This window comes from Patiria miniata, unplaced genomic scaffold (assembly GCF_015706575.1).
Source record: "Patiria miniata isolate m_02_andy unplaced genomic scaffold, ASM1570657v1 HiC_scaffold_20, whole genome shotgun sequence".
Lineage (NCBI taxonomy): Eukaryota > Metazoa > Echinodermata > Asteroidea > Valvatida > Asterinidae > Patiria > Patiria miniata.
The window spans coordinates 11,060,649-11,132,737 of NW_024037059.1; the positions used below are offsets into that span (position 1 = coordinate 11,060,649).

Here is a 72,089-nt window from a genome sequence, read left to right on the forward strand (position 1 = left end):
TAATATTGATGTTGGAAGAATTCTTGATCACACAGTACTACGTGTAGATTAGGTTTTTCAAGCACTCCTTGGGTGCCTCTGCTAGAGTACCTACTGGTGTAGCATCCCCAGAGAGAAAATAGCCGATGGGTTGCTTCCAATTGGAAAACATCTCTCTTGCTATGAAAATTATTGCATGATTAGCAACTTTATGTGGTCCAATTCGGGCCCTCTCTTACCTGCGAAATCCTACATAGTTTGCATTATTCCTTATAGGCTGTAGACTTGTAGGCCGTCTATCACAGCGCCCTCTGGGCCAATACACAAAGCTCATGATGCCAAGCAGCATATCGTCCTCTTTTCTTCTAGCGCTGTTCAGGTGCAGTCATATTCTATTAAAGCTCTCTCAATATACAGAGATGCCAACCATTACTCTTTTGGAGTAATTATTAGGATTTTTGAGGCATGTTACTACTCTAAATTTCCAGCTGTCCTATATGTCAACATTGTGGTTACATTGAAAAGTACTGTGATTACTCTTAAACTTGACTGTTGTCCTATGTATTTACATTAGCATTACTCTTTGCAGGAAGAATCATTACTTTTTTGCAGTCTGTAAAGTTGGCATCACTGAATATACACTAGCCAGTTCACAAACCCATATCAAAAGAGGGTTTCTACACCTTCTCAAAAATACAAATTTGTGACTTTCCATGATCCTTCCTGCCCCAAAATAGCTTGATTGACAAGTGATTGTTGACATGGATTAAAACCAATTACAAACGAGGTATACACATGTAGCCCACTTAAATGTGTCACATTCAGTTGAATTGAACAACAAGCTGTTACAATTTGTAGTTGGACATTTTTTTTTAACCCAAAAAACCTTATTTAAACACTCACACAAAGTAACGTTTTATTGCCCAGTAGAGTGCACTAACACAGAGTTGCAGCTGGCAAGTTTTAGTGTTGGATGATATTGGAAGAAAACCTCACAAGTTTAGAATTCCATTTGGAGTCCTAAAATAACTGCCGAGTAGTGGGCTCCAAAGTAAGTTGTGGGTTCTATCACCTACCATTGCCCACTCCTGCACCAAAGCACATATGATTAAAATCGGTAACAACTTATAGTTGCACTTTTAATTTCTTCTGTTCTCCTAACTTCCCATTAACCTGCAGCACCACTTTCTTTTTCTTCTGAATGATATCTCATTGCAGTTGATTTAGACAAAAGTGTCATATCACCACTTTCTTCATATCATCAGCTTTATCTTTTTTTTCATCAGCTTCTTTTCTCAAGACCCTCTGCTTAATTTTCTTAAGGCCTTTCTCTTTTTCCCTTTTGTTTTTCTTTATGTTGTGCATAATTTCCTTCTTCCAGGTAGGCTGTCTACCTTTGCCTTACTTGGTTTTGCACGGGATAGCATTTCCTTGTTGGCACACACCTTTGGAAGGGTGTAACCTCACCTACCTATGATCAATGAAAACCTTTGATCAAATTAGTGAACTCTTTTGATCACCAACAACTCGGTGTTTGTTCACTTTGTAACAGGCCATAGATGCTTGCACTGTGGAAGTTACTTAACCAGCATAGAAAGTGTGGAGCCTGTCCCCTTACGTGAATGTAGCAAATGGAGTTTTTGTCCTATTTTGCTGTTGTCAAGAATCTCCCAGTACTCTCTTGTTTTAATATCACATTTGTGTAAATATCACACTATCGGCACCAAGCTTGTTGATGCGCTCCGGTTCCTATGGTGGCCAGATTGGGACTTGTCGAAGGTTCCAAAGGAGTATCAGATGCTCGTACATCTGTTTGGAGTGACTTCCTCACCGAGCTGCGCAGGGTTTGCCTTGCAATGAACCGTGCAAGACAACAGAGAGGACTTTGATCCTGATGTTGACAAGATCGTCACTAAGAATTTCTACGTGGACGACTGTTTGGCATCCGCTCCCACTACTGAAGATGGAATGAGACTGCTTCCCCAGTTAAGCAAGCTGCTTAGAAGAGGTGGCCTCAGGCTTACCAAGTGGGTGAGCAATGACAGGAAGGTGCTTTCCGTGGTGCCTGTATCAGAGAGAGAGCAGCCTCTGTCGTCAACTTGGAATTACACCAGCAACAATAGGAGAATCTGACAAATCCTCTTTGTGATATTCTGAACCCACAATGACCGGCATTACAACAGCCTTTCCTGCAAAGGTCGTGGCAAAATGTCACACCTTCGACAGGCCTTTTCACATAATCGGCATGGTCAGAAAATGTTTAACCTTAACCATTCGACCCCACACCACCTGTTCTTTCCTTTGATATGCAAATATTTTTCTTCTTCTTACCGATCATAAATATTTATATCCTGGTCTAAAGGTAAGGTATTTTGCCATAGACTTACGGTACACACACCTGAAAGTCAAACAGCATTGCATGATGTCATTTCTTAGTGCGCTGATTGGACAAATGACATAGCTAATGAATAAGTAATGACACACCATATGTAGAATACTCCCAGGCTTTAATAGGAATTTGTTACTTCATAGAATATTGACGTTCTGCAATTGTCACTCTCACTAGGCTTGTAACATGTGCACTACATTCAGATTTCATTAAGTGTAGGAAGTCTCTGCATTTGTCTATTTTCTGTTGATCCCTCACCCTTGTTGTTTGGCCTATCTTCAGGTTACACATTTTTTTCAAGTCATGACCCATCTTTATGGCATTTGACAGAGCTTTGAATTCCTCAAGATCATACCCATCCTGAAATGCTGTTGCAAAAGCAGCTTTCACACACCCCACATCTCATTCTCTCTTCTTTTAGAACAGCCTTGTGTTACTTTGATGTTGAGTTGATGGCCACAGTCTGAGACTCTGTGAATTTCACCACGGCAAACATGACTGAATACTTATCACAGCATTTTGAAAAAGAATGTTAAATTTGTTTCTGCGGAAGTGTTGGTCTAACAAATTCAAGAAAAGAGCCTTGCATGTTGTTCCTATTATGTGGTTGTACGGGTGTACCAGGATCATTCTTCTTTCTAAATGGGTCATTCCATGACGTTCGGGCACAAAGTGTGACATAGAGGCCAATATTTCAAGTTGCTCTGAGAAACAATTTCATGGTAATTTCTAATTGGGCATTTTATGTAGTTTATCAAACAAAAATACATTTTTCCACAATTTGTAATTAAAACTTGATTTGCTTTAGTCATGTTAAATTTGGACAATAGTCTTGCCCCAACAGGAAGTGGAACTGGGGAATCCAGCTTTGTAACAATGTCGCTTCTTGGATGTGCATAGTAGATGTCGTCACCCTCTGGCCAGGTGTACAATTGGTCATCCTTCGCTTTCTTATTTAAGGCTGTAGGAGAGCACTTGGGGATTTCTCCTCCTTCGCTAGCTTCGCCTTCGCTGAGCTGCCTTCAGGCCAAAAGCATTTTCTCTCCTCAGTTCCAATGAACCATGATGTTGAGTTGATGGCTACAGTCTGAGACTCCGTTAATTCAACAACGGCAAACATGACTGGATACTTACGGCAGCATTTTGAAAGAGAACATTAAATTTGTTTCCGCGGAAGCATTGGTCTAACAAATTCAAGGAAAGAGCCATGTCCACCGCTCTTCCCATCCTCTCCTTTCACCACTGCCTTGCATGATGGTCCTATCATTCTTTTTAAGTGATATATATATTAAAAATGAGTGGATCGTCTTTGAAGGTAGAATTTTCTGTCTTCAGCAGGACAGCAGAGGCTGTCTCTGCAAGGTGGACAAGAGCATGAAGTCAACAGAAAAACATTTCACAGCTGACCAAGGGACTATCGTTCAGAATCTGATTAAGACTTGTACTTTTATACAGTTTCTGGACAAACGTCACTTCTGTATTCCTCTAGCAGAGTTTAAACTTGATTTGTAAGGGTGCCCTGTCTGACCTGGTGCTGGTAATTACCTTCAAAATGGTATGAGTCCAAGTTTTGTCGCTTCCCCAAAGTCTGCAACCTCAGGAAACGTTCTCTTCATTATACTATTAATTATGAACAAAACAAGGTTTGGATGTAACAGGACGTGGCTTCCGGTTACATCCACAACTTCTCCATAGTCATTACATGTAAAAAATATATTGTAAAAAAATGTCTCGGGGGGGGGGGGGGGCCTAAGGTTTTTGACATGAAATGGAGTGATCTGACTTGTTACATAGATGAGTGATGGAGAATTATTGATATTGGTGGGTGTACATGTAAATGCCAAAGTACTAACTGTGTGTTGATTTCTGTAATGTCTTTTTCAGGTTCCTTACAAAGGACTGTAATTGTAAGGGGAAGCGCAGCTTGGAGTTCATCCAAATCTTCCAGGTGCAATGCCGTCAGGATCAAGGTTTTTTTAATTTTGTAGTCGTGATCATCATTTTTGACCAGTAGCTCAAGTAGGTCACTATTCTGAACCCACAATGACCGGAATTACAACAGCCTTTCCTGCGAAGGTTGTGGCCGATGGATCTGCAGCCAGTGGGGCTGTGGCCGGTGGAGCTGCGGCCAGTGGGGCTGCGGCCGGTGGATCTGCGTTCAGTGGGGCTGCGGCAGGTGAGGTTGGGGCCAGTGGGGCTGCAGCAGGTGGGGCTGCGGCTGCGGCCGGTCGGTCTGCGTCCATTTGCATGCACAATTGACTGTGGCTTAACGATTGTCGATGTGCACCATATCTCTCCTCTCTTATGTACCATTCACTGTGGCTTGTCGACCCTCCAGGTGCACCCTCCTCCAAAAACAGCATCTGTTTTTGCCATATTTTGTCCTTAGGGTCTGGTACAAAATATTTCTCAATTATCTACATCGCCTTGACCATTTTGTTGTAGGCCTCGGCGGGCTTTCATGATTTCATCTCCTCCAAACCTTTTCAGGAGTATTTGATTGATTGTGTCTTGCATTTACATAAAACAGGAAACAGGGTGATGCAGAAAAGGCCATCATGAACCTTAGGAATGTGACAATACTCCAACCGGTCATTCGTTGGTGCGGAGTTGGACATCCGGCCAAGACGGATGGAGATTTCATGCTTGGTGACGGGGCGGAGCAGGTCTTTGCCGGACTCATGGGCTTCGGTGGAGTTCGGAAACAGCAGGCTTGTATCCATGAAAGCAGTGTCGGTATTGACCTTGCAAATGGAAAAGACTCGGTGCCGCTGACATGGACATCGAAGCCGTTCAAGATTGTTCCGATGGCACGTTTCGTGCTGGTCCGGAAAAGTTTTAGATAGACGACTAGCCTGTTGAACTCCGGGGCCAAGCCCGGGGCGATGGGGACGTTGGGGGAGGGGTTCCTGGTTTCCATGTTAACGTCTCGGCTGGTGTGCCATACAGGCTGGACGGCCGTTGTTCCTCCCCTCAGTGGCGGTTAACTTCACAAACCAATCTCACACAGCCTCAAAAGTCAGCCAAGCCAGTCACAGTTCGTTGTAGACTGCTGGGAGGTTGGAACTTCATTGTCCATACCTGAGTGGGGGACTTCAGTGTGAGGATGAAGGTGTCCTGAGTGCTGGGTAAAATTCCGGGCAATTGTTGGTGATGTCCAAGCAGGGCTGGGCGGCAGTGAGGATGGCAGGGCCGACGGTGAAGGTATGGGGGTCGCACAATGCCTTTGCTACCAGGTTGTTAGATTTTATCAAAATTGCCAGAAAACTGACTGAGTTATGACTTTTTATTCCGGTATACCCTCACCAAAAAAACAGTAAAATCTCAAAAGTTGTGACACTGGGAAAATTGGGGTTTTACCCACTTTTACTTAAGGCCCTGATTACCACAACAACAAAAGTAAAGTAATGCATGTTATAGGCCTATTCTAATCAGTAGTAATCAGTGTTGTAGGTCTCGAGACCGGTCTCGGTCTCGGTCTTGGTCTCGAGACCACTTTTTGCTGGTCTCGGTCTCGGTCTCGGGAGCTGTGGTCTTTGTCTCGGTCTTGGTCCCCTTTGGGCTCGATATTTTGGCTGGCCTGCAGCCAAAGAAGAATGACTATGAGATCACAGCACAGACCGGCTGCATGGTTTGAAGAGCGCCCCCACCCATGTTATGATGCTCCAGCACCAAGCATTGTATCCATAGGGTGTTGGACAGAAACACAAAGGTCCTCGTGTTAACGGATGAGTGAATCCAAGAAAAGGTGTAACCTCGTTAGCTCTTATCATTAAGGATTCTGATTGCTGCGACACATAAATTAGAGACCCAAGACATCTGACCATTCCCGGCCATCTGCTGGTATACCTCAATAATAATAATAATATGAGTTCAATGCAAGTTCAACTGATGAGTCATGAATTTGACGAAAGGGCAATTAGCAGCATTCAAAAAGAAAATTTCAATGTGAAACACTTTTGTTGATAATGACTTTCATGCTGATAAAAATTGTAATATTTTCCAATGTCGAAAAGTTACCACTCAATGCTTTTGTAGCTTGAAGAGATTGAATTTTGCCCCCAAATTTGTGAGAGGGCCTATAAAGCTGCTGATTGGCCTCTTGAACAGAGCATATAATGTACTTGATGTACTCGAGTACCTATTCTAGTGAGGTACATTAGTAACAAAAATGCTAAGGATCGTTACACAGTGGACAAAAGCACCATTTTGTCACCAAAGCATCTCCATGGTATACCTTTTCGAAAAAAAGACGGACGCAAAAAATTGGATGATGGGAAGAGCATGTATGACGTCATTATGACGTCATCAGCTAATTATTACATTAAAAAATATAAGTTGATAATAATCTTCAGAACTACAAGTATCACAACAAATTTGGTATCAAATTAAAGGGGACAACAAGATCTTTCATTTGAGTGGTGTGTCATTGGGATGGAATATAGTAAAGGGTGATTTGTGGGTCAAAAAAACTTTTTTTGGTCAAAAGACCTGTTTTTTGGGCTAAAATCATGGATTTTGGGTAGTCACTTTGACACCTTGTTTTAACATGCAAACAGTATGTAGTATTGTGAGATGTTGTTTTTAAGTCGGAGAGAAAGGTTCAAATTAATCTTAATTCAATCTTAAATGTTTAAACTTATAGGCGGAAAAGTGAGGTACCTTATAGTGAGGTACATTAGTAACAAACAGACAAAAGTACCATTTTTTTCACCAAAGCTTTGCCAATGTGTTACGATCAAAAATAGGGTAGGATGCAAAAAATCGGATGACAGGAAGGGTACTTCATGACGTCATAATGAAGTCACAATATACTACCGAGCTCGTACAGTAATTAATTGTAGAAAATAAGGTCGTGAAGCGTTGTGATGAGATTTCAAGTCATTAATTTGACATTTTGAGGTTCGGGGTATTGAAGAGTGTTATAATCAGTGACATTTAAGGAACAATAATCTGATTTGCTGTTGCAGTGACGTCACTATTTTCATTTTCATTTTTGATTATTGACAAAAGTGCTACAATGACGGTATTTGTCATGCAGAAAATAATTTGTGTGAAATTATGCGGCTCCTTGAATTTGGTCTTTACCACCATTTGTTTTGACCATTTACTATAGCTGGAAAACGTAACATTCTTATATGTGTTGTTTATTATGGGTAATGAGGTATGGGTTAGGAGCCAGACAGAAAGAAACGTGGTAACCTGAATGATAGATTAACAGAGTGGCCAGAAATGGTGATGGTACGTCCTTTAACAATGTGCATGTATTACAAACACAATACCAGTGCAGCAAGTCATGTCCTGCAGTTTGTAAAGGTTTTTAGTTTGGGACGTGAAAAAGACAAACAATTATTCATGATGCAGAAGTACAAGTGTGTTTCTCGATCAAATGCACCATCCTTGTCTTTGATGGACCGGGGGCTGCCCGATAGTCCGAAGGTTCTTTAGTCCGAAGGTTCGATAGTCCGAATGCACAAAATTTCCATAAGAGGGGGTTTGTTAGTCCGAAAATGAAATAAGGTTCGTTAATCCGAACATTTGATGCAATAGTCCAAAGCTTCATTAGTCCGAAGCTTCATTAGTCCGAAGGTTTACTTATCCGAAGGTTCGATAGTCCGAATTTAGAATAAGGTTAATCAGTCCGAAGGTTCAATAGTCCGAAACGAAAATAAGTTCAATAGTCCAAAGGTTCATCATTCCGAATCGACAATAAGGTTGGATAGTCCGAAAAGACTATAAGGTCCGATAGTCCGAATCGACAATAGGGTCCGAAAGTCCGAATCAACAGTAAGGTCCGATAGTCTCATACTGGGAACCATATTGCCCATTCAGACTATCGAACCTTATTCTCAATTCGGACTATCAAACCCTACCGTATATTCAGACTATCAAACCTTATCATCTATTCGGACTATCGAACCTTATTGTCGTTTCGGACTATCGAACCCTATCATCTATTCGGACTATCGAACCTTCGGATTAATTAACGTTATTCTATTTTCGGACTAATGGGCCCTTCAGACTATCGAACCTTCGGATTATCGAACCTTCGGACTATTGAACCTTCGGACTAACGAACCGTCGGACTAATGACCCGTCGGTCTAAGGAACCTTCGGACTATCGGGCTGTAACCGATGGACCGTCGGTTACAGCCCGATAGTCTCAAGGTTCGATAGTCTCAAGGTTCTTTAATCCGAAGGTTCAATAATCCCAACGTTCGATAGTCCGAAGGGTTGATTAGTCCGAAAATAGAATAAGTATCCACCAGACATCATCTTCTGTGTAACATGAGCAGAGTATCTCTGAAGGTCCACTGTGTGAGTAGTTTATCCTTTCTTGTTATCTTCCACATAGCTAGATTGCGACTGAGATCGTGCAAGTAATTAATCTTTAAAAAGCTTCATCTGTAGTCTTGCTTGTTAATTATTAGAGATTTTGGTAAAATGAACAAGTCTTTGTAGAAATTGTAGATATAATTCATCTCGCGTAAAATATACCTTTGCAAGTTTACAAACTTCCACAAAACGTATTATTTTGCAACATTGGAACGTATAATTGGTTTGAATATTCTACCTTTTTATTGCTTATGTGAACTGTTACTATCGTATTTCAGGTCAGTCATCATGGATTGGACTGCTTGCATTATCTGCATGCAAACTACACCAGAAAAACTACGTTGTCCACCAAAAGGTTTAAAGTGTAACGCTGGAGAAGTATATGCTTAATTCCTGGCAAATGTTGAAGGGTTTAGGGCAATAAATGCATTGCCAGTTGATGTAGAATATGGAGCTGAAGGGACAGTAGAAACATTTGTGGAAAATAATGCCTCGTGGCATCATTCTTGAGGTAATCATTTATGAGGTAATCATGACATAACGAATCATTGATCACAACGAGATAGGAGCGAGGGTGTTATGTACGTGTACATAATGTACATACATGTTTAATTTAATACGTTAAATTAGGAAACATCCCTCATTTTATCAGTCTACTTCTTTCACTTACCCAAATAGCTACTACATATGCATATTTATTCAGCCGACAGGCTCAAACGCTAAAAGATTTAATCAACCAATGAGCGCCCTCTCGGGCCAACCCATTATGCTACGTCATGAATCCGCCATTATACTTCCTCTTTTTTTCTAGCGACGGCATCGTGCAGAAGCAAAAATTTTTGCTCTCGCCTTTTGACGAGTTTTTGTACGTTTTTCGCTTTAAGAGTTTCTGTTTTATAGAATTGATCAACCAAGTGAGTTGTGTAGAATCTGTAGAGTTTGTTTTGAGTAAGTAGTTCTCATTTGGAGTGATTTGGAGTCTTTTTGCTTTCGTTTTTCTTTCACGTGGCGTAGCAGGTTTTTCAGCCTTTGTCTGACACCACGTGCGGCGGGCCAGGTCGGCACCGCGGGGCTAACCCAGTGCCGGGAAGGCATCGTGGGTTCTCCCTTTGGGATCAAGTGCAATCCTTTTATAGCTGAGTCGGCTTTCCTGAGTTATTATTATTATTATTTCTGTTTTACAGTTATCGAATAATAATATTTCTTTGTCAAAAATAATAATTTCATAATTATTAAAAAAGAAAAGAAAAAAGAGTGCATTTAATTTATGACTCCATAGACGGACGAATCCGTAAAGGCCTTAGGGGAGACAGTGTGTCGTATCCCCAGAGAGAAGTGCGGTTATTCTCCACAAGGTCTGCTAGTCGCCCCACACGTGGGGCCCCTGTTCCGGAAGTCAGACTTTCAGCCGTTCAGGGGACTAGCGAAACGTTTCGAGGAATACAGCGGTTTCGACCGTTCCCTGTTCTCCGTTCGTTTCCCCTAAGCTCGCGATGAGCTAGGGCCTAGCGAGACGCGTACAATGGGGGTATATCGACAGAGGTCGTTCCCTTCCCCCCTGACTGTTTCAGCTAGCTCGGGGAGCTAGTAAGCTAGAAGAGGACGTTTCGTTGGGTATATCGACAGAGGTCGTTCCCTGCCCCTCGTCCGTCCTAAGCTATCTCGGTAGTGCGGCAATATATGAGATAGCGATGAGACATTTGTGGGTATATCGGCCACTGGCCATTCCTTTCCCTCGGCCGTCTTGCCTGGCGTGTAAAGAGAAATTTCGTGGAGTATATCGACCAACGGTCGTTCCCTTTCCCTTCCCCTTCCCTGTTCCTGACATAGATGTCGATAGTACTCGCCCCCCTTCCACTCACTCGCGAGACGGGTGTTCTGGGGATGAAGAGGCCACTGACCCTGGTAATTTTTCGCCTTTTGACACTCAGCTGAGGCTGGTTCAAAGAGATATGGTTCGGGTACTGCAACTGCCAGAGAGCAGTAAGCCAGAGACCACCCGTCGTTCTTTCAAACGCCGGACTGGCGTAGAGGAACCTCGAGATCCAGCTTTCCCTGCTATGCCGGTGGATCGTTTATGTGCCAAACGGATCGCCGATTCATAGAAATGGACACTTTCAACAAAAGGTCAGCAGCCTATTTCCAGTTTCCAGAAAAGGACTGAGATGATTTCTTTACGGTTCCTGCTATTCCGGATACGGCCAAGGACAAATTGACTGGAGATAGTGGCAAAGCCCCAACCAAGTCAATATTTGTCGATAAGACTAGAGCAAAGATGGAGGATACAATGAAGAAAGTCGATGAAGTGGCTAGATTTGGCTCACAAACAAGCGCCTTTTTACTTTTATTATCTGAATATATCGTCTGCACATGTGAGGAAGATTCACAAATTCCAGCCGATATGTTAGCAGCAGCCTTCAGATGTCTGGACGAAATACTCTGTTTTTCTCTAGATCAGTTTACGAGAATCTCTATGTTGTCCGCCAAATCACGTAGGCCTAACGTGATGGAGGCACTTTACATACCACACGAAGGCGCTAAGAAGAAGTTAGAAGACCTTCCCTCTTATGGGCAAAGACCTTTTCGGAGGCAAATTCCAGGAAATTCTGGAAGTTGAATCCAAACGAATCAAAACAGCAGACAAACTGAGCTTGAAGAAGCCTTCAGCTTCTAACAAGCCCAAGTTCTCTGGGAAGAAGGCAACGAGAGGTGCTCCCTCGTTTCGCCCTGCCCTTAGGAAACATTCAAGCCCTTTCGCCAACAGACGGCCAAGGCATCAGCTGGTGCAATGGTTTCAGCTCCACGCCCCTACTCTGCCCCTGCACGCCAGAATGTACAAACTAAAGGCCGGGGACGTGGCGGCGGTGACGCCCCCACCGAGCCGACCCCCACAATGGGGCCCGTCGGGGGTCGTCTCAGAAATTTCGTAGGGCTCTGGAAAGAGATCACCTCCGACGCATGGGTGATTTCTATAGTCAGCCACGGCTATCAACTAGAATTTACAAGCACCCCTCCGTCGAAATATGTGTTCGCGAAACACTGGTTCCGACAAACGCAGACAAACGATTAGCTCTCGAACAAGAGATATCATCCCTTATTGAGAAGAGAGCGGTCCGCTTGGTGCCACCAGTGGAGCAGTTCACAGGCTTCCTGCCCTCCTTCTTTCTAACACCAAAGAAGGCGGCTGGCGAATGGCGGCTGATAATCAATCTAAAACCGCTCAACAAATTTGTCAAGACCCAAGCGTTTCCGAATGGTAACTCTCCCAGTAGTTCTAGAGTCGTTCCCCACACCAGCGTGGGGAACGTCATTAGACCTAAAAGATGCATACCTACATGTTCCCATCTTCCAAGATCACTCCCGATTTCTACGTTTCTTGTATCAGAGTGTTTCTTGCCAAGAGTGTTTACCAGGGTTGTGCGGGCAGTTGCATCACGTCTTCGGCGAGAGAACTTAATGATTTTTATGTATCTCGACGACTGCCTGATAGTGGGAAAATCGAAAGACGAGACTGCTCAGGATTTGAGGGACACTTATACGTTGACAACGAGGCTAGGCTTCATCATCAACGAGAAGAGGTCCCAACTAATCCCATCCCAGGAAATCACTTTCCTGGAAGCAGAGATCGATCTACGCAGGGGCTTAGCCGTCCCCACAGGGGATCGTATTACCAGCCTGCAGGAGTGCGTCAAACTTTTCCTATCCGCTCAAGTCACTCCAGCGCAAGTTCGGCTGAAACTTCTAGGGTTCACGGCCAGCTTAGTGGACCTGGTCCCCTGGTGCAGACTGAGGATGCGTCCTTTGCAAATGCACCTTCTGGCACATTACAGACCCCAGACAGACCCAATCTCTCTATTGGTCTCGATCGACGAAGTCATTCGTCCACACCTTCGGTGGTGGCTATTGGAACAGAACTGCGGACAGAGTTTCCCCAGAGGGGATCCTCATGTCATAATCTCCACCGACGCTTCCAACGAGGGCTGGGGAGTCTCCCTTCCCCCTCGACAAGCTGCAGGAACTTGGGACAACAACGTTCGGTCCCTACTTATCAATGTTCTAGAGCTTCAGGCCGTAGTCAACGCCTTACACCACTTCCAAGCAGATGTAGTGGGCCGGTCTGTTCTAATCAAGACCGACAACACGACAATGGTAGTATATATCAACAAACAGGGCGGTACAAGATCACCCCAGCTGTGCTACTTGACTTGGGAAATGTTTCAGTGGCTAATCAGACACAAAGCCGATCTACGTGCCATTCACATTCCTGGTGCGGAAAATGACATAGCGGACTCTCTCTCCAGGGGCAAAGTAATTCACACGGAGTGTTCATTGAACAAGAGGATCGTAAGTCAGATCTTCTCGATCCTAGGTCGTCCACACATAGACCTGTTCGCCTCAGCAATCAACACTCAGCTCCCGGTGTTCTGCTCGAGATCCCATCATCCTCAGGCATGGGCCTCGGACGCACATTCAATAGACTGGACAAACATGTTCGCTTACGCCTTCCCTCTGATCTCAATCCTTACAATGGTCATTGGGAAACTGGAGAGAGACAGGTGCAAGATCCTACTGATCGCCCCCTTCTGGCCGCGCCAGCCCTGGGTTCTGCGACTGGTGAGGCTCCTAGTGGGCTCCCCTCTATCTAATCCTCCCAGATCATCACGACCTACTCCTTCAACGTCAGTCCCTGTTCCGACACCCGGCTCCGTTAGATCTCCACCTAGCGTGCTGGCCACTGTCAAGCGCGCTTACCGATCAGTAGGTCTTTCTGAAGACGCTGCAGCCCTGGCCGCAAAGGGACGTCGTCTCTCAACACAACGAATCTATGACAGTCGACTACGACATTATAGACTGTGGATCCACTCTGTGCTTCTTTAAACCATTGTTCAGAATTTCTACTGTCATTGTTCAGAGCCAATTTGTCAGTAGGAATGGTGCGAAATTATCGATCAGCCATAGCAGCAGTTCGCAAAGGCTTTGCTGATGGCTCATCCATTTCCTCTGTGGCGATCACTCATCTACTCCGTGGAATATTCAATGAGAAGCCAACAGTCCGGAAACTAGTCCCATCCTGGGATCCGGGGCAGGTCCTGAACCTTTTGGCCAAGGCTCCATACGAACCCTTGGGCCAAGCACCCCTCATTCATGTGTCAATAAAGCTAGCCCTTCTGCTCGCAGTGGATACTGCTAGGCGTAACAGCGAGATCCAGGCGCTGACTTTAAATCCGGGACATATTCGCTGGGAACCAGGCGAGGTCCGCCTGATCCCAAAAGCGTCCTTTCTGATGAAAAATCAGACAGCAAGGTTTAGCCCTCCTAATATTTTCGTCCCAAAAATTGGGTCCTCCACCTCTGTCCCTTCAAGAACATTTATGGTCCCGTGCGATCCCTAAAGTGGTATTTGGCACGCACTACACCACTCAGGGGTGATTGCATGCAGCTTTTTATTACAACCACGCAGCCGCATGGCCCCGCCTCAAGGGACGCCATTGCGCGTTGGGTAGTATCAGCAATCGAATTCGCTAACTCGGACTGGCCGTCCAAAAGGGATGCTTCTGTCCAAGGCCTTGTCCGGGCCCATGACGTACGCGCCGTAGCGACGTCCTGGGCGTTTTTTTAGGCGGGGTCCCTATCTCAGAAATTTCACAGGCAGCATGCTGGAAGTCGGCCTCTACATTCACATCTTGCTACCTACTTGACGTACTCCAGACTAGAGGTAACACGGGGAAGACGATACTGACATCTCACCAGTCCTCGTCTAAGAACCCTACCCTGCACAGTGGTTCTTCTCGGCCTGGCCTGGAGACCAACTAAGCAGGTAATATATTTACATGTATATCCAATCTAAATGGTTAAATCATGATGTATATATATATATATATACTGTTGTTTAACCATTTGTTTTAAGGGTATCTCGCCTACCCGGCCACCAGTTGTCGGTGCCACTCTGAAAATGGTCCTTTGTCCACCCTTGTCACGATTTTTTTCTCTAAGGTTCCTCACTTTTCCGCCTACATGTATCTTTGGAACAAGTTTAAACATTTAAGATACTATTAATCAATTACAAAAACTCTTTTGGCATAGAATTTGAACCTTTCTCTCGGACTTAAAAACATCTCACAATACCACAAAATGTTGGTTCTTCCCCAAGTTTATGGTCTTGGAAGTCGGCATTGCATTAGGTCTATGGTGCTTGTTTCAGAAGTGTATTTAAACTGTTCGCATTGACGAGCCTCCAATCTCAATTGAGGCACAGATTTTCACTCTTAATCTACATTAATTCTGATCGAGTCTGAAGAACATTTTCAACATTTATAAAAAATATAAAAAAACAAAGACGATAGGCTGAGGTAAATCTTCATTTTGTGACATCGACTTTGTTCGAAAAGTTGTTTTACTTTTGATCCTCTCATCAGATTTTTAGAAAATGTGTTCGACATAAGAATGAGGACTTCATACAAAAAAAATCATTCCTACCTTCTAAGAAATGCTGCAGTGAAAATAACTTGCTTGGCGACCATGGCTAATTCACATCAACTGGACGGCGAGTAAAACTTGGCACTGCCACAAAGTTAATGTTGATAGGCAGGAGATGGATATGCAACATGACCACACATCACATTGCAGTTTGGATTCACTGAGTTTGCTGAACAACCACCTAATTTTATGGCTGGTACAGTGTAATCGTGCAAGACAACTGATGTGCAACTGCCACATTCTTCTGTTAAAATCAGGGGCTCAAGCCAACAGATTTTATTCACGATTCTACAAAAAAATTTCAAACACCATATGGAAGGGTTTCCATTTTTTGGCTTAAAGGCACGTCTAGAAACATTTGTTTTTTACCAAAAAACGGACCTACCAGTTTAATGAGCAAAATCTTGCTCAAAGTGAAGATAGGGCCGGTGTCCGCCAGATATGGTACCGTTTGGAAGAAAACAATTTTTGAATGTGGTTGAAAGGTGCGTTTGCAACAGAGTTGTGTATACTTTTTCTTTGCTTTCTCAAAATGTATGCATCCACATGGCTGAAAATTCAATGGGTTTATAGCTGTTCTCCACTAGTATTACTTGAAATTTGAGCAGTTTTGTTGCTTCAGATGAATCTTTTTTTACAAAAAGCATTTGAACAATCCTTATACATGTATATTAGATGTATATTTAACCCATATTCATAAATACCTAAGACAGTTCACCCATTCCCATTGGTCGAGAGCCCATCACATGGATGGTTTTAAATGGTTGACAAAAGACTGGCTGGCTTAAACGTTTTTCCAGTGCTACATGAAATTTGGACTAATATGAAATCCCGTGCCTTTTTCCGTTTTATTGGTTGAACGTTCACAATCCTCACGTAGGCATGCGCAATACTACCAGTGAGTCATGTATTTTAAAGTCCTAAATTCACAATACACCGGCACAGCTGCGTTCTGCGCCACTCACGCAGGACGTGCGCGCCAATCTCCATATAAGTAAAATTTTGAAACTGCGTGGTGGTGGTATGAACTAGAGAAGGTTTGCGGTAACACCTAGTAGAAATCTCTTTTGGGATGATGCATGGTTCTGAAAAGAACCGGTTGGTTGTAAAACTTCAAGATCTCTCAAGATCGTCTTCAGGAGATCTCCTGAAGTAACGTTGAGTTTTACAACCAAACGGTTATTTTCAGAACCACACATCTTCCCAAACCGGATTTCTACATGGTGTTACCGTAAACCTTCATTAATCTCCATATAAGGACTTGTTTACAGCTTCTCGCGGGAGGGACACACCATAATAGAGCTAGAGCGGTGTTTCGAAAATAATGAAGTAAAATTGCTGAACAAAATCTTTGGAAATTTAAAATTTTTGACTAGTTTTGACTTTTAGACCTAATGTTTTGATTTTTTGACTGAAAAGATATTTACGAATGGGAATAAGTATGTGCTTGGCTGGTATAAAACACTCTGTTTAAGACTGTTGAAGTCTAGTATCTGGATGCTGATAATTACCCTCGCCATCCAGACTCTAACCGGTTTTACTAAACATCCTGTTTAAAACCGGCCAAGCACGCATTAATATTCCTATATTTCCCAATAAGGACCTATTAGTGTGGAGCCGACAAATTGACAGTTGACATGTTGAGCTGGCAGGTGATAAGTTTAATTAGCAATATGGAGACTACCGTAGTTATTGACTGAGGATGATCAAGCTGCATGTACAAACATGCCACTTACACTAGATTACATTTGGTGCACAGACAGAAGAAGCCAATCCTCCCAGGCAATAATATTGATCACCAACTTGTTTAACTCCCCACAAAAGTTTGACATCTCTCAATCGGGCAGCTAGCGCATAGAACAGCGTGTCCACACGTTTCTGATTATAATCGGGTGAACGTGCTCGTTTAGTTCAATACTGGCCAGCCCAAATCAAAGAGCTGCTCACAAAAATAAGCCAATTACATGTCTCCATTGATACATCTAAACAAGTCTGGGCAAGTAAAGCTGGTTCCGGACCAATTTGGTCTAAGGTGTCTATCAGTGGCGTAGCCAGGAATTTTTCATTTGGGGCGCTAGGGGGGCTGGAACATTTCATGGGGGGTGGGGGGCGTCATGCAGGGGCGTCAATCGCTTCTCAAAAGTGGGGGGGGGGCGGACATACCTTGATCAGAACTGATGCGAGCACGAAGCGTGAAGCCCTTACGGCGTGGGGTTTCGGGGCCCGCTTAAGGGGCCCGAAAAAAAATTGATTCTAGATGTTCTGTGGTGTGATCTGAAGCAATTTCTTACCACTTTCCTCCATGCTTTAACTAATATTTTCTTAGCAAAAGATAATTATTTGAACATCGTTTTCGAGGTTGGAGTCATTGAATCAGCTATCGGTATTTTGAGCTATAGGCGTGTGGTTCGGGGCCCGCTTATGGCCCCCGAAAAAAATTGGATTCTCGATGCTCTGTGGTGTGATCTGAGGCAGTTTCTTACCACTTTAACCAATAATTATTTTAGCACAAAAGATAATAATTTAAACATAATTTTCGAGGTTTTCTCAGCTAAAGGCATAAGAAACATTTTTGAACATTGTTTTCGAGGTTGGAGTCATTGAATCAGCTACCAGAATTCTGAGCTTTAGGCGTGGGGTTCGGGGCCCGCTTAAGGGCCCCGACAAATTTTGGATTCTAAATGCTCTGTGGTGCTATCTGAGGCAATTTCTGACCACTTTAACCAATATTTTCGAAGCAAAAGATACATTGTAGTACATAATAGGGCCCTGTAAATGAGACACGAGTTCAAAAATCTGGGGGGGGGGACATTTGATATTGTGTCCCCCACCCTTCAAAAAAAAGGGGGGGGGGACATGTCCCCTGTCCCCCTTAGGATTGGGCGTCATGTAGATCAATGATATTTTTTTTAGAAACTCAAAATCTCAGTGGGGGGGGGGGGGGCGACTGGGGGGGGGGCACAAGGTTTCATGGGGGGGGGGGGGAGCGGTCGCCCCCCACGCCCCCCGGTGGCTACGCCACTGGTGTCTATATATACGCAGTTATCTGAGTCAGATTTTTGGGAGACTTCAGTGAATCAGTGAGATAGGTGCAAAGAGGACCGTAAGCTGGCCCTTATGGGTCCAGCAAAAAGGCTTGTCTATGGACTATTTCACCTGTATGGCATGACTGTCGGTTGCTAACAAGCAAACATCCGTCCAGATTTTTTTACTCATATTGCACTGGGCTAAGTCAACACTTCAAAGTCCATGCATATATATTTCAAGTGACAGTGAAGAATAGTGTGTTGTTGCTTCCTCCAAATGAAAGTCAGCACCAAGTGACAACAGCATGCAACTGGGTAAGCAAATCTAACACATGGTCTATGCTAAAAAAGCATTACGTTTTAATCCACTAGTAGTCTTTAATCAACTTCTTTAGTTGAGGGATGTCATTTTAGCTTGAATGCGACTCTTTTCACTATAAGCCGACAATAAAAAGTCTACAGAGACCTTGGCAATAGGATTATCGCCTAATCATCAGACTCAGTAGTAACTGGACACATAATTATGGGAAAGAAGCCGCTTCCAATTTTGGTCACAAAATCAGTGTGATGCATGATGCATGCACTGCTAATTAAAATGCAGAACTCGAGATGTTTATCACTGCAGTTGAAGACTGGTCGTCGAAATTGTATCTTGAAACTTTTTCCAAACACCAAGTTTGGGGTGTACTTTTATTGTTCTCTCAGCACACTTTGTCAGTTTTTCTATAAAATAATCCTAACCTTGAAATTCACACTTCAAATAATTTGCAGTTTTGCTTGGAGACAACTTCCGAGTCATCGTGGTTTTCTTGTCGTAGTCTGTATCCAGAATGGGTGCAGACGCAACGCAAACGACGGTGGACTGGGGTATTTACAATGCCCCTCCATTCAATGTATCCGTGAAGCTGGAAACTGGGGACAGTGATTATCCTTAAATACGTGATAAGACTTATCTTTGTCATCACTGAAACCGTTCTACTCCTAGCACTGAACCCACTTTTTGTCTCCTGGCTCTAAACCATGTCCACGACACGGTCCAAGACACCACTAAAGTGTTTCTCCACTCCATGACGGCTGCCGATTTGGGGGTGGGGATTTTCGGGGCAATCCCAATGATACCTTCGGTAATTTATGGAGGCTAGCAGTTTGGGGAAGCACTGTGTGGGATGCAGTCCTTTCTGTATTCATCATGTACCCTAGGATCCCTTCTTACACTGCTCTTGCTATCTGTAGACAGGTACATTTCCGTGGTGTATGCTCTCCGTTATCACTCTTTAGTGACGGTGAGCGAGCCCGAATCATGGCATGTGCTGCATGGGCTGTTGTCTTGTGCATAATGACAGGGAATGGTCTTCTCAGCGGTTGGCAAGCCATGTACTTTGACTACTCACTGTGCTGCATTTTTTTTACGTCGATGGTGGGGGTTCCTACACCTACATGCAAGTTATCTACACGATTATTTTACAGAGCTGTATGCTGACACTTGCGGTAGTGTACACCAGACTTTTTATGATTTCACGCCAGCATGCACGCCGCAAACCGACTCGCGAGTCCTGCTACCAAGACCCTGCACACTGTACTGCTCATTGCATTGAGTGCACTATTTTCCAATCTTCTGCCAATAGCATTCTTTTATGTCTGGACTTAATGCCACTGCAATGGGTACCCTCTTTCTGTTAGTGCTACCCGTACTGACAAACAGTTGGGTAAATGTCGTCATTTATTACCTCAGGAATGGGGAAATTCGCCGAGTGACATTCAAACTTCTGGTATCATGCTACAAATGTTGCAAACGGCACACATTTCAATGCGAATTAAAAAACTGAAACGACGGATTTAAAAAAAGAAAAATCCATCTTTTTCCCCTCGGTTAAAAAGCAAATTAAATAAATTGCTGTGAGAAGATGTGATGGTGAATCACTTGTGAGAGTTTATGTGGTTCAAACCTGTGGAAACCAAAATCTCAGACAGTAAGCTCTGCCTGTCATCAGGAGACAGATTATCCGAACAGAATCAATTTAAACCACTTACACTTCACAGTCCTTGATGTGTTTCAGAATTTCGCACTGCAATATCAGACTAGCCAGAAAAAAACGCTTACTTTTTAAAATTTAATTTGAATGCAACAAATGTTTGTGGGATTGATTATGCTTACGTGTAATCAAAATTTCAAACATCAAACAAATAACCATTGCAAACTGTTAATAAAAGCGACAAAGGATGGCGGCGTTTATTACTACGTTTGCCATGGTCACCTAAGACCAAAAAAGTCTTCGGTTTCTGGTATGGAGCTTGCCCCAAAAGTGGTGCGGCGACGCGGCTTTTTTTTTTTTTTTTTTTTCCTTTTTTTTCTTTTTCAAATGTCGGCTGATGACTGCAAATGGTGCAAAATGTATGGGAGCCGAGAGAGGCCACATAAAGCTTATACTCGATCGTAACCCCATCTAAAAACACGTTCAAATTGTGAAGCAGCATGATTCCAGTCAAACCATTGAGTTTAGCGGTTTTAAGACATCATCTAACATTGAAAAAAAAAAAAATTTTGCCGACGCGCATGGCTACGGCGACGCGCGCGCAGACCAGAAACCGGAGCCTTTTTTTGGCCTAATTGAGGTATTTTTTCTCCTAAGTTACTCACAGGTAAGCTTAATCATTTTTTCTTCAGTGTCTTGAGATTTTTTAATTTAGAGGACAGTCTCACAAATTTTTCCCCATTTTGTAAAAAGTTGTTTGGTATATTCTAGGCAGTCTGTGACTCTGTGTTTTTTATTCGAATATACAATGTAGGCCTACTACAAAGAGCAACAAATTTGATCTTTTGTGTTTCAAAAACTAAACTTCATGCTTAGCCCTCTCTTTTGGCTTTTGATTGGTGTTATAACTTCATTAACGTCACAATAGGCCATCAACCTCGGTCCAAAATTTTGGCCACTGGTATCAAATGAGGGGAGAAATCGTCATTACGATTTTAGGCAAGATATACACCTCCGGAGTTGGAAAATATGTGATAGCATTGCAGCGGTGGCAGCTTTTTGGGTGTTATCTTCCTTTTTAAAAAATGTCCATCAAAATGCTTGTTACCACTCTAGGGGCGGTGTACCTTGTTGCATGCGCACTATAATCATTTATGCCCTGATTCGATACTGACCAAACCCCCAGGTTGATGGCCTACAACATTTCTTAATGGAATGTGAAATAATTTCTTAAAACAATAACTGGTGTAATGCAGGTTTGCAATCACCTGCAATTACATAGGATTGTTGTCAAGGCTGGACTGGTGCAAAACACTCAGTGATTCTTTCATGCAGAATGGTAGTCCAGTCTTTTACAAGTCAGTCATGTGTCTTTATTGCCTTCCACCAAAAATTTAATAGGCTTCACAAAAAGAATGGCAAAGTTCTTCTATATTTTCTTGAGAAGAGGATTCCAGGTGGTACAAAGTTTGTGTGTTGTAATGAATGTGGTAGAACTTTTATCCTGCTTTCAAACAACACACTTTATTTTATGGTTTTCACAGAGAAGATTTTTTCTATGTCATAGGTCTATAGATTATGAAATTCCATGCAATTAGCATATTTGTTTTGTTCATTTTGTACAAATACATTCCATTTTTTGTTATAAATTGTGACTATAACTTTTAATATGCCTGAAAGATTTTTTTTCACAGGTTTGTTTCACTAAATATGAACATTGTAATAGCAACACGCATCTTATCACCAGTAACATCTGCATGTGCCACATTAGGTGAACGAATTTATGTACAGTATAGTAAAATTGATAGCAAGATGATGTTGGTGCTTTTAGTGTTAGCTCTTTGTGATCATACGGTTACTGTAAAATCACTTCATTTCTCTTGAAATAATCTCATGTAAATGGTTTAGAAGTTTAGAAGAATTACTAATAATACTAAACATGTGGTCTAAAAGTAGCACTTCAAGAACATTTTGAAGTGCTATCTTTTTGATCTTATACCTGTAGTGGTTTACTTTTGTGGGTCATTCAATCAATTTAAAGTCCACATGCGGTAAAGCTGCCTAGCCCATGAAGCAAGCAAGGCGATGGAGCCTCATTATAAATCACTGTAGATCATGCAAGAGTACATGTTATACACTACCTGGGTTGCTGCATGATGTGCTGACGCTTCAATTTGTATCAAAAGATAGAGAATAAGATCTATCAAATGTTATTAAAAAGAACCGTTATTTTTGGGGGGCCATAGACTTTCTCAGAACCTTAGGAAGTTGGAGGAGGTGATTTACAGGTTATCTTTCCAGTCACTAACAATATTGATGACATCATCTCACAGACAGGAACAAAGCCCAGTGTGCAAATTGGTGCCACCCAACCACACAGATCACTCCATTCAATTCTAATAAATGACCTTTAACCCTAACAGCTTGGGTATTTTTACTAGAAAGTATTCCTGAATCCGCCAAAATCCATAAATTTTGCCATGCACAAAAATGTTGATGGCCAGTGAGTCCATCAGAATCCACCAGTTAGCCGGGAGTAAATCTGCTGAGATCCTGAATCCATCAAAGTCCCCCAACTGCTCCATATGGAGGTATCCTGAATCCATCAAACTCATTGCAGTACTGCTAGGCTTACTACCCTGAATCCACATCTTTTTTTCAATATGGAAGTATCCTGATTCCGCCGAAATCCTCCAAAACAGGGCTGTGGATTTTGATGGATTTAGGTCAGTAGGGTTAAACATGCCACAATGTAAGTGGGTCTTTCCCCACTAATGGTCTACAATTGACTGCACATTTGGGATGAGAGTGGAACATTGGAGCTATGCACAACAAAGCAAGATATTTTGTTCAACTTTTCTATACATCCATACACAATAGAGGCCTTTCAGTATATTTCGGAAATTACAGGCGTCAGTCACCATCATTGTACAAGTAAATCATTACGTACCGGTAACATGGACAGAAATGTTACTATAAATTGATTGACAGATCATTAATTATCATGTACACGTACATGAATTTACTCCAATGTCGTCTCACTTATCAAATACGTAACCCATTACCAGCCAAAATAAACAAAAATCTCTTAAGACATTTACATGTATATGTAACATTCGTAATTTTGTAACGAATGTCTGTCCATTCTGAACAAAAATCCCTGTGATGTCTTAAATTAACAGTAGATCATGCGTTGGGTTTTACAGATACCAATTCTGCAGGGCTAAGAACAAGGGAAAATATTTGGGTAAATACATTTATTGTATTGTAATTTTCCACCAATATTAACACACTTTCTGTCCATCTACATTATATGTACTTTGTAGATGCAACATTTTGGGCATGCCTGTATCTTGCAAAATTTGACAGGAAAGTCTTAAATTCTTGGTAAGCACAATCCAAGGTTCGACCCCCGTTTCAAGTCTGCGAGTCTGACACCATGACGCGTTTACAGTCATGTTTACACTGCCAAATCGTACACCAGCACGAACTAGCCCCTGTACGTAAGTGGGCCTTCATAGAAGCCTTCGCTTGCATTGCCTCGTGTATATTATATTGTGCTGGTTAAGCATTTGTTTTCGTAATTATAGTTGCTAGAATTCTATACACCATCAGAACTCAAGGAACAGACGACTCTTCTGATGGGCGGGAGCGTCATTCTTCCCCACTTTTACCCTTTCACCCTTATTTGGATGAAAATGATTCGCAGACTGCTGTTAGGTTGTTAAAAAAAAAGTAGAACTAGTGGTAAACGTTTCTCAGACGTGACGTCTTAGTTATCGTCTGCTTCCCTGGCCTTTCAGCCGTCTTGAACCAATGATGAATCAATCCCAACCTTAAGTTCGATCGATTCTGTTTGGTTGAAACAACTTAGGGCGTCACGTTGACAAAACCAATCGCAAAACACTCGACCATAAAACCAAAACATCTCGTATAGTCGGTTGCAATCACACTGGTCTCAGGAGATTCAGAAAAGCTTGATTCTGCGACTGTTTTCAGGGTCAAGGAACCCTTCAAGACATACAAGAAGTGCTGTTTGGTGAAGGCGTCCATCTTGAATTTCAAAATGGCCCCAAACTTCAACCGAAATTGCTTTTGCCCATATCCGGGTGACCGGGTTTCAAAAGAAGATTATGTTGTCTACATCAAGGACTCCACGACAAGTGGACATCTGCTTTTCTGCTTTCATAATAACAGAAAGCACATTATCTTTGGAAAGATCAATTTTTCTAAAATGTTGTTTCTCCCCTCGGTTTTTCTGCTAGGTCGGAAAAAGCAGACTTAGCTTTTCCTCCGTTTGCTGGCGGATGAAAAGTGGACATCTGCTTTTTCCAGCTCGAGTAGCCAGAAAATCATTAAACATTGAAGGTTTTCAACCTTTCCATTTTCTGCTTTGTTGCCACCTGAAAAGCAGATTTTGCTCAGTTGGCCGAAAAGTGGCCTTTTGCTTTTCTCACTTCAGCAAGGCAGAACCCCCGATCGAATGTTTTAACGACTGTGTGTGTATTTTACCTAGGCTGTTTAGTCTCCTAGACCCGCAGGTAGTTAATTGTATTTTAACCCCACTGTAAAAGTTTAATAGCGCCCTCGCGATGATTGACAGGTACTTAATTATTTTGACCCTACCGTAAAAATGTGCAATGGCGCCCTCACTCAAGGTTGGCATGTATAACAATGTTTTTTTTTACCCAAAAGCCATAATGTTAAAAACAAATTCATGAGAACATAATTTATTGTAAAATTTAATTTATTTGTGTTCTTATTGAACATGCATTTCAATTGCCTAATCTACCGAAAAGATTTGATATTAAAATGTATCATTGCTTGCAAAACAAGATTCAGTAAGGCCTACTATTCACTTTGCGCTTCAAATAAAGCTATTTTACTACACAAACGCAAGAAAGAAATGGGCCATGTGAAGAAAATAGAATGAGAACAAATGCTCACTTAAATTTGGTTGGTATACCTTTGACATGTTTGATCCTGTTTAAATACGGCCAAATAATAAAGTATCGCAGAGTGTATAAAAGTTTTTGTACGCACATTATTTTGGTCAATTAGTGGCGCTGTTGAAAGTTTCTGGTCTTTGTAAAAGTTGTGTGGATGCGCTCATTGCGCTGTAAGATCGTGTACAGGGGTGATCGGAAAGTCCGCTGAAAAAGTGAAACATGAAGTACTTGCTCATAGGTCATGACGGGAAGGGCGCCCCTAGCGTTGGGCAGGTAAAAGGCAGATTTACTGCATACTCAACGTGATAACTTAGTTGTGCAAAGCCACTAAACTTGGTTCTTTGTGGTAAATTATGCAGATATATAACATTTAAGAAGAACTGACAGTGTACAGTATGCTAATGAGCTGACTGTAACTGTTTTCTCTTTCATCAATGAAAATCCCACTCGCATTTTACACCCGATGTTTTACAAAACAATTCTCCGATTACATAAAGGTATACTGAAAGGGAATATCATTATATTAGACAATGAAGGAAAGGCTCAACATGTAGATTGTCCCCTGTGACGCAATCTGATAAATCTTTTGAAGCCTTTCGCAAAAGCTTTCACAATAGTAGCACTCAGTGCAATGTCCAATGCTCCCCGTTATTGTTGAGTATTATGGTTCGTTGGCGGAGGCATTTCACTGAGTCGGGAGGGGATGTAATATGGAGACAAGAAACGCAATATTGATTTAACCTGCATCAGGTAACGACAAAAATGAAAGGGAAAGGTTGGTCTAACCTTCATTGTCAAAATTGGGGAATTACATTACCCCAATTCCGGTTCCACTCATAGACTTCAATTCATTACAATGCCGACGCCAAGACTGCCAGACCAAACTGTATCAGGCCAGGCTGTCTGTGGTTCTGGCTGAAGACCCTGTGGGCTGTTTTGAGGATGACCCTGGTTGAGAAACCCGCTGTTGCTGTAGTAGAAGCTGATGCACTTCTGGTTGAATGTGCTTAAAAGTGAGTGGTGTTTATTCCAGCTTGGGGCATAATGTCTTTGAGCCATCTGGAAATAGTGGATGGAACAACTGGATTGTATGGTTTTGTATGATGAGACAAAACAAAATAAGTTGTTTTATTTCGGACTGGCCCTCACGTACCGCTGTGAAAGTGGGTTCCGTCAAGATATTCTTCCAAGGCTCGTGCAGCACAAAGGTATGAAGCCCGGGAAGGGACAGGGTGGAATTTTTTTGGTAATTTGCTAATTCGTTCGCACGAATTGCTAACTCGTTCCCACGAATTACTAATTCGTTCGCACGAATTGCTAACTCGTTCGCACGAATTGCTAACTCGTTCGCACGAATTGCCATTTCGTTCGCGCGAATTGCCATTTCGTTCGCACGAATTGCTAATTCGTGGGAACGAATTGCCAACTCGTGCATCCGGGAACGCGTTAGTAATTCGTGGGAACGAGTTGGTAATTCGTGGGAACGAAATAGCAATTCGTGGGAACGAATTAGCAATTCGTGGGAACGAAATAGCAATTCGTGGGAACGAAATAGCAATTCGTGCGAACAAGTTAGCAATTCGTGCGATGAATTAGCAATTCGTGCGAACGAGTTAGTAATTTGTGGGAACGAATTAGCAAATTCCAAAAAAAAACCTCCACCCTGTCCCTTCCCGGGCTTCATACAAAGGTTTCCGCTACCCGAGAAGCATGGAACTTCTGTTACATGATGAAAGGGTTTTAAAACAAACTTTTTCTTGGACGGTTTGGTCAGCCAGAAGATAATGTTTAATGACCATTAGTACATCTTGACATTGTTGTTATCAAGAAAAGTAAGGGAAGAGCATTTCGCCGTGACAAGTGCAATTAACATTATTTTTAAGTCAGCTGTTTGATCATTAGGTGGCACTTGTCTGCCCAAGATTTGATGAAGTTGAGCACAATACTGACATCCCAAGTAATATTGTAACGAGGACGTGGAGGTCTTAGGTCAAGAATACCTTTGCAGAAGCGTTTTACCAGGTGGTGTTGGCCTATTATAGGAAGACCCCCCACAAACAAAGTGAGCTGATGAAATGGAGAAACGGTGTATATTTAGTGTTTTTTAAAGTAAACCTTCATTAATCAGTTGTAAAAATGATAAACAGTCAGCTACAAATGATCGAACTGGATCAACATCCCTCGAAATACACCAGTGAGCCCATCTTTTCCGTGCGGAATCATATACTGCTGTTGGGTTGATGTCTCCTCGATGCCAGGATGGTGTTTGACACATCTCGTGAAACTCCTTCTGTTTATACATTTTTTTCGTGGTAGTTTCCAAGCAGTTACAAATTGTAGACTGTGTGACAGTGGATGTATCTGTTGCTTGGTGTGTGGGAGCCGAAGAAGATCTTATCTTCTGGGAAAGAGAACCGGATTTGTGACTGCCCACTTTGGTAGGATTGGGTACCACGGTTGTGCTTGCCACAATGGAGCAATCATCACCATGCACAGTTGCTTTTTCTTCCGTGATCTTGTAAATACATTTGGAGATTATTGCAAACGGGGAAAGTCACAACCCTTTAGTCCTTCCAAATTCATCAGAAGGATATCTTTTTTTCCACGCCGTACTATCTGGTTGCTACGACATTAATTTATGTATGAGTGTTCAGTCGAGTTGCGGACAGGTTCACCAAAGGTGTGAAGTCCAGTCTCTGCATGACCCTGTGGAACACTGCTGGTTGTAGCTGCCACTCTGTCTGGTCGTTGCGAATTCCCGACAAACTGTCGGGGTGATGTTTACTGAGTCTGCAATGTTGTCTGCTGATAGAAGTTCTCTATTGAGGCACCAACTCCGGATGGTAATGGCATGCTGAGCGAGCTCTTTGGCTCGTGCCCCCTCCCCCTTTCTACGGTGGTTGACGTAGCAAATGGCTACTGCACTGTCCATTTGTGGATGCGAAGATTTTGGTGATTGACAATCAAGGATTTGAGAGCATCATTGCTAAGCTTCCATAAAGTTGATATTTTTCCTGTTCCTGCAGAGGACCAACGGCCCCAATCTTCTTTTGTCCGGTGCAGGCGCCCCAGCGTGCAGGCGTCCGGGGTTGTTGCAGAACTGTTCGGCCCTTCCAGGCCTGGAGGCAGTGAGCCATGTCTCCAGTTCCTGTCTTGCTTGTGATGATGACAGAGGAACTTCTTGTTCGATGTTAATTGTTTCTGTGGAGGACAGAGATCTTTTCCTGTTGGGCGTTTTGATAAAACATTGGAGCTGGAAATACTGCCTGTATTGTTGCCGATAATCTGCCGAGAAATAGCTCTCGAACTGTTCAATTCTCCACAGTCAGGAAATGCTGGCAATGGGTGATGATTCTGGTGATCTTGTCTCGACTTAGGGAGAGGGGAGGCTTTTGGAATCCAAAACAAAACCTAGAAATTGCATGTTCTGTGTTGTTGTTGGTGCGCGACTTGGTCAAGTTTGCTACGAGCCCGAGTGTCGGCTTCGTGTTATTAGTGGCTAGGCTTTCCCGGTGTGAATTAGACTCAAGGATAAGGATGTCATCGAAGTAAAAATATACGCAGCGTATGCCATGTTCTCTCAATGTCGAAGCTACCGTTTTCAGAATCTTGGGCGAAGCGCGAGGTGCAGTGCAGAGGCCAAAACGGGACGCATGTAAATTGGTAGAAGACTCCCCTCGAATAATATCAATCCTGAAGTGGCATCGTTTAGGTCGATGGTTGCCAGCCAAGCTTTCAGTGATAGAAGATCTTTTACTAGTGAAATGTTTTCCATATTGCAGTGTTGATAGGCAATATACTTGTTCAACGGACACAGGTTGATAACGACACGAAGATCCCCTGTCTTTTTAGGTATACCTAAAAGAGGAAGGAGATAATTTGTCCATGAACTAGAGGTTCTGATGTGATTGCTCCTTTTTATGCAGCATTTTCTGTATCTCTTGACCAATACAATGGTAGTGTGACTGACCTGACCATGGCTAGGCACGGGTAAAGTAGGTGTGAAAACCTGACCTGGTTACAATATCAATTTTGTAACCATGAAACTGCATCAAGGACCCAACAAGGATCATGAGTGATAGACAACCGTGATGTATACAAAGAACTGAAGGTGTCCAGCAATGGGGGGGGGGGGGGGGGGGACCTGCCAGGGTGCTAATGAGATGGGTAAAATTACCAATTAGTTTTTTTTAGAAGTGGAATTTGATTATTGTGACGAGGATGGATGTTTAATGACATTGGATCGCCCAAAATTTGGATTGTGGGTGTTAAGGTGCCTTGTTCTTGGAGCTGTGAAAACTGATGCGAAATCTTGGCCCTCTGGCTTTGGACTGGTAAGGGGTGTACCTCTCATGCTTGAAGGAGCTAGAGGAGCTCGATTGTCATGTGACGTTGTCTGTTGGTTTGGTTGTCTTCTTATTATCCTCGATATCTTTCATGAGTGAATCCCCAAACAATTTACCCACGTATGGGACATCTTACTTGAATTCATCATTTTTTTAGTCCTCAACTTGGCAATTGCCAAGCTTTGACTTGCTGATCCAAGGAGGATGAGTCCAGAGGATAATATTACTGTTAGGTAATGAGATCTTTGGATACCTATGGATCCAGCACGCGGCATCATAAAGTTGCAGAAATGCCAAGGCCAATAACAGCGATTACAGTAATTTTGTTTGTTTTGGTGGGGGGGGGGACAGCCCCTGTTTGCCCCCCCCCCCTCCGCCAGATCCGCCCTTGGTAGCAGGAGTATTCTAAAAACTTTTACATCAATGAGAGCTTAAAAAGATCAGGTTGAGATTTCGTCGCAAGGGGCAATCTACATGGTGAGATATCCGGAATTAGCCGTAATTATAACAACGTACATGTACATGCGTATTCAATCTGTTCTGCGTAGATTACACGCATTTACCTATCCAACGTCAGGGGCGCCCTTCCCCAGGACCCAATGTTAACATCGTGTTTCATCGGTCACCGTACAGAACGATAACTAGTGTCCGAACTTCCCCACGTGTAAGATGACACCCACTGCCGACGCGGCGGCGTGTCGGTTGTTGTGCATGTGTGATTCAAATAGGAGTCCATGAAAACTTCTTGTAAACTAGGGATGTACGCCTCGTGTTTTATGACTAGCAAAGCATGACCGTGGCATGACTAACGACTAACGTTAGGCCGCCAGACGGATGCCCCTACCTACCTGTACCATACTCCAGAGCAACTGTATAGGTCACTACGCCAATCACAGTCCACAGTGAACTTCTGAACCATGTGAACTGAAGTCAAAATGCGAAAATGAGACACCCAAAGCTGAAGGTATTAAATTATTGTCTAACTTGTTTAGCTTGAGCAAGGGCGGATCCGGGGGGGGGGGGGGGGGGGGGGCCAAAGGGGGCCATGGCCCCCCCCCCAAAATTTGTTTATGTGACATCGCAATAAAGGCAGGCAATGAGTACACCACCATCTTTTTCTCAAAAAACATTGGTTAAGGTGGTCAGAAATTGCCTCAGATCGCACCACAGAGCATCTAGAATCCAAAAAATGTTCGGGGCCCTTAGGCGGGCCCCGAACCCCAAGCCGTAATTTTTTAACCCACTTTTTGGGGGGACCAAAATGGTTTTTGGCCCCCCCCAAAAATTGTGTTCTGGATCCGCCCTTGAGCTTGAGTAACTCTAGCTCTAGCATGTCTAGGCCTAATGCTTGTCACAACTACGTTACAAGAACATGAAAGATCGGAGCAACTTTAGAAAGAAGGGCAACGCCGGAAAAGTTTTTTTTGGGTCATGTTTTTACTAGTTGGATGTGATGTGAGGAGTGGGGTCGTTGAGTAGATGGCACTCTTTTGAGTACGAAGCGCAACATAGGTATGAGACTCTTCCTATGCGTATGCATACGTACGCGGGTATGTATGTACGGTATGAATGTAGATGTATAAAAAGAATAGAGGGCGGTATAAAGAGTGAGTGAGCGTGAAGTAAATTGTGATCAATATAGACGGCGCTATAGAGTGAATTATTGACAAGTACATAGTATTTATACTGAGTGCAGTGAGATGGCTTGGGATGTCTTGGATGCGGGTGGATGAGCATGAATCATCAATAGAGGGGGCTTTATTTACCCTAGCCCCATAAATGTGGCCTATTTACTGGACTGCCTCCGTAAACATAGGCCACACGTCCACATGTACAAAAATCGTGTCGACTTTGCCAAATTTTGATTTTCACATTTAGGCTTAGTTTGTAGGATTTTTTTGCTTTAGAAGCATACTCACCCACTTTATAGGCTAGTCAGAAAGTGCTGCCTTTTTCAGATGTCTAATTTTTGTGAAATTTCATGTTGAAATTTTGATACGCAAACGTGTAAAAATGAATCTGGAAATTTCACAAAAAATAAACATCTGAAAAAGGCAGCACTTTCTGATTAGCCTATAAAGAGGGTGAGTATGCTTCTAAAGCAAAAAAACCCTACAAACTAAGCCTAAATGTGAAAATCAAAATTTGGCAAAGTCGACACGATTTTTGTACATGTGGATGTGTGGCCTATGTTTACGGAGGCAGTCCAGTAAATAGGCCACATTTATGGGGCTATATTTACCCCAGGACCCTTTACTGTATTAACCCTATAGGCATGATAGGATCCACTACTAATTATTTCCTTATCTAAAACCAACGCCATCCTACCCACTCATTGCGTCTTGGATGCGCGGATGAGGGGTGGGCATGAAGTAAATTTTAATCAAAAAAGGGCGTGTTATTGGAAGCCTGGATGCGCGGATGCACAGATGCGGGGTGGACATTAAGTAAATTTTTATCAATAGAGGACGCTATAGAAATGCGCAGATGGCATGAAGTTAATTTGAATCAATAGAGGGCGCTTTATTGGATGCCTGGTTCATAGACATAAAACCTAGGCATGACATTATCTGCTTTTACGTTGTAAATTCTGTGAGCAAAACGGGTTGCGCCACGCGGCTTAATTACGCGATGCACGAAAGTCGTGCATCTAGGCTTCCATTTACGCGCATATTCCATACGTTATTCTATACACGCAGCATTTTGCTCACAGGCGCAATAGCAAATGTCGTGTCAAGGTTTTATTATATGTCTATAGCCTGGATGTGCAGATGCGGAGTGGGCGTGAAGTAAATTTTAATCAATAGAGGGCGCCATAGAAAACTGACTGCGCATCCACGCAGCCATGGATGCGCAGATATAGAATGGAGTGGCCCTGTATTCGATAGTTGTGCCCAAGAACCGGGTCGTAAAAATCCCAAAATCCAGGACTGTAATAGGCCTACCCCAGTGCATTACAAAAACATTCATGAAGCTAATGATTGACTTCAAACAGAACAACGAAGACCAAAAAATTTGAAATTTTCTGATGATTTTGGTGGCGATTCTCCAGAAACCATGAGAAAACGTCGCGCGACACTATTCTGCCGACTGATGTTAACAAAACAAAAAAAATTGGCCAATTAAAACATCAGATTTACCTCAAAACGGCCTCCAAATTACTAGATACGCCACCTGAGGTACAAGGAGAGATCGATGATTAAAATCGAGGTACCAAAGTTTGCTTACGAGTCGGATAAAAAGTGAAATTTCCTGTTCAATTCCGAGAAATCACGCTGGGACCATCAAATGAATGCTGGGCACTTACGTCCACACCCATTGTCCAAACACGAGTCAGAAATTTAACGTGTTTGCGATCGATCGCGAGGTGAGCTCTCAGAATTTTTATTGCGCAGATCATGACCTTGTGTTTGTATGGTTGGCCGCGCCGCGCCCCTGACAACACGAGGTCATGATCTGTGTAATTTTTATAGTTGCAGGGTTCGACTTCAGTGGTAGGCTGCTAGCCAAATGCTAGTCAAAACAGCGGCGGGCTAGTCAAACTTTTCCTGAAGTAGCTCGGCTGGCGGGTCCAGAATTGGGCTACGGCAAAGATGAAAGGACAAAGAATAAAATTATTATATTCAGAGAGCAAACCTGTACACTCTACAAAAGAAAAACATGCGGGCTAGTGAAAATGTCTGCAGGCTAGATAAGAGTCTGTTTCAGTAGCCCGACTGTCTAGTGACCAAAAAAGTTAATGTGGAGCCCTGAAAGTACCCATTTTGAGGTTGTTAAGCTCAATAAGCTGGTCTTAGAAAAGTAATGCTAATTCTCAGAAAATCAGCTTATCATTTCAACACCATTCTACACAATAAACAATCAAATCATCCTGATTTTGGTATTTGTGCTTGCAGCAGGGCAATTCCACACCAAAGTGGACATGACACCAAAAAATTCAAATACATGTGACTTAAACAAATTTGGCATCAAATGAAAGCTAAAAGTCTATATTTTCAAGATTTGAAGTCGGAATTTTATTTTTTATACATTTCGGTACCAAAAACTAGGATTATGTAATAATCCTGTTTTAATCCTAAAAATGTGATTAATAGTGATATGAAAGTATTCTACCAAAACACACACAAAAATATGTACTAATGCCATCAGTTTCTGTCATGAGAAAGTATTGGTCTTGAAAAACCGACTAAAACTTGTTTTTAACATTTTGCGTAATTTGTTTCGCTTCAGTGACTTCTAATATTTCAGCCTTCGAAAGTGTCCTTCCGTTACCGAAAAAATACATATTTTTAATTTATTTTTAAAACTTGCAGTATGAATGCATTGAAAGTTATTGTGCAAAGCAAGTTTAGGTAGGCCTTCAATATGACATTATAACTGACACTGCTGTACTTCTCGTTTTTTAATTACAATTAATTAAATCACGTCCTTCCGTTACCAAATTGGTAACGGAAGGACGGTAACGGAAGGACAAATCGTATTTTTATCAAATGTTACGACATTTGCGCTCATGTTTGAAAAATGAAAATCACTGCAAATACATGCATGTATAATGAGCATTGAAAGGACATTCATGTGACCCACCTTCACAAAAGCGGGATAAGCAGGGCAAGGTGTTTATTACAAAGGAAGGCACAGGCATGTACAACATGTACAATGTACATGTACATATATGCCGATGTATCAGTACTTATACATGTATGGAGTTGTTGTAGAAAATCAAATCATAAAGTTGCTGCCATCAGCATTCATGGACAATAGAGAAGGATACGAATTCTGTGAAGCCATTCCAGAAGCAAATTAAGTCAAAAATGAGATGGCAGAAAGTACCGGTACTTTGGGGCACTTTCATTCAATTTACACGTGTAAGACATGTGAGGTGCAGTCTTTGACAAATTATGCCCAAGTTAACAACTTCAGTTTGGATGTTTATAAATTAATTGTTAGGCCTACTACTCTAAATCGTTGTAATTTGATTTCAAACATTGATTTTAGAGTTCAATTAAAAGCAACACCTAACTGAAGCCATCAGTTCTACCGGTAGATGTTTTTACCTTAAACATGTTAAATGTACATGTAGGCTGGTCGCCCCCCCACCCTTTAGGTAAACCTTTGAACCTACCGGTATTATTATTAAAAGTTGTTGGTGAACATGTAACCAATATACTCAAGTGTTCAAATACTGTGTATTTAAACTTTTAAGGATTGAGGTGATGGGTTTGAAATCTATTTCTGTAGTAGTCCTGTGTTCGTGATTTATGTGTTTTGGGTTGTTTTCGTTTTTCTTTTGTTATCATTAATTAGCAGGCTTCTATCTTTATCTCAATAGTTTCTTGGGTATAATTATTTATGCCAGGTCTGCATATTGTTGATTTCACATTCAGTTACACATTTAAGCAATTTGTTTCACTTGTATAATTAGTGTAAATTCACATTTTGTTCGTGCTATAATTGAGTAAACCTTTTGTCCTTCCGTTACCGTCCTTCCGTTACCAAATTATAATCTGCTTAAAACGTTGTAATTATATAACCAAAACACTTAAAGTCAAATGAAAGGTGGTATAGTATAGATAAAGCTTCAGGGATTCCATTTCCTACCTTTAAAATATAATTGCCCCATAAAATTCACAGAGTTTTTGCAAAACGCGAGTAAGTTGGAAAACCCTTGTCCGTTTTACCGTCCTTCCGTTACCGACCTCATTAATATTCATAATTCATAAACGGGAGGCATTCATGCCCCCCAAAAGTGTGGAAAATGAAAGTAGCATTATAGCAATACAAATGTGACATTTGTTTGCTGTAACTATGAACAGTGTCTGTGATACACACATTTGAAATTTTGTTTAATGAGTGAAAACGTCCTTCCGTTACCGTGGAATTGCCCAGCAGCAACCGGGTACGCCGACCCAATGTTTTAATTACATCTTTCAAAAATTCGAACTTTTAAAGACTTGATAGTATTTACAGAACTATCATCTGTTAACTAGGCGTAAGAGCCTTTCATTATAGACACATTTAAGTAATCAATTAATTATACAGACTTATACCTGAGACAACACTCGTTTTTACAATTGTTATGATTATTTCTAATTATTCGTACCCCATTTGATATTATGTTTAGTGTCATCGCTGTGATGACTACCAGGTATGACAGTGTTTTAATTCATCATTCAATAATTTGAACCTTAAAGACGTCTTGATGGAGACAATATTACAGAACTAGGGTCTATCATTTAGGCGTAAGAGCCTTTCATTTAGCATATTTGCGTAATCAATAATAGAATTAACCTCGAGACTTCTCTCCTCTTTACAATTGTTATGGTTATTTCTGAATATTCATACCACATTTGATATTATATTAAGGCAAGCTTTTCAGAACTATCTTTTTTGGTTTTGTATAATACCAAATACCTTCCGCTGCGGATAAATCACGCATACTATGGTGCAAGTCTATTCAGACTTGTTTGTGTTCTTAACGCATTAGATCGCTAGTACAATTCTAACATCTCATCTAGTACATGTAGATCTGATCTTTATGAATCTTACTGCCAAACTGCAAATCTCGTTTTATACCTCCGTCAGAAACTACTCGGACCATACCTTGATTGCCACTTGTGGATTTCATTTGAACCTTTAAGCTTCACAAAACTTTCCTTTAGGCTTCATAGCCTTTAGCCATACTTAATTGAATAATCGCAAGATACCACTCGTCCGTTACATTATGGCTGTTTCTGGATTTGTACCCCATCTAACATTGCTGTGTTGACTGCCAGATACGAAAAACCAAAACCATTTTTGGAAAAATGGAAACGTACACCTGAACTATGCAAAACAGCTCCTTCAGGCAAGGGTAGCAATGTTCGTCTCTTATAAATACTGTTTGAGACATTGAACAACTATGAAATTACAACCAGACTTAACAACTGTGTTAAAAATTGTGTGTTGTCGTTGCTGCTCGCATGCGTGAAGTAATCTACCTTCAATCTAACCACGCACACATTCCTGTGCCACTCCCTATTCAAATTACCCGCCCTTAACCACTCTACCGTGTCCCATTTACATATCAATGATAAAGCAGATTTATTCTAATTCGTCCAGGTACTCAACCGAATAAATCAATATATCCAATGTCTTGAAACAAAATCCCACAAAAGCAGTGGATATTTTGAAAAAACAGACCATTGGCTATCAAAGCAGCTTCCACATCTTTTTCTTTTCAAAAAGATAAGACGAGAAAATATTTATTTTCAAATTTAATTTTTGTTGTTGTATTTTTAGGCATACTTTGTTAATTATTATACAAGGAGGAAGAAAGAGAGGAAGACAGCTAGAGGGAAAGCTGGCCTGACAACATCAAGGAGCTGACAGCACTGGGCGTACATGTACATGTACATGTACCATGCATACTGACTGTCTGTCAGCAGATGAAGGACAGATCATGCTGGAGACTGCTGTCAATTTCAGCAGATGTCACGTCCCCCCCACGTCCTTGCAGGATTCCAGAGAAGTGAGTGAGTCAGGCTTACTATGATATCGAACGCCAAAGAGGCATTTAATGTGATCATGATCGGTGATGGACTTTTGCAACCGATGATCAACTTTTACTGGTGATGCATCACGAGTGGTGATGGACTTTCGCGATCGATGATGGACTTTCGCGATCGGTGATGGACTTTCGCGATCGGTGATGGACTTTCGTGATCGGCGATCAACTTTGCAATCGGTGATGGACTTGCACGACCGGTGATCAACTTTGCAATCGGTGATGGACTTTTGCGACCGGTGATCAAATTTGCAATTGGTGATGGACTTTCGCGATCGGTGATCAACTTTGCAATCGGTGGTGGACTTTTGCGACCGGTGACTTTGCAATCTGTGAAGGACATTTGCAATCTGTAATGGACATTTGCGATCGGTGATGGACTTTCGCGACCGTGTGATCAGTTTTGCAATCAGTTGTTGTGTGTTACGTCTGATCAGACATTTGCATTTATCACACTGATTGATCAGTTCCTAGCTCCATGAAATCACCGACTTTAGAATTGGAGCAATTTTTACAAATTTACATCATTTGTAGATTTTTTTAACTAGTTAATGCATTAATGTGGCCTTTGCGGTCATTTTGTCGGTATAGATTACTGTTGGGGTGAAGTGCTATTGGGAAATTTTATTTCTTTTTTTTCCCCCAAACGTTATTCAATGTTTTCTTTTGAAAACTCTGATGTGTAAGTACCCCAAAACAAAAATTAAAAAGACTGCACACCAGTGAATCATTATTCATTAGTGAAAGAATATGTAACCATTTGGGTTAAATAATGAATGTATTTTCTGTTTGTTTGCACTCCACAATTAAACAAGCTCGGCCACAATACTGATGACTCGTCTTGGCTCTATGACATGTTCAATTTCAAAAAAATAAAAAAACAGCTGTCATACAAGCAAGGGCTACAATACTTTACCATAAGATTGGAATGTAAACGCACAGTTGAGTTCATATTTCCACGCGTCAAGTGCCATAATTGAGCTCAGTTCTTTCTCTTTTGTTATGTTTACAAGGAAATAAAAATATAAGCCAATTAGCTCAACACGAGCCTATAACAGGTGATTTATCCGATAGGAGGCCAAGCCCGAGCAAAGGAAAAAAAACATGATTATTTGTAGGTATGTGACATGTGTGTAGGGGGGGGGGGGGGGGGTTATAAACTTAACAACTTCCAGTCAACTGTATCGTGGAATATGAGTTAAGAGTACCGATTTTGATCCATGACAACAGAGCGCACTAGTGCTGTAAAAACCCTTCCCTTTTAAGAAACTTTATACCGTGTGTTCTGGTGGCCAAACCAAAACTGATATTTCTTGAGCTTGACCTCAGTCCACTTGATGTTTGCTGTGCCTCGCATTCCTGGGCAAACCACAAAAGGATAATGACCAAACAGACGGGTGATAAAACTAAGTTAGTCAGGAAGAAAACCTTATGAATCATAATGAAGTAGTGAAAGTTGATAGGAGGGTATTTGCAGAGAATTGCAATGTTGGTAATCTCGTCAGAGGGGCAAAACAACAGATCTTCTCACAATGTACACTGTATAAAAGTTGGATAAAACACTGTTGGGCAATGTAATTTACACAGCATTGGTATGAAATTACATCAGAAACTGTCAAACTATTGGGAAGAATTTGACCAAGACTAGAGTATAGGCAGTTGAAAATTCGACCATCATTGGTCGAATTATCAACCCATTTTACCCAACCACACAATGGGAAAAAAATGAATAATAATCTAAATCTAAACTCTTGTAGAAGAACATACCACGGACTATTGACACATTAAAAATGTAAGCAATTAAAAACTCTGCATCCAGGTTATATTATATAAATGAACGATAATAGCTTGTGGTGGACGCGTTGTGAATTATTTTCAATTTCTTCTGTTTTGTCTTTATTTTGTACAATAATCATTTAGCTTAGACCATAGAGCAAGGTGTACAATTTAGTGTAAGATCCCTTGACTTCATCCCTGATCCCTCAACGACCTTGTTGTTTTACACCACTCTTCCAGGCTGGGTGGCGGTTCCCATAGCAACCTGTCCCAACTCCAGACCAAAACGTGTCCCTAGTGTACTATAATTCATTTTGCTACTGCTAGGGCACTGCACATTTGACCATAGTTTTATCCCCATTCCCAGTGTGACAGTGTCTAAGTTATTAACAACACATACTTTAATACACACCCAATTTTGGGAACACCCCGAGCATATTAAACCTTCCTTCCATCAAACCTTCATTTTTTCAAACATTGCTTCAACGGTTGAAGCAATTGAAGTTCAACCATCAGTCTTTAACCCATTAACAGTTTTCAATAGTACTGTGTTCAACTGTAATAAAGGAAGCGTATATATTGTACATTGGGACCAATTCGAATTTCTTCATAAATTTAATTGCGTCTTTATAGCTAAAATTACTAATTGATGCAAAAAAAAAATGATTTGAAAATTCCACGTACTCTTCATAAAGTGACTTAGATCATTAGCGAAAGGCATGAAAAACTAGAAGAGCAAACTAAGTCTTTGCACATTTGCAATGGCCACATAAATATTATTTAGCTAAAATCACTAATTGATGCCCAACAAATGGTTCGAAAATTCCATCGGCAATTACATCTTAATGAAGTGACTCAGATTTTAGCGAAAGGCATGAAAAACTAGAAGAGCAAAACAAGTCTCTGCATATTTGCAAGGGCCACATTAAATTTAATGCATTAACTAGTTTAATAAAATCTACAAATTATATAAATTTGTAAAAAGTGCTCCAGTTTTTACAAGTCAGTGATATCATGATAAGAAGCAATACACAACAACTCATAGCCAAACTGATAACACGGTCGCGAAAGTCCATCACTAATCGCAAATGTCCATCACCGATTAAATGCCTCTTTGGCGTTCTTGTTTCGCCAACGGAGGCATTTAATAGGTGATGCACTTTCGTGATCGGTGATACTTTGCAATCGGTGATGGACTTATGGTGATGGTCTTTCGCGATCGGTGATCAAAGTTGCGATCACCGGTCGTTGGTCACCGGTTGCAAAAGTCCATCACCGATTGCAAAACTGATCACCGATCACAAAAGTCCATCACCGATCGCGAAAGTCCATCACCGATTGCAGAAGTCCATCGATCACGAAAGTCCATCACCGCTCGTGAATATGCATCACCAGTAAAAGTTGTTCATCGGTCGCAGAAGTCCATCACTGATTGTGAATATGCATCACCGATTGCAAAAGTGCATCACCGATTCGATGATCACATTAAATGCCTCTTTGGCGTTCCATACTATGAACCAGTCTGGCTTTTGTGCAGGCAATTCTTCTGGAAAAGGGCGCGTTTAAGTGTACATATTACGTCATTAAGATAATTATAGTTCCAACCTAACAAACTTAGAATGTGGCTCGTTAGGACTGCGCGTCTGCTATATACATGCAGTTTGAGACCTATTCAATGTACTTTACATTTGTTTATTTGCTCATTTTTGCAGAAGTAGGCCCTACCGGTACACATTTTCTGCATTTGTTTCAAATGAAATCCTGGTTTTTAATTGTGGAATTTTCTATCTTTATGGGGGAAGTACCAGTACATCAGTCCTTCTGATTTGAGGCATGCGATTACACCTCCACACCATCGCACACCAAAAAGCTTCCCGAGAAGTGTGAATAATTGCACGCCTGAATTTCCCTGGACCACAGATCACACACCTAGAAAACCACACACCTGACCTAGAAAAACCACACGCCTAGAAAAATCCAGGTGTGCCTTTTTACACACGCCTATGATTTTCAAATCAGGACTGGTACTACATGAAATTGCAAATGACTATGTAGATCCAATTTCTGTCCTGTGAATATGAAATCACAACAACAATGTCAGCATGGAAACAGAGGTTCCTCGTGGTCAAATTTATAAGTCTCCAAAAATATTCACTGAGCCGACAGTGAAACTGATTGAACAAGATTGCAGAAAAGGGACCAGTTCACAGTGAAATGTGCACTGCCTATTTTTTTTTAGCCCTTACAGTCCTGAATCCTCCAATTTTAATATGATTTTGCACACCCCCTAGGGATGAGAATGCCATTTGTGTGAGTACAATGAACCTACCTTCCTGCCCATGAAACACTGACTTTCAATCCAAGCACTAAGTTTGTCAAGAGCTGGAGATGTTACCTACATGTACATGTATACCTTGTGTAGGCCCTATGTGTAAAATATTGTTTAGGCCAAAAAAATATTGTAGTTCTGTTTCCGGTTTCCCTACCTACATGTACCCTTTTCTGACAGTCCCTACTAATTTCTTTTATGGGAAAAATTATTAAAAACACCCAAAAACATCAAAATCTACCTTTTACCCTTGACTACACGCAGAAGCCCCCAAATGCCACTCCCCCCCAACAAAAATCCATACCTACCTACCCTTCTTTTGAATGCCATGTAATCAGAAGCAGAAGCATTTTTTTGGCCTTATGTGTGTCATCAGGGTGTGTTTATTTGTGTTTTATTATTTGATGATTACTGCTAATTTGTGTCGTCTTTCTTTTCTAAAACAGATTGTGTTTGAAGCACTGTCATTCATGTTGCTGCTGCATACAAAAGTTCCTGATCCTGTCCAGTTCCTGTTCTGATGTAGCAGCCTTCCCAGCCCATGACTCTGTTCAGGTTTGGTGCATGTAACTCAGCCCTATCCCCTGTTTCCTTGCTTCAAGGCAGGTATGTAAGTCTTGTTTTGAATTTCTGTGGAAAGGTTTATTGTATAAAGAGTATCGAAAACATGATGCAGCGCGAAGGCTTTTTGGACGCTTGTAAAAATAGAAAGTCCATCGCATTCCAGATAACTTTTTGTTAAAGATGCACAGGAGTGGAATATATGTACTGTACATCAGGTCTTATTTACCTGACTATTCTAAACCTACCTGCACAGAGAAGTATACGTCTCAAATAAGAAAATGCCATCGTACAAATGTAGTTTGGATAATTCCTCTGCTTAAGAGGGAGCCTTCTTCACTCAATTATTTCTAACAGCCGCTCATACATAAATGAATGAAAATACTGTGGGCTAGGGTCCGAGGCAAGACAATCGGGAGAAGTCTTTACAGTTCTGGGTGCTCTGCTGTTCTTCTGACTTGCCAGCAAATCGGAAGCTTGCAAATCAAAAGCATGATGGGTTTTCGAGTCACAATGCCTCGCTCTTTTGTTAGCGGTTTATGAAAAAAATCCTCTTTTGTAACCACCTTGGAAACTGACAAGCGGTATAGGATTAAAAAGAAATGCCATTATTACGCATTCAGCCACGAATCATCAGCAGAGCAAAACAGTCAGCATCAGTTAGAGTGGGTTGGCAGTGCACAATCTGCCCATCTTCATTTTTGAATTCTACACTTACAAACTCTTTTCCAAGGGCGGATCCAGAACACAATTTGGGGGGGGGGGGCCCAAAAAAATCTGGGTCCCCCAAAAAAGTGGGTCAAAAAATGACGGCGTGGGGTTCGGGGCCCGCTTAAGGGCCCCCAAATTTTTTTGGATTCTAGATGCTCTGTGGTGCGATCTGAGGCAATTTCTGACCACTTTAACCAATGTTTTTTGAGGAAAAAGATGGTGGTGTACTCATTGCCTGCCTTTATTGCGATGTCACAAACAATTTTAAAAAATGGTTTCGTTTTTTTTTCTTGGGGGGGGGGGGGGCATGGCCCCCTTTGGCCCCCCCCCCCCTGGATCCACCCTTGCTCTTTTCCAAACAGTGTTTTGACTTCCTCCATTTTTTTGGATTTGTGACGGCGCTTTTGACTCTTACTGTATTCAATTTTACCTTTGCTTCTTCCCCGCTCACCTCTTTTACGTTTTTGGGGGTTCGAGAGTCTTTCTAATTTTCGCTCAGCCTCATGTTTTGCGTCCTTACACTTGCTCAGTTCTTGGTCCATTTCATTTAAACTGTTTTCCAACTTACTTCTTTTGGATTTCCCATCTTCCACTCCCTGTTCTAATTTCCGTTTTCTGGGACTTCCAGTTTTATGGTTAACATTCAGTGCGTATGTTGACTTTTCAAATTTATTCAACAAATTGGCCCTACTACATGTAGAGCTGCCACTTTTCCGGTTTTAACCAGAATTCCGGTTTTAACCAGAATTCTGGTTTTTAAAAAAAATCTCACAAAATTCTGTTTTTTCCGGCCGTCAAATTAACCAGAAAATGAGAAGAAAAACTGTGGAAATGCGTTGATTTTTACCTCGATTTAGTACATTTAGGCGCACGCAGGGCACAACGTTGTTCGTTGAAGTAATCTTAAAAACAGTCTTTGTGTATGTTGTTGCCGAGCCTGCATGCGATACAAGCGGCCAACGTACAGACGTGATTGCACGCAGTATACAACGGCGCCTCGCGCGTGCTTCACCGCGTGCGGGCGTGTTGTGTGCTAGGCACACGTAGCATTCAGCCTGGAAATCAAGTCTATCATTTCAGCTATCGGTGGTTTCTGATCGCTGTGATATTTGTGAATACAAAAAATGCGGGTACCAACCATGTTTTCGTTGAGCGCATCGCGTAGTGCAAGGATCATGTACACCGACAGCAGTGTTGTGGAATCGTGCATGTTTCGTGTCGAATATTACGTTGGAAATTCGGGTAGGCAGAATAAATATTAGGAATATGGAAAAAGTCAAAGTGATTGAACGAACCGACAGCTTTAAAGGCCATAGAAGCAAAATTGAAAAATAAACAGAACTTGGCTTGGCTACAAGATAAAGATGACAATGGGACCTTGGTCGGACACGGAGTGGCTTTTTCACACACAAAAAAGTTCCCTTTTTTCAAGCAGCCGTTCCGTTTTTTTTTCAAGCAGACCCAGTTCCGTTTTTTTTCAAGCTGACCCTGTGGCATCTGTGTACATGAGCCCTTTTTGGATGTCCACAATCGCCACAATCGGCCAAGTTTACTTTCCAATGCCTTCAGGCAATTCAAGCTAAATTTGTCAGGGGAAAGGTGGTATCGAGTCATAATACGCATCTATACAGTGCTCAGATGTTCTTGAGTCAAGTGGCCATTGACATCCTTAATCAAATTGAACAAAAAAATCTCACTGACATCAATTTGGACGTGAGAAGTTTCCTCAGGAGTGGCATAAACAGCACGGGCCATGCAAAAGCATCCCAGAACAAAAATAAGAAAAGTTCCAAACTTATCCATTCTGAACAAATTGGAGGAAGGTGGCCAGTGGAAAGAGTGAAAACAGTTTAAATACAATGTATGTCCTAGATCACAAAGACATTAATTGAAATTTCTGATTAAGATTTGTGGAAATTACCTGCTGGTTATGCCCATCTTTACAATATAAAACTACACTACATGTCTACGTACACTGTGCATGAACACAATAAATGCATAACATAATAAAAACAAAGCAATAGGTCTCTCTCAAATGACGTCACTTCTAACAGATTGCCAGGTGCATCCAAATTTTGGGCGTCAAATTTTCAAGACGTACACTGGCTGCGCCGTGTTGTGGATAAATTTCAAGCAACACATGTGCCATTTAGAACATATTTGCACAATGTGCGCACACCCAGCTGATTGCGTTGAACACGCAGTTGAAAATTCCCTACGAAGATGGCGTCCTATGAGAGAGATCTATCTAAGCACAAAAAATGGAAATCATGTGTTGTATGATGGCAGTACAGCAAATATGTTAAAAGAAATTTTGGAAATCAAACTTGTTCCCAATACCACGGGCAAATCTGAAGTGAAAACGAAACCCCCGGTGCTTTAGTATCAGTACTCCCTCTGGTGAATACTCTTCCAGTGGTCTCCTTCTCTTTCATCCAAAATGTGACAGTACCAGGTGTGACGAAGGAAACATCTCCCATGGAATTAAAAACTCTCCAGTGCCAGTCTTCGCCAAGTAAGCAGTTAAAGTCAGCAGTTGACTGAAGGGTTAGGCAAGAACCCCTACTCTCACATCACAGGGTGGCAATGTCCTCAAACAAGTTCTTAGGGATGCTTAAGTCAATCTTAACGGCGCTGTCAACTTAACGTTGGCCGTGCAAATTTACCTTAATTGACGTTTTCAGTTGATCAACAAAGAGAGCCTTCAGCTCTGGTGTGTATGTTAAATAAAATTCAGGCACGTCAACGATCTCTGATGCTTCTCTCCATGTGTCGTACACTGTTGAGTTCCACTCTTCGTCGGTATAGTGTACCTTGACAAAAAGCTTGCCGTCAATGTCTTTCGAGTCCACTATAACCAGCGGGTACAGTTTAGTTGTGGACCACGTTTTAATTTCCTTTTGTTCCTTGGGGAAATCTGGGCCGTTGTTCAGTTGTTTATACTTGATCTGCTTCCTGGCTCTCTCACTTCTTGAATATGTTGGTTGGTCAATATTGGCCATTTAGCATAACTGTGGTGAAAGCAAAAATATGAATAACATGATTTATTGGGACAAATGAGATTGTCATGATTTTAAAATCCACTTCAAACAGACAAAGCCTACATGGCCTAACATGACCAATCTGCCAAAAAACTTATCATTTATAGTACTGCCATTTTGACGTTATACTAAACATGTCTCAGTCAATGTAAAGCACACTCTATATTTAGCATTAAATAAAAACGTTCTGATAACAATAGGCCTATGTCACAAACAGCTTGTTTTGTTTTTTATACTAAATCAGTATTTAGATTAATGAGCAGAATTAAGAAAAAATCAAATGATGGTTTTGTAAGCACATTTGTGTACCCTTACCTTAGATAAGCTTAACTTTGTAGCGCCTCTCTTTCTTTGTAGCCCATTGTTTCACTGCTTTGGTAAATGGGAATGATGCAATATCCGGGCCTTCTATTGCAATGCGCATCAGGCAGTCTAAGGTATCTTGTCCGATTCTGTTCCTTAGTTCTGTCTTTCTTAAACCCATCCGAGAAAAATCCCTCTCGCAGTCGGCTGTGTGAGGAGGCTGTACTTTGTATGCTTTTGCAAGAGTTGATAAGCTTGCAAATGTGGTTGAAAATTTCAGGAAAGTTAATGCATGTGCTACTGACAGTGACAGTTCTTTCAGGATTCCAGACTGAACATGATGGACAAAGTCAAGTAGATCAGATTGCGCTGATTCATCGTTGACTCCAAACTGGTGGCTTAATTTGGAAACACAACTGGACAACTCCTGCAGCTTATCTGGATCCGAGTAATTGGCTGTTTCCAAAAACGCTGCAAAGGCTGACATTATTTCTGTATTAGCAAATCTTTCAGATATGTGACCCACCACCCCAAAACCAGGCAGAAGTCTTTTTTTTATAAGGGAGATTTTTACACCATTGAATTGCTTGCATTTAGAGCTTTAAAATAAAATATAGTTGACTCGTATCGGTGGTATATTTTTTGAGATACGGCTTTTCAAAGTTCAAGAGCTGCAATACGTAGTGTATGGGAAAATGGGTGTTGAAGTTCGGGTTGAATTTTAACCTTATTTCACATACAGAATCACAATACAACTCACAATATCACCTTAGCAACCACCGACTAATACTTCATGCAGACTTATTTATGTATGCCCGGCTGTTAAGGCGGTCCATACCAACTTATAAAAAACAAACTGAGTCAATACATTGGATTATTTTTGGGATATGGATTTTTTGGACATTATTATAATTCATGTACCTTGAAATAACATCAATCCTAAAAATAGACGAAGACACTGATTTAAGTGTACCCGGTACATTCACTGTTTTTTCTTTATTTTTTATGCTCAACATACTGTTTACAGAATTAGCAGTTGGAAACAAGATACGGAATAAGCAACCAACAACCGAGTAATGAAATGTCCCCCCCCCAACCAGTCACCGCTCCCTAAATTTCCCCCAATTTATACCCCCCCTTTAAATTACCAACTGCCAGGTTTACTACCAGGGTATAATGAACTCTAAATAACGCCTTGACCCCAAACCACCAATACTCCTCGGGTATGACCCACTACCAAATCCCCTTCTCCCTGGTTATTAACGCTCCCAAGCCTACCCTCCCCCCCCCAAAAAAAAATAAAAATTAAATTAATAAAATTAATAAATTATTACTTTTTTTGTTAGATAATTGAATGAAACAAATTGACCGAGTAGTGACCCCAAGTTGGAAACAAGATACGGAATTAGCAACCAACAACCGAGTAATGAAATGTCCCCCCCCCCCAACCGGTCACCGCCCCCTAAATTTCCCCCCAATTTACCCCCCCCCCTTAAATTACCAACTGCCAGATTTACTACCAGGGTATAATGAACTCTAAATAACGCCTTGACCCCAAACCACCAATACTCCTCGGGTATGACCCACTACCAAATCCCCTTCTCCCTGGTTATTAACGCTCCGAAGCCTACCCTCCCCCCCCAAAAAAAAAATAAAATAAATTATTACTTTTTTTTTAGATAATTGAACAAAACAAATTGACGGAGTAGTGACCCCAAGTATGACCCCAACACAAATCCTCGCCCCCCTAACCCAGTCTCCGTCCACTTGATAACCAAAGTCGCATAATACTTATCATCGAGTGGGGGTTAAAGAAGATGGGTTGTTGGCTGGGAGGATAATTACCCCTAAACACTGCAGCCCTAAATCATCACACAGGTTATTTAAAAAAAAACACCCCATTCCCACCCCCTACACTTGCAACCCAGCAGATGGAGCAGGGCACACCAAGTCCTTGGTTGCCTCAGTGCAGAATTGCCTGATATGTTCATACAGGTACTTCACCTGTCATGATCCAAGCCAGCCGGCTGGATCACATTGGGCATGCCGGTGGGGAGTTCTCCTCGCTGAATAACTTCCTCTGTTGATGGAGATTCAACATAGTTCTTGCACACAACAATGTTGGGTTTGTCACAGGTAACTTGGAAGTGATGCCTACTCTTGACTGCCTTCATCTTCCGGTAGTCATACATTGGTACGATGACAGTGCCGTCTTCAAGACCAACCTTACAACATCAGCTATGTCCTGGAGACATGACACCTTAGTTCTCCTAAAGAGACGTTTTAGGAGACCAAAGCACCAGTCCGGGGAAAATTTTGTGTGCCCAGCTGGCATGAATGATATGCTTTACTGAGGCATTCATGCCAGTAGCAACCCTCCATGCAAGAAACCAGAACATGTAGTTGTTTTTGTTTTGCCCACTACAGTTATCGGCGTTAAGCTGCAGATGTGCTTCTCCAACACCATATGTTTCGAGGAAGTGATGCACAAGACTAATAGTGACATTTGCACCTTTTCCACAACTGACACTCTCATCAATTAAATAATTGACTTGGGCAGGGAAACCCTCTGCATTCACACCAAAGATCTGACACTTCCTCAGTGTCTTGAAGAAGATGGGGCCGGGTTGAAGTGGGTCGGATGGGTAGTGTACTTGTTGTGCATAGTCAAAGCTATAATGGAATGTTGCATGGTGTGTCAATGGGCGAGAAGGACGAAGAGAGTCCATGCCAAGGGAATTTACGATTAATTTGGACTGCTGACACATACTTGTGTAATGTGCTCTTTCGTCTGTAGCGTGCTTCAGGTGGATCTCATGTGTGCGAAGAGCATCTGTCTTTTGAGCCTCTGGAACGTTGATTTGCCTCATGATTGCATTGTTGTTTTGCTGGCAAGTCCAGCACAAGTCAGACCGTGGCTTACAGATGACGACATAAGGCAGCAGCCCACCCCACAATTTTCTAAATGTGGAGAGGGAGACCACGCGATCACCTGGTTCTGATGCAGACTTGTAGTATCTCCATACTGACGCTTTTGTCTCGCAGCTTGGCAGAATCTTCACATCATCCCTCTTGAAACCAGGAATGCGTCCAGGAAGGATGATGCTGTGCTGCTCTGCGAAGTTAAGAATGAATCTTGTGACCCTTTGGATGTCCGTCATGTTTAGTGCTGTTTTGCGGCGACCTCCTGGCAATTATTAAACAACGAAAAAAGGTAGATTTAAATAAAATATAGTAGATATTAAACCAAAATTCATTTTTTTCTTCATAAGCAGATGTAAAATAGTGGTTGGACAGCCGCCTGGTTATTTACAGACCAAACTGCACCGTTTAGATTTGTGTAAACTTGTTATGGGACAGGACATTAGAGAAAATAAAATGAATTATAAAGCATTCGTTATTAAACATTTCTTGAAGTTGTCAAATTGAAAATAGACATAAATGCACGGTGTTTGTGTGACTGTCAATTTTATCAAAAGTACATGTAGTTATTGAACTGGTAACTTCCAGCACTAATAATAAGGAAATTTGTTTTTACTTTTAATGCTGAATTTTAATGATTTTTTTTATACATGCCACAAATACCCCTGAAATTATATCTATGCTTAGGCCCACTGATCAATAACAGTTACATGCGTGTTTAACTAAATTTAATGTTAAAATTTATACCTGATCTTTTCTTGCGTGGGCAGATTCCATGATTGAGGTACCACTTCTTGAGATTAGTCAGTTTGTCCTTTAGTCCTGATTCCGCACACACCATTGCCAAAGCCTCCAAACCGCTATACACAGGCTGGGAGATCTCGTCCCCCCTGGTTGTTTATGTATGACACTACCGTGGTATTGTCGGACCTCATCAGCACATGCTTCCCTCTCAGACTGGATTAGAAATGTTGGCAAGCATTCATCACTGACATTAGTTCCTTCATGTTGATATGCCAAGTTTGGAGTTCTACCTCCGACCAAAGGCCCTGGACAAACTGATTCTCCAGGTGGGCTCCCCAGCCGTAGTTGCTGGAGTCCGTTGTCAGCGTTATCTCTGGAGTAGGCATTTCCAGAGGTACTCCCGTCTGCAAATTCTTGTCTGACCTCCACCACTGGAGGTGATGACGAAGATGGTCGTTGATCGGAATTGACGGGCGCCAAAAATGGAGAAGATACAACTGAAGTGGTCTCATGTGCAACCTGGACAGCCAAACCACTTCTATACATGCTGCCATCAGACCCAGAAGATGCAGGAACTCTTTTGCTGCAACCTGAGGCCGAGACACAAACTGATTCACAAACTGAAGCAATTCCTTCTTCCTCCCCTGGGGAAGACAAATCACATTGAGATTGGTCTTGAAGTGACCTCCTATATACACAAGGTTCTGGCTGGGAGACAGATTGGACTTCTCCTCGTTTATCAGAAACCCACAACTTTCCAACAGAAAAATTAAGATGTTGGCCCCTTCCTGAGCTAGATCTTTGCTCCAAAACTTCCTTCAAAATGTTACCGCACAGATTAACATCCCCAGTAATGGAAGCCTTTCGCAGCCTAGCTTTAGTATTATCTGCCCAGCGTGTTTGCTGCAACCACATTGTGCGACGAGCTACCTTGGCATTAGCCGCTTCACGCACTTGCAAATCAAGCATGTCCAATGTAGCTTCCTGAGCCATACCCAACATACGAGAGGTAGAGCTGTGCTTTGACACTCTCAAAAGCTTGTTGGTCCAATGAGTCTCGTAGGATCTCCTCCAGCTTAGAGACCTGTTTCGAAGCTGCCTCCAGAAGCCAAGATTGTGACACTGCGCAAGCCATGCCAATATGCACTTCCTTTTCAATATTCATGAAACGTCGATCAGCAACATTCAACGTTTCATCCGTCAATTTAGGGGCAGGTGAATCTCCCTGCAATAACTTGACCAAACTTGCCTAAGATATTTCTGACAATGCTATCATGGATTGCCATACTTACATAGTGAACAGTAACAATGACAATGTCGTTAAACTTGGTGACAGTGCACCCATCTATGCCAGCTACTTTGGGATAAAATTCCTTATATACCTGAGCACTCTTAAATACTACTTCAAATTTATTTCCTTGCAAGGGCTGCATCGCCGACAAGTGTCGAGCTGCCTCAATGCCAATTCCTCTGAACTTGTCAAACACTGACTTCGCTGTCGTATCTCATTCAAACTTAAACTCCAAGGCCTTGTCTTTATGCCAGGCATCGGCCATGGTGATCAAAATACTCTCTTCTAATAGGAATAGCAAAAACAGAGAATTATATGAGGCGTCAGTCACAGCTGCTGACTGACGAAAGAAGCAACAAAAGTAATAAGGTCCCGGGCTATCTGCACGGGGAAAGGGCGTTAAGTATATATAACGGGAATAAGGGGCGTAGCTACTCGCTACTACTACGAAAGATTTACCCAAATAATATGCTCCCTGAGCTACCTGCTCAGGAAAGAAGTAAAGGGATAAATATACAGAAGGGGGCTACAGGAAATATATATATATCTGAGCAACTTGCTCAGAAGGGATGGAAATATACAAAAAGGGAAAGCCTATACTACGGTCAACAAACAAAATGGCCTACAAACTGCTATATAGGAATTACACGGGGCTACGCACTGCCACAGCCCCACGTAAAGCTACGGTATGGGAGCCGCACGCTGCTACGGCTCCGAACAAAAGACTAGAACAAAAGAGAACTGCAATAAAAGAAGGTGCTGTCGTGTGGCGTACTCCGCACACACGAGGCAGCAAAAAAATGGAACTAAAAACCCTTCAAATGTCTCTCAAAATGCAAAATATGAAAAAATAAAGATGACTACAATAATCTATGTGCACTTATCTAACTGCTGGTGTAGGATTGGTCTCAGGTGGGAACCTCCACTCTCCAGTTTTTGAAGAAAGATCACGGAGCCGAAAAAACGCGTTCTGGAAGAACAGATACTTGTTTTTGTTGGCCCCCCCACAAGACCACGCTTGGGAGGCCAGGCAGGCCGGCCACGCCGGACCAAGCTAGTAGGGTTGCGAACCCTCCTGCCCGGGACAAAACAACACTTAACAACCAAACAACATTGAACATAGGCGACTTCATGCCTCCAGCCCGAACCCTCCTGTCCGGGACAAAACAACATTGAACATAGGCGACTTCATGCCTCCAGCCCGAACCCTCCTGTCCGGGACAAAACAACATTGAACATAGGCGACTTCATGCCTCCAGCCCGAACCCTCCTGTCCGGGACAAAACAACATTGAACATAGGCGACTTCATGCCTACACATATAACACAAAAGGCGACTTCACGCCTAAACAAAGGCAACTTCATGCCTAAACCAGAATACCCATGCGAGGCAGCACACGGAAAACCGTCACCACTCAAGCCGGGGACCACTTCGGGGGAGGAGCCTTACAGTCTCAAGGCAAAGTGCAATGCCGAGTCTGGACCACCTCCTGATATTCCTGACCATGACTAAGACCAAAGTGCAATGATCTTAGCCAAAAGGCCGAGAAGCGATAACGATTAATATTAAAACAATAGCGCGGAAAGGGATTATTCGCCTGGAATACTGTTTGCCTTTGTTCTTCTATTATTAATTTTTGCTTTTTTTGTTTCCTGGTGTGAAAAAAAAAAAGACTCCTGAGCGTCCACCGCAACTCAACGAAACCCGTGGAGAGAGAGAGATGAGCAAGAAATCTCCGGCTTTCTCAGATTAACAGAGACATATACATTCTTAAAAATATTTCTATAATGCATTTTCATACACCTCGATCATATTTCACCCAAAATCTTTTTGAAAAAATTAATCCAGACCAAAAATGGGATCAATGCATCAGTGAGCGAGAGCGTCGGCACTTAATGCCGTACGTACGATGTACCGGGACAAGCATATCAATAGATGGCGCCCTTCAACACTCCCGGTCATCGCGCCTCGGCGTTTCCCATCTGGGTATTTCTCAGGCCCTGCCAATGGGTCCCACATTGGGGGCGGGGAAATACTTTAGTTTGTCAGTAAGCTCCGTGGCCGAGTGGTAAGAAAGCACATGTAGAAAGCAATAGACCGTGGGTTCTAGTCCCAGCCTGCCGCTTTCCTTTAATTGCTTGGTTATTGGTTTGTTTTTTTTCCTTACTTATTTCCCCTTTTTTTAATAATTGCTACTTTATTTCATTGAATTATTGTTTATTTCGTCATGAAGTTATAAGAAGAAAATTCGAAAGAAAATTTTGGCGGATTTGTGGAGCTGTTGGTTAACCTAGAGATTTAATTTTAGTTCTGCGCCAGGAAAATGAGAATGTTTACGTTTTCAGATGTTAAGCAACTGCGCTTTGCAGACACGATGTTGCCGGCGGTAGAAAAGACCCGCTCTGATGGAAATGAGGTTGCCGGGATGCAGAGGAGCTATGTCTTGCGACCTTCGCTACTGATGGGTAATGTTGCGAGTTGGCAAGCCACCATTGACATGGGTCTGTATCAAGTCCGGCTGGTTTGGCGCGGAGATATTCGGCAAAGTCGTCCAAAGGTGACCGCTCCGCCCTCTCCTCCTTGGGTTCCTCCTCATCTCCAGCCACCTTGGCTCCACCGCTCAAAAGGAACGCCATTGCTGACGTTTCCTCAGTAGTCTCCATGCGCTGTCTCTTCTCAGGAGGTGTTGCAGTAATTGTAGCCAGCATGTCGCGTACACCATCTCTTGCTCGCTCCTGTTGCGCATTGGAAAGGAAACCCAGGTCTTTGTATCTGGGATCCACAACTGGTGTGAGAAGCGGGACATCAGCAATCTCACCGCTAAACCTGTTCAAGAAAGATTACAAAAAAAAAACGAACAAAGAAAATTGATCTTTCATGTTGTATGCTTAAATCTACTGAAAATGACTTTTTGTCGGCGTTTGAACATTCTATTGAGAACGCAATAACCCAAGTTGTAATCTTTGATCCTCTGTGGTTGCCGAAAATCGAAATAGAACAGACTTTGATTCCTATGATCTTTTGTGGTTACCGAAGTAGACTTGGCATCGACACACTCAGAAAACCGAGACGATTGGCTTATTCCTATGATCTTTTGTGGTTACCGAAGTAGACGTGGTCAGTAGCGATCTTTATGTATACCTTTTTGCCAAGTCGTTACATGTAGCCGTCTTCAACGCCTTCACGGGAGCCGAGTCTTCGTCTTTCATCTGGATATGACCTTGGAGGCCGCAAATTATCGGATATACTCAGCTTCCACTCACGTTGCTCCCGTAAGACAGACATGTTGTAGCCACCTAAAGTAAGGAAATCATAAGTACGTGCACGTTTTAAAATTGAAAAAATCGATTTCAGTTTTACAATAGATGTTGTCATTAACTTGCTTATCTAGTAATTTAATATTGTAGTGTAAGCCTATTTGTCTATTATGTTCTTTTACATGATATTCTATGTAAAATGACAACATTGAAACAAATGTTTCTAAAAGATGACACATAAAATCACCCTATTTGAATTGTTCGAATTTACAATACACAAAAAGTGCGCTTGCATGGGAGGTTTAGGTTAAATATAACCGAGTCTTTAAAATGTGATCGTGATGTCAGTTATCTTGCCCCCCCCCCCGGAAGCAAAGAGTCAACTGTTAACTAGCTTTAATTACTATTTCAAGTGAAGCGTTTCCTAAAGATTTTGGGACATACTAAATTTAAAATTCTATAAATTTAACACACCTGCAGGGGTTTAAGACAGGTTACCAGCTCCTTCACCAAGGCCCACTGTGCGTTTGTCAGCTCTAACGTCTTGGCCTCTGCGGGTTTCGTGAGGTTGTGGTCACTCAGAACCGAACAGAGTGGCCATCTCTGCTCCTGGGCCACCTTCAGCATATCGTAGGTGGAGTTCCAGCGAGTTTGTACTGACTGCACCAAACGATGTTTCGGGGTCTCCATTGCTGCCTGTTTCTGCTCCAGGGCCTCGGTCGCGATGGTGCTTCAGCGAAAATGGCCTAAAAGCCAGCGGATGTGCTATGGCGGATGTAACCTGCCAGGATGCCTCAAGGTCCTTATTAATACTTAGCTGAAGTTTGTGCGCCGCACAGCCAACGTCTAATGTATCGTTCCGCTGCCCTAGGTCTTTTACGTTGGATACGCTGACTTTTCCTTGCAGCCCCCATTCATCAATGACACGGCCTAGCTGGGCCGCAAGTGCCACAGCAGTATGGTGCTGTGGTCCTTTGGGTGCGTCATCTGCGTCGTCTGCTGCCGGAGCCATTACAGGCAAAGTGTCCAGGACGGCACCCTTGCAGGACCACTCGCTGTCAAGGAAGTGCGCAGTCACTGTCATGAACCCTTCCTGGCCCCGGGAAGTCCAGCAGTCTGTCGTCAGGGCTACGTGGTTACATCCTGCAAGTTTGGCCTTTAGCTCCTCTTTCTTCGATTGGTACATCTTTTGGATTCGTGCCGTCACCGCTGAACGAGATGGAACCGTATATCCCGGCACAAGGAAACCCAATAGCTGGTGGAGACCTGTACCTTCCACGACCGAGATAGGAAGCGAGTCGATTGCTACCATCTCAGCCAGTAGTTGGGAAATTCTTTCTGCCTTGACCGGGCTGCACTCCTGCCGTCCAAAATAACCGTCAATTGTTTGCTGCTGCTGGCGAGGCCCACTTGTTGAAGAACCCGACTGTCCGGACATGGGATGTTTGCGAGACAGATGCTTCAGCATTGAGCTGGTTGAGCCTCTCGTGTAATTCAATTCTGCATTGCATATTTTGCACTTCGCTGTTTTTAGCCCAATCTTCTCAAAATGTGACCAAACGTGGCTACTTCCTGAACGTGGCATGATGATCACTGGACAGCGAGGTTATGAGACAGGGAATGTCAGGGACAAGAAATAATCACACAGACACAGCAAAGTAAGTTGGGCTTACATTTTGTCATCTTTTTTTATTGTGCGTGACTGCAATTAAAACGCCAATCACTTAGTATCGTTTGTTTATTCCGCCATCTGCGGTGCATTAAAGAAGATCATTTCCTGGCGGCCCGCTACGAGAAACTTATTAAAAACATGATGGGTCAACTTTCGTGCTTCTGGAGACACATCAATTCAAACTTCAAAGATAGTCAACAAAACTGAATACAAACAAAAAACCGCAAGATGGAGTTTTCAATGAATGATCGGTAATTCACTTTGAACTTTGTAAATCTTAGGTTACGGACTTGTTAAGGGTACTACCCGCCATCTGCGGTGCATCAAAGAAGATGATTTCCTGGCTAGTGGCTACAAGATGCTTTATTACAAACACAAACAATGGGTTGATACTATCGTGTTTCGCCACTTTCGGGCTTCTGGAGATGCATAAAAGATATAAACAAAAAAGAAAACGAAATATAAACCGCAAAATGGAGTTTTGGAACCGTCGGTAAACTCACGCTGAACTTTGTAAATCTTCTGTTAGTGATATTTGAATGCATATACTTGTGTGTTTTTTTTGTCTCGGACGTTGCGTTGAAATTTATAAATTCGGTTACGGGTACCCAACCCGATAAAATGGAACCGGTTCTTGGCCTCCGCAGGCGGGTACCCAGGTACCCGCAACAGGCTTAATCTGAATGAGTGAATATGTGGCTGGCTGGTCTTATATGAAAGACCGCCTCGTGACCCTGGATGCTGCTGGCCCAAGCCAAACTTTAAAGTGGTCTTACCGGAATGTTATATATTGAACATGTAGTGGTCTAGATTACTCTTATTGGTCTTGATTTACTGTGGATGGTTGGTTGGATTGTGGTCACAGTAACAGCGTTACAGATCAGACTTTCTTCAACAAGTGCTCTTCTGAGGTCTCACCTACATGTAAGGTAACTGTAGGACTTTGATAAAATATTGACCTCATAAACATTTCATTTGACCTTTATACTATTATTTTCAGACTTTCCATTTTAATGACATTAGTGATAGGTTAGGATATCCGCCGTATCGGGACATACAAAGTAGAAGTAGAACTTACAAAGTTGAAGATTCAAGTATCGTGGAATCTTCACCCTGGACATTAATCTTGATCCGCCTCGGCTTCTTAACTGGTGAAGCAGATGTCATCTTCCTTCGCCTTGGTTGGCTTGTTGCAAATGACAGATGAGATCGAGTTCAAATGTCCTTTGGATGAGGAAGCTTAGAGGGATCAGACTATGATGTTTCTGCTTTAGTTGGCTTTGGCTTCTTCACCAGCATTGGTTTACGTACCAGCTTACGCAGCTCCGGAGATACAAACCTTCCAATGGTACTTGTAGGGTTGGTGGAGCATTTGCATGGAGTTGAAGACAGCATCCTGGCATGTCCCTCCAGATAATCCTAAACCTCCTCAGTTTCACTTTCCATCCCAATTTAAGTGCAGGCTATCCCTGGCAAATTGCCAACACAGGAATGCATTGTCGCAGTCAAAGAAGTGACAATCCTGGTGTGGGCACACAGTTCCTAACTTAATGTTGTGATACATGCAACATCCAAACTTTCACAGTCCTGCAAAGATGGATTCTACCGACCACAAGCTGGGAAGTTGGAAACAGCTCACGTACATTTGTACAGTGGTGATGAGGTAGCGGAATTCTTGCATGTTACTGTCCAAGAAACCCCACTCTAGGTCATTTGTCCCAACGTGAATTACAAATGTACTACAATGTCAGGCGCAGTTGTGAAGTTGATGTTACGATGCTGAAGCAGATACTTTCAACACAAGTCAGTACAAGGCAAGTCGCCTGCCAGATAGAAAATTCTTGATTTGCAATGTCCCTTCTTACATTTGCAAGAAATATTCAGGAGGATACTTGGAGGAGCTACAGGCGATGATGTCCACTGAAAGGCAAGGTTCTCTCCTTCCATCTCCCAACCATGGCCCACTGGAGTGGGAGGCTGCACTCACACTTCCAGACAGCGCCTGTACACAGCTGCTTGATATGATGCTCGTTCAACGTGTAACTGGAGGGCATCTTTGTTTGGAGGGAGGCCTTCATCCTCCTGCAAAATAACGTGAAAATGTTGTACCTGGCCTCGTTGATGTTGATTGTTTTTTGACCACACATGGAACAAACAAACTCCTCAATCCCCTGAAGCAAATCTGGACTAGGTTTCCAGGGTTATTACAGGGTTATTACAGCACCTAGGGTTTGCTTTAGAAAGAAATTCTTTGGGGTGTGCATGTTAAAATATATCAGCTCCAAGTTAAGACATAAAGCTAAGGGCAGGCTTCAATAAAGACTTCACGAACTGTTCGCGAATGTTCGCGAATATCTGTACGGCGCTAAGAGCAGAGCAGTTCGCGAACTTCGCAGAGCTACTCATCCATCCGTGGTCAAGTTATTGAGGTAGTCACGTAACCTGCGCCTTTGTTATGTTAATGTTCGTACTGAATAATTCACAGCACTTGGACATCTTATTATAATAACGCGAAGTCAGCGAACATGCGTGCCCAAAATATATTGGGGTTTATTTGAGAGATTAATGTTCGCGAGTGCGAGCGGCGAAAGGTTTTGATAAGTGGCATGTGAAATAGCGATGTTTTTTTTCAATGCAGAAGTTAATCAAAAACATTAACGGATATTGGGACAACTTCCTAATATTTTTTAGGAAGGCTATCTATTTTTTTAAGGGCTTTCATGTTGCCATGGAAACCAATATATGTACTTGTAATGTCATTTTGTTGCCGTGGAAACACAATTACGCATCTATGTGATGGGCAGCAGTTCATTTCCAAAAACAAAATAAAACTTGAATGCCATGGAAATAAGAAAACATGATAACATTGGAAACAAAATTCCCTTGATTTGGGTGATGTTTGGTCCATATTAGCCTAAGTTATTTGATAATAATATGGTCACCATTTTTTAAATCTTTAAGTAAGGGAAGTGCCACACATCTTCTGGAAAGTCATCATACAACACCTCATATTCTGTGAGCATAGCATCTCGCTTCCTGCTGTAGATCCCTGTTACCTTTGCCACAAACCATTCCACGCTTCCATCTTCTTCTTTGCATTTGTGTTTAACTCTGGTATCAAGTAGAGAGTCTGGATTACTCTCAAATGTTGGCAGAAGTTGTTGCTGCTGTTGGGCAATGATTTTATTTCGTTGAAGGTTTATTTTTTTTGACAATGCCATTTTACTCTTCTGCACATTTACTGCAAAAGTTTCAGCCAGGTTGTACTGCAGTGCCATAGCTTTTTCAACACTTTCACTTGTTATGTTGTTAATGTCCAAGATCGTTTTCAAGTTACTTTCAAGGTGTTCTTCTGTCAGTGGTTTTGAGTGCCTTTTTTTTTGGAAAAGGCTTGCATTTCCTTTGGAATTCAAAACTTTTTTTCTGATACTGTATCTGAGCTTTGAGGGCTGGTCTCTTTTGTTTTGGTGGCACCCCTGCAAGATGCTGGGGAAGATCATCTGTTGTCTAAACTCCTCCATATTGCAAAATAACCTCAGTAGCGGCCACTTTATTTATTCTATTCTTTTCTTCTTTTTCCTCATGTCGACTTTGTTTTGCACGAAGAGACTGCAAGTGCTGTTGTTTTTCTTTCCGCTGTATATACTTCTGATGAATTTCGGGATAGTGATGGCGAGCTGTGTTTAGCAGATGATCTCTTTCTGTATGCTCCATGCTGTCTAACCATCTACTTGGTTTGTTGTTCAGCCACATTATGTATGTCTCGTATGCATGGCTAGTTGCAGCTGGTTTGATCCTCGTTAAAATATCTAGTACTGCGAAATCACACTCTGACACAGTGTTAGTTGATGGCATGTTCTTGGATGAATCTTTAAGTTGTTCCGACGGCGAAAAGAACTTTCCCCCTCCGAGTTGATCCTTGGCCTGTCTCTCAAGTATGAGAATCATCCCAGACTTATCACTGCCATGCTGCGTAAATGCCTTTGCGGCAGTTCGCACCAATCTGGCCGCCCCACTATCTGTGCCGAAAGCATATGGGTGTTTCCCCTCTGCAACGACGTCCCTCTCGTTTATTTTTAAGACCTTGTCTGCTTCTGTAGCGAAGTTTACCAGTAGATGCATCTAACAAAAGAAGTTGCCCATGTACTTGATATTTCTTTCTTACTGTCATCACTTGGCGTATCCCAGTTCTCAACAACTTTGGGCAGGAGTTCCTCACGAATAGTTTGTAACTGTTGATTAAACTGGGGATTTGTTGGGCCTTGGTCCCCCATTGTGTTTTTGAGCGATGTGATTAGTGATGCTATTTCTTTTTCTTGTTCTTTCCCTGGAACATGGGAAATTGTTGCTACTATATCTTTGACCGTTTCCTACCTCCATGGTTGACTGAAATGCGTCCACGAGTGTCTTTGTATCTGATGCTCCCACTTCTCGAAGCCCTATTGTCATTTGTTTTCCATTCAGTAGTGTAACCTGAAACCCCTGGTAGTGGTAATGGAATTTGGTGGTTGCGTTGTTATGAAGAGTATTCCCAGTGAGAGACATTGGGTCACCTCCCTCTTGCATACACTGATATATTTGATTCTGTGCAACAAACTTAGCTTCGGAAAGGATTCGATCAAGGGTCCCCAATGATGGCAAGTGTTCTGGTAGCTTTCCAAGTAGATTTTTGCAGACTGTGTGTATAACATGTGAAACTTTGCTCATGCTCACATTACATTCAGTGAGCAAGGTCATAATTGTTTGTCGAAGTTCATTGACATATCTTCCTCCTTCGAAAGTATGAATATCATTATCTTCAAGAACTGTATTGAGCTGTTCGAGCTCTGCAATGCGTGCATTGTTTATCTTCACTGTGTTTTTGAGTTCTTTTATCTCGGCTTCATTGTTAAGCACAACATTATGGGTTCTCCTTTCTGCACGTCGCTTGACTTGACTGAGACTTTTCAAGGCAGTTTTCTTTTCCTTCTTGGCAGCCATCAGAATAATTCGAATGTCTTCGGTTTTTCTTTCTAGTTCTTTTGTTGTTTCCTGCAGTTCACGGACTTGCTGTGTTTCCTTTTCTTCAGAGATACCGACTTCTTGGTGTACTGTTCTTTGAGCTTTTCAACTGTGGCATTCGCTTTGTCTAATTCTTGTGATTTGCTAACATACTCTGCTGTTACTTTCTTCATTTCAGTTTTCATGGCTTTCATGTCCTTCGAGTGGGAAGCAATGCTGTCTCTCTGGTTAGTGATTACCTGCTTCAGTTTATCTGATAGACTATCTGCCTCCTCTGACGCCTTTCTTAGCTTTTCTTGCAAGATGTGAATGTCCTCCTTCAATGTACTATTTTCCTCCAACTGTTCACTGCTTCTCTTCTGTACACTCTCAGATGTGGGTGCTGTGGGTGTGGTTAGTTGAGTTGCTGGTATAGGAGGAACAAAATTAGCCTGAAGAAATGCTGGAAGGGCAGCCTTCTTGTTTCTTTTCAGCGTCTTCCTCTTCTGGACTGCAATTCCAACCTTCACTCGCACACTTTCAAACTTTGAATGATGTATTGGGTTGTTTGCATGAGCAAGGGTAAATATCATATTAGCTGCATCCTTCTTGTTACTACATAAATCATACAGTTCTAAAATGAGTCCAGTCTTAAAATTAATAACTCTTCCCTCGGCCGACTCCAAATTCATTAGTTGTGAGATTGAAAGCCCATACTCCTCTGCAAATGGCCCAGGAAAATTGTCTTCATCTTGCTCAGTTGATGTAGCTGTAATAAAGTGTAAATGAAAACAGAGTAAAAAACTTTGAGCATTTCAAAGACATTTTGAACTCAGTTGAACTCAAGATGCAAGATGTCAAAAGAGACTACACAACAAAATTAAAATTCTTCACCAAAAAAAAAAAACCCGACAGTTTTTGGAAAAAGAAAATGCACATACCAGCAATTTGAGATGTAGAAGTGGACGGTGCGGCTTCTGGTGTGATTACTGGTGGTGGAGGGTCATCCTGCTTTTCCTCTGGCTCGGCCATAGTCATCAATCTTGAGACTGGAAGTAGAGAAAAAAGAATTATTAATTTTACCATGCTCTCACTTAAGATTTATAGTAATGTAACTTTCTTTTTGATCTGTTTTTTGTGTGACTGATCTCACAAAACAATTATGATGAGGAGTTGAAAACTTGTATTTTCTTTAATAATTAAAGTTTTGGTTTGTATTTATTGTTTTAATTGTATTTACAGGTAAATGCACATATCATAGTAAGACAATTGAACAAAATAATTCAAACATTTCAACAACAAATATGGGATTTGTTTTCAATTTGATTACTTTGGCCCCTCCACAAATATGAAAAACATACCTTTAGTAATAATGGTATTGCCCAAAAAATGGTGTTGTGCATCCTGTGTACGATTGTACCATTTCTTAATACGGGGAGGGTTTTGCCTTTGTTTGAGAGGGAAACGTTATGATCTTAAAAAAATCGGCTAATTGTAATTCTGATGTCCCTAGAAATCTAAATCCTGCATATTATGTGAGATGGATATTTTATTATAAAATTCCCAAAACTGCATTATTTTATTATTCCATGGTTGGCACAACCAGATTCGAACGACCGGGGCCACACCGTGCATCACGCCGTGCTTCCACGGGTGAGTGCCCCGTTGAAGAGGCCTACACACACACGCACAGCGTGGCGTTCGTTTCCCACAAAAGGGCTTTTGAAAGGGTATAGAAAATACGCTCTCCGTTAACAACTAAACATATTTAAGGCTCAAAACTCTCACAAATGATGGTTAAGACATGTAAAATTCAATCAGTGATCGATTGTACCTTTCAATATGAAGATTTCACCTCAAGAAATTGAGTTTACTTTTCGTCCTTTTGTAACTTCACTTGTAGACCAGCTGTGGATGACGTCAAATCATCGACATGTAAAGTACCCCTTCGGCTATTCAGGGAAACCCTTTTTCATTTCAATCACAAGTATTCGGAGCGCGGAGATGCCTTCACAGTCGCTCGGCAATTTTTACAGGCCGAATATCCACGAACGTTCGCCCTCGCAACGCTTCGGGAAAGGCTGGGCGGGGCGAGAGTGGTTCATTCATAAAAGCATAGGCAGTCGCACATGCCTCCGACTGCTATTTTATGTACGTTATTGGATTGCTGAAACTCTAAGCTTTCTAATGAACTGTTGCTCGTTAGATTTCGACAGGTAAAAGTTGTTGAATTTTTGAGATGAAAAATTGTAAGATTTTCGGTGCGGGCTATGCGCTGTGTGTGTAGAGTGCGTCAGTCTCCCACTTCCAAACTGAAAACCCTACTTTAATCTGATCTGAACAGTGTAAGTTTAATGGGATGAAAGAAACTCTTCTTATAAAGAGTGCCCTCTATAAAAAACACATATGTAATAACACTGTCCCCTTTGTAAATATTAAACAGTGCCCTCTATCGCAAATTTGATTTTTTTTTCATACAAAGTACTCTTTTCGAGGCCAGTGACATCCAGACATTGTGTTTTACATCATAATGGTTAAAAATCAAAATACTTACCCGGTATTAACAAGTGGCGACAGTGATTGCAATGGCATGGCAATGGGTGTTGCCATTTACTCCCTTTTACCAGTATCTTTATTTGTCTTAAAAATATTGCTAGATGCTTCCTGTTTTTTCCAAAAAAGTTAATGGTAGGCTGTAATGAGCGGATGGATTGGATTTAATAAAGAGAACACTCCAGTAGTTTGAGTCTGCTACCGGTAATGTATTGTGTACATACAACCCCTACGAAATACTCTTATAAGAATCTTATAAGAATCTTGTAATAATCTTATAAGATTCTTATAAGTATTTTATATATATGCAAAGAAGTAAGATCTTATAAGAATGTTATAAGATTCTTACATGAATCTTATAAGAATCGTATAAGAATCCCAACTGAAATTTTGCCACTGGTCTATGAAGTATTCTTATGAGAATCTTTTAAGAATCTTGTAAGAATCTAGTGTAATGTTCATTTAAAATATGCACAAGATCGTGGGCAAAATCTTGAGCAAAAGCAGAATTGGTGGAGTCTAAACTGAGCCCATAATTTACATGTAATTCTTAAAATAAATACGTTTGTGAGCAAGTAAAATTTCTCAGTTGCTTTTTATGAAGATTTATTTGCATCTTTACCACATATTAACACCAGTTACTTTTGTTGTTTAAATAAGTTATTGTACCTGAGCTGCAGCATAGAAGTAAAATAAAAGGTGATCGTTACAAACATGGCTAAGGATATTGATCAATACAGTCGACTCTCGTTATAACAAACTCGTTCAGACCTAGCCAAATTGTTTGTTATATCAGAATTTTGTATTAAGAGGAACATCAGTCCCATTCATTGTGCACATAAATGCACAGTCGGGACCAAGACTTTATGTTTGTTATAACCAGAATTTTGTATTAACAGAGTTTGTACTAACGAGAGTCGACTGTATTAAGTTTAAAAGAAACACTTTGTCGCATAAATAATGCTGCCCTGTCTTACAAACTGAATCATATTTTGTGTATAAAAACATTAAATTTTTGGTTTTTCTTACCTTGTCGACAATCTTTGGCATATAGTTAAAATGGCAATAACACTTGTGATCTAATGAAATGATAAAAATTATTGGCATAAAAAATCAAAAAAATAAAAACACTTGCATAAAACAATTGTTCAAAATCATTAATAAAAATCAATACTAACGCTAAATAAGATGAATGAACAGCATGCAGTCACTGAACAATTTAAACAAAAAGCTCTGTATATGAAGCACTTTTTTAATTCTAACTTAAACTTTAGATGCACTACCCGTGACTGATTTTGAAGATTGCACACCCTGAGAAAGGCATAGTCTCGATGATTTGAGTCTTAATATGTAAAAAAAGCAATTCGTTGTGTTTTGGCACTAAATATTTTTTTTGGACAATTGTTTATTGTTTGGATATAAAATAGCAAAAGTTTTTAAGAGCACAAATGTGCAAAAATTGCGATGCCCACACACACTTGTCTAACTGAAGCTGCAATGTAACACTGTAGAAAGATTGGCAAAATTTTGAAGTTGGCAAGACAAAAAAATAAAAATAGCAAATGGCATTTTAGTTGTGGCACAAAATAGTAAGGAGACTTGTAATTTGCTTTGATACATGCACCTATTAAATACATTTAGAACAATACATTGTAGAAATCTATAGAAACATATTTTTGCAACCTTCAATTAAGTGGCCTGAGAAACATTTTGGTTTTCTAGACTCCCGAACTTTCTGCATCACAATAAATATGGACGGAAATGCGTAATTTGCTTAAGAACCGAACACAGAAATGAAACAGACAATTCTGGAGTAGGTCATGTAGGTGGGCCTGGTAATCTGTTTGAAAATCTTAAGAATCTGTTACTAGTACATTGTACCAGTACAATAAAAACAATCACAGGTATTACAAACCAATCCTACTCCTCCTGAACAATCAAGGCACCTTTTACTTGTGTTGAGACACTCCACCTGAAACAGGAAACAGATACATAATTAACATTCAAAATATTTCACCTTAATTTTGTCATAGCTGTTTTCAGCTGAAAAAGTCTGACCTGCTGACTTGTAAATCTAATTGCAAGATGGCTCAGCATGCCATCTGGACAATTAAAAATACATTGTATAATTCGTACTTTTTGCAATATTTTGCAAGTTCTTCTAGAACCAAATGACAGGATTGTTCTCTTATTTTACATTTAGTACTGATAATAGATTACCATGTTCGTCTTGCAAATAAACATGAGATTCCATATAAAAAAAACAACAGGCTGTAATGATCGGATGGATTGGATTTAATAAAGAGAACACTCCAGTAGTTTGAGCCGACTACCGGTAATGTATTGTTAGATGGCTGCCCACATGGACAACACACTCACATGGTTATGTGCACTAGACAATAGAGGGCGCACAGCCGCCTAACACTACATGATCAAGAGACCAGCAGAACGTTTCTGAGATGACCCTAAAACTTCAAAATTGTTGCCAGGAAGAGCTATATTTTAAAGTTGTTATTTAGAAAATCAAATCTACTTGCTTGAACTCGTCAGAAATAATTAACGCTGATCATTTTGGAAAGCTTAAAATATACCGCCACACAGGGTAATCTGAGCGTAAGATTGACAGTACTTACAAGCCACGTCTGGAAGGAAGCGCACCCACTCCCTTGTTTGATGGGTGATTTGATGCTGCCTTATCAGCCCGTTCATCATCCGATTACCGTGTGGAGCAACTTGTATCCCTCTAGGATCACGTGGGTTTGTTGGTTCAGATTCTAAGGTGACAGGTGCATCACCACCACTCACGATCCTCCTTGGCCTCGTGCATCATAGCAGTAGTTTGTGGGCACTTCCCATGCCCTTACATGGCAAGGTACATGTATGTTTGATGGTTTCTTCAGAGTCTGTGTGACTGTCGTCGATCACCAGGACAACATCCTCTCCTGAAGTCTATGTTGGCCCATCCATCCAATTCATAGTTTGGTGGGACAAGGTCTTGTGGCAGGTCCTCTTCATTGTAAACACCTGGTTGACAGCCAGGCAAGATATGGCCTGGTCCAGGACGAACACCAAAAACAACCTCCTTTGCTGTTTGATCAATAGATCTGCGTTTCATGTTGTTCATTTGATCTGTAACAAAATATGCCATGTTAAAGTAAGTAATAAAACGTTATAGCACCTAACACTGCATAATCAAGAGACCAGCAGAACCTTTCTGAGATGACCTTAAAAATTGTTGCCAGGAAGAGCTATATTTTTAAGTTGTTGTTTAGACAATCAAATCTACCTGCTTGAACTTGTGAAAAACAATTAACGCTTATCATTTCGGAAAGCTTAAAATATACCGCCACACGGTAATCTGAGCGTAAGATTGACAGTACTTACAAGCCTCGTCTGGAAGGAAGCGCACCCACTCCCTTGTTTGATGGGTGATTTGATGCTGCCTTATCAGCCCCTTCATCATCCGATTACCGCGCTCAACGCATCGTTGGGACTGCACCCCACATACCTGAGACTGTTCGCAGCCTCCTGGCAGCATTTGTTGCGGAGTGGCCAGATGACAGCGAAGTTTGAAAATGGTCTATAAAGTGAGCAACGTACTTGAATCCAGAGTCACTGTTGCTGCTGAAATCCACTAGGTCCAACTGAGAAAAAAGTACAGGAACAAGCTAAAAAGTTCAAGAATTTCTTCAAGCCTGACCATAGTTTTTAAAATTATTTTGTTGACGATATTCTTTACATCGTTTGATGTTTTTCAGAAAAGGCTACAAAATCGTCGAGTAGAATTTGCCCTTCTTTTATGCCTTTTATCACATTTACCAGATGCACAATCCAATCCAGTTTTATTTGGTACTTCTTTAAATTTTAATACGCGTGAATGAGCTAAATTAAACGTGCCACTGGAGTGATAAAGATTGTAGTTTTTTTTGTCGTGTTGTGCTCATTTGAGTTTGCATAGTTCACAATTAAACTATTGACTGCTTATGCTGGGGATTGGATAAATTTAAATCTTGAGCCCCTGAAAGGAAAATTAGGCACTTCTTACCTGTCCGCATTCCATAAAGTCTTTAGATACAATTGGCACAATAGGTGGCTGCTCGACCTGCTGTTTGCTTAGCTGGCAGTCCAAACAGAGTGCAATATACTTCTCCACAGCCTTCTCAGAAACACCAATGTATGACTCCTTTATCTACGGAAAAATAAAAAGTTTTTTTTTCTTCTGGTTTTGCTGTTCTTCATGTCGTCGATCACCAGGACAACCTTCTCTCCTGAGTCAGGTTGGCGTAGCGGTACTTTCCTCGCCTTCCACCGCTGTGACCCGGGTTCGAATCCCGCCTGGGCCAATATGTGGATTGGGTTTTCAGTCCCTACCTGATTCCGTGGGTTTTCCTCAGAACATTCTTCTGGGATTTTCCTCCCACCTCTAAAACTGTAATTTCTTCACATTGTCTTCTCTTTACTGGGACCCATGGGAGATCAGTGGATTCCACTGAATGGGCTACCCAGTTAAAATAAGAAATAAATATAATATAATAATATGTTGGCCCATCCATCCAATTAATAGTTTGGCGGGACAAGGTCTTGTGGCAGGTCCTCTTCATTGTAAACACCAGGTTGACAGCCAGGCAAGATACGGCATGGTTCAGGGTGTACTCCAAACACAACCTCCATTGCTGTTTGATCAATAGAGCTGCATTTCATGTTGTTTATTTGATCTGTAACAAAATATGCCATGTAAAAGTAAGTAATAAAACGTTATAGCACCTAACACTGCATAATCAAGAGACCAGCAGAACGTTTCTGAGATGACTTTAAAATTGTTGCCAGGAAGAGCTATATTTTTTTTTTTTTAGACAATCAAACCTACCTGCTTAAACTTGTGAAAAACAATTAACGCTTATCATTTCGGAAAGCTTAAAATATACCGCCACACTGTGCACAAGATTGACAGTACTTCCAAGCCACATCTTGAAGGAAGCGCATTCACTCCCTTGTTTGATGGTGATTTGATGCTGCCTTATCAGCCCCTTCATCATCCGATTACCGCGCTCAACACATCCTTGGGACTGCGGATGGTGGGGACGACCATACACCATGGTGCATCTTCCATGCCAGTTGTTAACAACAAGTTCCATGGCCTGGTCTATAAATTCCCCGCCATTGTCCGTGTGGAGCTCTCTTTGACCACTTAGCTTGCAAGTGTACTGGCATCAACCGCTGTATCTTTAACAAACTATCAGAACAGTTAAAGTCAGCCTGGTACTCTATCTTTTCTAGGGTTTTTCTGCATACTACAAGCAAGATTCCACAAGCCCTGACCATCATTAGGTTATATCTGTGGCCCAGCCAACACCTGATTCATCATTGCATGCGTGATGTGGTGAGGTTGACCAAACTGGTCTGCCGAAATTTCTCTCGCCTTTTTACACCCACTTTCGGGATCCAACAAAACACAATTGTCAATGCAAATCCTGCTCTACCCTTGCAAAACTGGATCAAGTAAGCTAACTTACTTCTACTATCAGTGGCCTTTGATTTAATGTTTACCTCAAAACTACAGGTATGTACATGTACACATGACCAATAATCCACAGGGTTGTCACTAAAAGTAGACATTTCTGGCTTTGGAACACTCATAGACAACACCATAGTTTGACAGAGCTTGGCAGGATTAGTAGGGAAGTTCCAAAGACGCAGAAGACACACACTCTTTAATATAATTTAAATTTTGAGCCCCTGAAAGGAAAATTAGGCACTTCTTACTGTAAAGAAATGCCTGTGTCGAACAAACTTTAAAACGTCTTCAAACTCCTTTAATCTGGGTTAACTCAGATTTGAAATCTACGGATATAAATATATATAAGTAAATTCTCAAGCGCAAGTCTACGTGCTAAATAATTACCATTATTTGTAATATCAAGTGACTATTCTAATATGAAGTCTCAAATCCTAAGTGAAATAAATGTTTATGCAGTGAATCATGCAGTAAATCTAGCAATAAAAAAAAGAAGTCTCAAACTTACACTGTTTGCGTCCGATTTGGAAGAAAATCACAGGAAATCCTTAGTGATGTTCAATCAGAAGTGTACAGAATGCGCAGTCTCTAGGTACAAATCTCCCTGATATCTGCAATTCAATACTTCACTTAATCATAACGAAAATCAATGAAAAATATTCACGTTTTCTCTTTCTTTGTTCTAGTCACATGGAAAAATATTAAGTACTTGTGATATGTGGCAAGAATGGTCTGGTTTCCTGACCATAAGAGATCTATATAAGACTGTGTGTGTGTGTCAGGAACCATACTAAAGTAAATAAAACAATGGAGGGCGCTATACACAAGTGATGGTCTAAGATGCTAAGACAAGAATCCTAAGTTTATCCTTAAATCTTACACTTACCTGTCCGCGTTCCATAAAATCTTCGGATACAATTAGCATAATAGGTGCCTGCTCAACTGCTGTTAGTGTTTGCTCAGCTGGCAGTCCAAACAGAGTTCGATATACTTCTCCAATGCCTTAATTTTTTTTTTTAGTGCTGCTTTGTGATAGGAATGATATGCATTATTAGAAATATACATCGACGAAGGGGGAAGCTAAACTTGATTAACATCGTCCAACGCCATCATTGTGAATATCCCATACTGGGCCCCACTTTCATTGGGATGATCATTCTCCCCAAGTCATCAGTTACAGGCAGGAATCACACCACCATTCAAGTTTGGCTTTCTCATCCTCCGACATGCCTTCAACTCCTTCTATTCCAGTGCATTTCTGTGTGGCATGATACCACCTTTGACAGTTTTCACAGCCGATCCACTTATCAGGCTTGTCGTCATACGGTCGATGACATGAGCTACAGATATATCTTCATCTATCATATCCACATCATCGTCATCTGAAGAGACTTGAGCATTTTCTCTTTCTTTGTTCTAGTCAAATGGTCTGGTTTCCTGGCCATAAGAGGTCTATATAAGACTGTGTGTGTACCGGTATGTGTGTCAGGAACCATTCTAAATTAAATAAAACAATGGAGGGCGCTATACACAAGTGATGGTCTAAGATGCTAAGACAAGAATCCTAAGTTTATCCTTAAATCTTATACTTACCTGTCCGCGTTCCATAAAATCTTTAGATACAATTGGCATAATAGGTGCCTGCTCAACCTGCTGTTTGCTCAGCTGGCAGTCCAAACAGGGTTTGATGTACTTCTCCACAGCCTTCTCAGGAACACCAATGTATGACTCCTTTATCTATGGAAAAAGAAAAGCTTGTTTTTTATTTCTGTTTTTGCTGTTCTGATTTAAATTACTTAACAAAAAGTCCAAAACCAACAACATTTTGTAAAATACAATTAAATACCATTCAATACTTTTTTGACAATTGAATTTGTAAAAAAAAATAGAAACATATTTATAAATTATGTGGAGATGTTGCATCTAGCACTGTAAGCATGGAAAATAAAAATGCTAAAATAGTGAAAACTCAAGCTTTTATCAGGGGATGCTCTGTCGTATACTATTAAATACTATACAGACTTCCCAATCAAAACATCCCCCCCACCAAAAAAAGAAATTATAATAATAGTAACATTATGTCTAGTGACTCTCAATAACTTGGGTGAAGTATAACAAAAGAACATGAAGATTAATTGTGTACACTACATCATCTTCAATAATAAACCTTCTAGTCCAGCTACCATGAAGTTAAGTGCTGTGGTGTGGTGATACTTATGAACTGTCCGCCAGATGAGGTAAAACAGCATGTATCTGGAAAAAGAAAATCCAAAAACTTGAAAACAATAGCTTTAAGGTTGATAAAACGTCCTGCTACTGACACCATCATGCACAGATTGGGGAGAAAAGGGACTTTTGGAAGTAAATGACAAGTTGATTGAGTGTGGATAGATTGCAAAGTGTTTTCTCACTACTTTGTGCAGAATTTATTGTCAAAACTTGATTTTTTTACTTTCTATTGTAGATATTATCATACCTGTTTTTGTTCTGCCCAGAACAATTGTCACAGTGCATCGTCCTCACCAAGTGTTCCTCGCCAAGTCCGTACTTCTCAAAGAAATGATGTATGTAGCTGATCACTGCGTTGCTGCCTTTTGTGGTTGTCATCCCCTCGTCGATGAGGTAGTTGACCTGCTGAGGCACTCCCTCGCAGCATACGCCGAAGATGCCGCACTTGCGGGGGGTCAGAAAATACATGGGGCCTGGCTGGAGGGGATTGGCAGGGTAGTGTACCTGCTGGGTAAAATCGAAACTGTAGTGCATGGTGATAGGCATGGTGAAACCTCCTCTTTGTACATGGTGCGTTCGTCACGGACATGCTGAAGATGTGCCTCCTGCTTTTTTAGTGTTTCGGACTTCCGATCTTCGGTGCAGTTGACGGCCTTGAAGATTATGCCATTGTTCTTCTGGCACTCCCAGCAGAGATCCGTCATCAGCTTGCAGCACACCACATGTGGACACAGTGGCCGCCACAATTTCTTAAAGCTGTTTAAGCTAGCTGCTCTGTGACCTGTTCATTAAAATAAAAATAATTTCACAGTTATCAGAAAAGCCAGGTCTGGAATTTCATGGAGGCACTAAAGGCAATTGCTTCGATCCCTCTGCTGTTTTGGCATTGGGCCCCTTGAAAGATGCCCATAGAGACTTCTATATAAGGGCCGCTCCCCCCCCCCCCCCAATCTGCTTCCAATTACAAAATGTACATGACATTTGATCATAGGGTAGTGTAGTTGGAAGGGATTTTTGTGTACGATCATTAATTATGGAAGTGTCTGCGTGTAGTCAAAAGGTAGTATTGACGGTTTGTGTTTTTTTCCTCATTTTTCCCAAAAATAAATTAGGGTAGGGGCTGTCAAAACAGGATTAATTTTGACATCTTAATAATGGTCACTCATTGCAAAATGTTGAAAAGACAA

General features: G+C 41.6%; 1 protein-coding gene and 1 long non-coding RNA gene across 2 annotated transcripts; both read left to right on the forward strand.

The window, feature by feature from the left end:
- The first annotated feature begins 11,662 nt into the window (after positions 1 to 11,662).
- On the forward strand, positions 11,663 to 13,582 carry LOC119727789. Its single transcript, XM_038199854.1, has one exon. The coding sequence runs from the start codon at positions 11,663 to 11,665 to the stop codon at positions 13,580 to 13,582; it is 1,920 nt and encodes a 639-aa protein (XP_038055782.1).
- Positions 13,583 to 30,127: 16,545 nt separating this feature from the next.
- Positions 30,128 to 42,436, forward strand: LOC119728804. The gene is made up of 3 exons (XR_005271143.1): positions 30,128 to 30,439; positions 36,754 to 36,982; positions 41,570 to 42,436. It is a non-coding gene; the product is annotated as an uncharacterized LOC119728804 (long non-coding RNA).
- The last annotated feature ends 29,653 nt before the right edge of the window (positions 42,437 to 72,089 follow it).

Bases quoted from the DNA above. Each gene is read 5' to 3' on its own strand.
- LOC119727789 (XM_038199854.1), top strand. From the start codon at position 11,663: ATGGGTGATTTCTATAGTCAGCCACGGCTATCAACTAGAATTTACAAG.